The following is a 72,089-nucleotide window of genomic DNA, read 5'->3' as shown; positions in this document are numbered from 1 at the left end:
TCTTTTTGTTTCTAATTCGTTGAAGAAATTCTTGAGTTTATCTGGGTATTCTATTGTCATTTTTTCTATCTTGGAATTTGATCAGAGAAAAACCCAAAAACAAAACTATTTGGTTGCAGAGATTGATGGGTATTCAATAGTTCACAAATCACAAGGGGTTATTGTTTGGGTTGGTTTTTACAATATCATTTTACTTGCGTAAACAATAAACTACAAATTTGGTCCACGTGGTTGGTTTGTTTTTTCACAAAGCATTAGACTGTGTGGACCTTAAAAGAAACTTTTTGGTCAGGAACGCCCTGTAAACGCCGTGAACATCGCTCTAGGCGGCGTTCTCGAGGGGAAAGTGGGTGAGATCGGTAGGAAAGGGACGGGAGGAAAAGTGAGAGTCTCAAGAAATTGTAAACGTTGGTAACGATCCAATTAACCAAAATTTAAACCAAATTTTTCTTTTTCATTTTAATCTCCTCTTTTTTTCTTTTACTTCATCCTTTCTTCTTTCTCTCTATCAAATTTCTCTATTCTTTCTCTCTAAATCGTTATAAAGTTATCACAACCTTTATAAAAAAAAAATGTGTTCATACTACAAGAACCCCAATTTTCGTCCACCACCTTCGACAAATACGACACCGCCACCCGACATGAACGACTTGAATCTTTATAATAATCCCGATTTTATTCAATATGGTGGCGAACTTGAATATGGGTGCTCCTATGGGTTTTCAAAGAGTGGCGTCGACTCCACCGGAAATTCCTCTTTCGACCCAACCTCCACCGGATTTTGAAACGATTCAAGAAACCCAACCTCTTAACCCGGACCCTACTTCAACAAGAAAGAAACGATCTCACGCAAGGAAGAATCCCGAAGAGCCACGAGAAAAGCTGAATCAACTAAATTGGTCAAGGGAGGAAGAAATTGCGTTAGCGATAGCGTGGCTAGAGGTGACCAAGGATCCCGCCGTTGGTAAATTCAATTTGGCCCTTTTTTTTTTTAAATACCTGTTGTTCGTTTTTTTTTTTTTAAATTTGTTTTTCTGTTTTTTTTTTTTTTTAAAATACTCCTGTTTTCGGTTTTTTTTTAAACCATTCTGTTTTTTTTTTTTTAAAATTTGTTTTCCTTTTTTTTTTTATCGTTTACTAAACTAAACTCGTTTATTTGTTTTGCAGCTAATTATCAATGGGAGAAGAAGTATTGGTCGCGGATTAGAGACACTTTCCATCAATTCCAAGTTTAGGAATATGCGTTCCCAAATTTCCAAGTTTCATGCAATTTACACTCATGGGATTAATCGGCATGTTAGTGGAATGACCGAAGCCGACATCCGATCGAATGCCTAGGCCCAATACAAAGCGGATATGGGTGGGGGGAGTTTCAATTACTTGGAAGAATGGGTCTATGATGTGTAAAATCTAGTCTTAAATTTATAATCAAGAAATACCCTAGAACAGACTACTACACACTCTCGGGCAGTGAACCCGTTCGTATGCAATATAGTTTAAAAGTAAGTCTAGGATCGAACACAGGGACTGATTAAGAGTAAGCGAGTTTTAAGTAGCTAAAAAGAGTTTGGTTTTTAAAGACACCACGTCATCTTGATTTTTGTGTTGAAAAGTTAGTTGATTGAAAGAGTTAGAAATTCCGAAGAATTTATCGAAAAGAGAATTGTCGTATATCAAATAAAATTAAAAGATCATCCGCTTCGACTCCATGACACACATTATTTAGGTTGCATCTATGTTGAAACCAATTCAACTTGTTGATTTTATAACGAGGTTGAACAAAGAACTCACTAGTATCGCTCCTAGCTTATTACCCTATCTGACCCATTAACCAATCTTTCGACCCCTAAGTTCCGGTGACCACCTTCCCTATAAAGACCTACTAAATTGACGAATTTGTATCGTTATTGTAAACAATCTTTTCTATTGATTTTACCAAACCATTAACACTTCGAATTCTATTATCTATTGTTGTTTATTGTCTTGTTACCACAAGTCAACACCTATTAATTGTACCCAATTAAGTAGAAGAATGTACTCCTAAACTTAGATACCTCTAAATCATTCAGATATTATCAACAAAACAGTAGATAAGAGCACAAGAACTCAAAACATTAAGATTACGACAAAACGTTTAACAATCAACTTGAATTCAAAAGATTATGCAACCGTTATTCAATGTGTCACTTCATCTCAATGGATGATGAAGTTATTTAGCTAGACATAATCATAAATAAGTCACAAATAGTAAAAGAAAGAGTAAACATCTTGTACCAAAGTGCGAAAGAGAATGAAAAGCTAAGAAAATCGATGTTTGAATGCCTTGAATCCCTCGAGCAACCCTTAGAACTTGGAGAACGTAAAAGCTGCTAAAAAGTGCCTCAAGAAACCCTAAACTCGACTGGAAGTGAATATGTCTCGAATGGGAGGGTTTTGGTCTTGTATTTATAGTGTTTTGCAAAAGTCTTCTCAAACCGACCTACAGGTGCGGCGCACCTAGCCTTGTTTCCAAAAATATCTCTGCCCGATATGCGACGCACCACAGGGTTGGTGCGCCGTACCTCCCTGTTTTCTCACATCTTCCAACTTTCTGATCAAAATATGCTTCGCACCAGCCTTCCAGGTGCGACGCACCAGCTCTGTTTTCAGCCAAAACTTGTAATTTTCATTCCGTCTTCACTCGTACACGTCCACAAACCATCCTAATGCATCCTTTAGTCATCCAAAAGCCGTTTCTAACCATTTCACCTGTTCTAAGCCTGCAATCACTAACAATACCATCAAAGCATCGAATATACATATAATTTGCACATAATTAAGCTTAAAACGTCTTAGAAACAATATGGGAATGTATATATAAATGGACATATCAGTCTACTTAAAGGACACCTCAAAGTTCCATATTATTCGCTATTGGGATCCTCTTAGCACTCAAGGTGCGTCGAGTAAAATGTCAAAGACTTCCGCTTCTGATTCCCCGGGTGCTCATAGTTCGGGATCAGAAGCGAGGATTCATACTGATTTGAATGAGGTCGAGGGGGAGGGTGACACTCGGGAGGTGCGGTATATACGACCAATGGGTCGGGACGCGGCTAAGAAGAAAGAAAAAACGTCCTCGTCCGGTGGTGGTGGAAGGTATACCACCGATTTTAGTGAGTTGACCGATAAGTTGGAGGGTTTGATTGGAGTTGGGAAAGAACGGGCCGAGTTTAACAAAGAACGACTCGATGTTTAAAAAGAAAAACTTGAAGTGAAAAAACGAAGGCAACGTAACGAAGATTTGAAGACTTTGGCGATTGACACTTCCAACCTTCCGAAGCTGACCGACTTGCGATTGAGGACATGAAAGACAAGATCCATTCCATCCTTAATAAGTAGTTTTTTAGTTTATTAAGTTACGTACTTTTTTATAGTTTATTTAGTTTATTAACTTATGTAATGGTTACTAGTAGTTTATTTACTATGTTTAGTTTATTTACTTTGTTTAATGTAATTTTAGTTTGTTATAAGTTTTAGTATATTTTAGTTACTAATTAAGAAACAAGTAAAACTATAGGGAGGTTTAAAAAAAAATTACAAAGGTGGCAAGTAAAAAAAAAAATTAGAAAGTGGGGGTTCTCAAGAACCCCTTACTCCAAGCTTTTGAAGGCTCCAAGGTGGCATCCTACATGACACAAAAAGTGTAAGTCTTGGGGTTCTTGAAAACCCTTGCTCATACTAGTCTTAGAGCATTCACAATGTCTTTCATTCATCCTCCAAAGGCTGTTGTCTGTCAGCACCACATCAGCTCTACATCAACATCAACCCAAGGACTAACCAAGAATTAATCTCTCAAAACACCCACAGTGTCAGGACTAGTCTAAGACCCATCATTTATTTCACCATATATATTTTAGAGATAATTAATAATAATAATATAGTGTAACATCCCAAACTTTTTATGTAACGGTTGACTTGAGTCATTAAGTCAACATTACGTGTCCGTTAAGCCTATAAATGATTTAATGACTATATGTGTTTAATGTGTTATATGTGCAAGGCTTTAGTGCCTTAATGATTGATGTGCTAAAGTGTTTAAGATATGTTTTATATGCCTTTTGATGTGCTTGAAGTGTTTAATGTGTTGTAAGTATTCCCCATAGATGTTTTGAGCTAAATATGAGTCATAGGAAGTCTAGGGACTAGTTTTGATATAGATGGAAACAAAAAAAAAGGATTAGGGTCTTGGAGCAGGTCATTAGTTTCTAAATACTCATATTATCCTTTTCCCTTTGAGCCCTAACCATTCCCTATTGCCATAATCAATTCCTTGTTCGATTTCATCTTCGTTTGGTTGATTCGAGAGTGTTTTGATCAAGTTTTTGCATCCTCTTTGTAATCTCTAGGTATCCAAGGTATAATAACATTGATTTTATGTCCTTTCAATCATATAATCAGATCCATAACTGGTCTAGGTTATTAGAAGATCAATTGATGTCAAAAACGTGTGTTTTGATCGATTTGGTAACCTAAAACACTTGTTATTGTGATGCAAATCAAGTAGGGGTTAATCAATGGTTTCATTGCATCATTATGGTCTTAAAATGGTAAATTTTAAGGTACAAAAGTCGTTCATAAGGTTTGGTCGCTGGGGGTGTGTTTGATTAAGTTTTGAAGGTTAAACAAGGTGATTTGTGCAGAAACGGGGTCTGATGCGCCGCAGTCACTAAACTACGATGCAGTTTGAATCCAGTGACTTTAACTACTACGCAGTCTTGGTCCACTACGACGCATTAGCGACAAAATTTTAAAATGGCCGTAACTTTTGAACCGTAACTTCGTTTTTGACAAATAAGCTATCCACGGAATCGTGAGAGAGTCTACTTTCTAATGGTAATGTTTTTGAAAGATGATTGTGATGTCAAGTTTCCAGAAAGGTTAATTTAGTGAGTGTATGTCGAGTTTTGTCGAGTTATGTAAGCTTTAAAATATTAATCGAATGTCCGAGGCATCAAGCCTTGTCATGGGTCATGTTTATAGATACTTAGGCTTGATTCATGAACATAAGTAAGTAGGTACTTCCTTGGCTCATTATGTCGTTTAATGATTATAGGTAGTCGGGAATACTTGCAAATCTCGGTAACTTACGTTATCATTTGTTGTGTGCTTCTCCGAGGTAAGATACACTACTTTGACACAGTGAGGGTTCAACAAAAACATAGTTTTCATATAATAACTTCCCAAATGGTATCTTGTTTGCTTCTGGGTATTCGGGATTATACGGGAGGTGATATGGGCTATGTAGATGCATGTTAAAGCTTGAAATGCTACCCCAATGATACGTATTGATATGAGATGCTATGTATGCTTAATAGATGATATGAAATGATGTACGATTTAGGATGATAAATGATATACAATGTTGTAATGATACACGATATGCAATGATATATGATGATGTACGTGATGTAACAATGTATGCAATGTAATGATATGCTATGAAATGCTATGTAATGTCTTGAGATGAATTGAAATGTGCTATAGGTTGATGATATGTAAAATGTGCATGACTACATGGCTTGTTCATCTAGTTCACTAGACTTATTAAGTTGCCATGACACGGTCACGTTTAAGGGCCCAAACGTTAAGATGTATATGTGATAAAGTTTAGGTAATATGAACACCTAAACTATATGAGACTTGAAATTGAGCTCGTAATTTTAGATGAAAGTGTTAAGCTTAACCCGTACTTGCCCTTGCTCGGCTAAGTGCGTAAATGTGGTTGCTTAGGTGGCTCATTGCAACATGGTCAAAGATGTGAAGAGTAATACGGGAGGTCTGACCCGTCCCACTTGTCTTGAACATACGAATTACTCCAAGATTGGTTTGCCAATCCTTAACGACAATGATGTACATCCGTAAGGTTTGTCCATCCAGTCAGGTGTGACTTATGTGACACTTATAAAGATACATATGTTATATGAGATGCGTGACTTATGTCATAACTATAAAGATGTTTAGATGTGATATGTGGTGATCCAAAAGATGACTAGGCACATTTAGGATGACCCATCTTAATATGAAAGATGTTGATGCTATGATATGTATATGAGATGATATGTTTGATGATATGTGTCTTAACGACTTAATATGACTTTTATATAATGTTTTAAATGGACAAACGTTTTATAAACTATGTGTTGTCTTACTTAGCTAATTCGTTAGCTAACACTTGCTCTTTTAAAATGTGTTGTGCCCTCAGGTCCAACAATAGTGAGCAGGTAGATGTGAGACATGGGTAGATGATCTTGAAGCTGGCTATAGTTTACCCATAGTGGTTGCTCGCTTTAGACATTTGCTTTTTGTTTAGATAATTAATGACTTGTTTGATGATATGGCTAGTAACACCATTTAATGAACAAACCAAACAGATTTTGTTGGTTTGGACTTTTAAAGTCTAATTCCGCTCTCTTTTAACGTTGTTAGGCGAAGGTTTTTGGAAATCCAGTTTTTTAAACGACGGTGTTACATATAGAAAATAATAATAATAATAATAATAATAATAATAATAATATAGAAAGTATATTTAATTTAGGGTGGTTTTTTAAACTTACATATAACTACAGGTGTTGAAATTGAAAATTGATAATATAATAATATATTAAATCACCATCTCCTTCGAGCCGTCTTCTTCCTTTCTCCTCTTTAATTCCTCTTGCCGCCAGAAAACATGGTCACCTTTTTTTTTCCACATACACCACCATACACAGATATATACAATATAAACACATATATACATACAAAAGATACATCTATATACTAAATACCTAAAAAAAATTAAAAAGAAAAAATAAAACAGTGAACGAGCTTCGTTCCTGTGGGGATAGACGAATGAAATTTGGATGAAGGACGAGTCACACCTAATGGTGTGCACTCGTCCTCCAAGAAGGAACGAAGTCAGGGACGAGCTAGAACGGGGGTATTGTGAATACTCTTAAAGATGGATTGAGATCATTTTATAGAACTTTACTTCTTCTTTTTTTCTATTAAAGGTGAATCTCGATGGAAATTTTGTGTCGCGATTTGACATCAGGAGGTTTAGCATATGTTGTCTTAATCAGGTCCGTGCTAGAGAGTTTCCTCGATGTAGAAATGTCTATTTCAAATACCCGATGGGTGAAAAAACTTACTAATCCGCCCGAAGACACGACGATTAATAAGGTAAACCATGCCCATCATACTTGAACCTGGGTATTTCCAAGTCTAGGGATGTGTATGGGTCAAAACCCGGACTGAACTGGGATGACCCGTGACCTGCGAGAGAATAAAAAATGGAACCGTGACCTAGCCTGTGAAGGTTCGGGTCAGGTCACAGGTTTTGTTTACAATTTTTCAGTTTTGGCTTCACCCAGCCCGATCCGTCCAACCCGTGACTCATGAATGCACTCAAAACGTGACCCGGGGCCCAACCCGTTAGGGCTTCAAGAGGGTTGGTTCGGTCCAATTCCAGTTCGAGCGCGGGTTTCCAGGTCTTTTGCCCATCCTTATCCAAGTCAGGCCCTCATAGAAGGACTTTCAATGTTATCCCTAAGGCTTGAACACAAGACCCTATGAATAAAAGGATGACCATTCAACCATTGAGCTAATACTCAAGGACTTTAAAGAACTTTACTAGTTGAGTATTTTCATTTTTGATAAATATACAATATCTTGACTTTTGGATTAAAATCAAAACAAAATTTAAAAGTTATTATCAAATTTTAATTTTTTATTTTAAACTAAAAGTTAAAAATCTTTTGATGGTACCAATAAAGTTGTTTTGAAACTTAGATGATTCTCATCCTTCAAAAATAACAAAACTATTTTTGTCGTGACTGTTTTGTCCTATACCCTTTCCTACTAACGTGGTTAAAAAAGTTTCAAACATCTTTTTTTTCACATGTTCTTTCATCCAATGAAGGGTGAGTTCCATTGACTTTGATGAACTTTGGTGGAATTCAAAAGATTGAATTGATTTATTCATATTTGCGAAATAATAATTATGAAAAAGATTTGAACTTTGCTAAATTCTGACAAAATATAATGGTTTATGGCGTTTTGCAAAGTTATACGACACTAAATTTTTCCCTATGGTTTGTAATTTTTTCAATAATCATGCTTTCCGCTAAAAAATAACCATCATTATTTTCGTGGCTCCAATTCTGTCCCGAAACCATCCTTGTTTGTACACCGAACCGAGGTTAGGATGAAGATGAGGTGGTGGATGTTTTTGGGTCGTTCGTTGGCGATTCCCCGAAGGTAGGGTTCTAGTCTCTTTACGCCAATCGAACGAGATGTGCGTGTGTATGTGTATATGAATGAGTTATGTCGTGCCTTGGAGGTCTTTTGGATCTCCTATTTATAGGAGATAATTTGAGCGGGAGGAAAATGGCGCCAAAGTAGACTTTTCTTTAGGGTTTCTTAGGTCTTCGATCGGCATCAACCATTTCGTTAATTATCTGCTTACAAGGATGGTCCGAATCCCTTTATTTATGGATAATTAGTTCCTTCCCTTTTTGCTTTGTGCGATATCTGACGTTCTTTCGTGCCGCAGCGCATTCTATTGATGCTTCGTGTGGCAGGTTTTGCGTATCGCAAGGTAGGTACACCATCAAGCCCCCCAGTCCAAGGGGACTAGTGTTGCGAAAGACTAGTGGTCTTGGACTTTTCTTGCCATTCCTTATTTTTCAAGGGGGTTTTCTGTAAAATGCCCCCTGATATTTTGGTTTAAATTGATTTGAAGGCTTAATTACTCTTGGTAGGTTAGCTCGCATCTCAAGGTGCCCTAATCCAACGGCTCTGAAGCACATGCAGCCATATATATAAATTTGACTTCCTTTTTTCCATTTTATTCCAACCGTCTCAAAAAATATCTCTCTCTCTCTCTCTCTTAGGGTTTTCGGCGCGGCTCTCCTTCGATTACTTTGCTTAAGTACGTTATTTCCCTCTCGTTTTTTAAGTTTGTTTTCCTTGTGATTGTTGCGATGCCAAAATCTGGTATTGAAGTCATTGAATCGACCGTGATTCGGCCGAGATTAGAGAAATTTGTAGGTAAATACTTTCCTGGTAAAATAGCATCTTTTAAACTTCCGACTGATGGCGAGACGATTTTAACCCCACCAAAGGGGTATGTTGGTTTTTATATAAAATTGATGTTTGAGTGGAACGTTAGGTATCCTTTTTCATCTTTTCTTTTGGAAGTTTTGGACTATTTTGATGTGCATATCTCGACTGTCACCCCATTAGGTTTATTAAGGATAATAGCTTTTGAGGTTATGTGTAGGGCTTATGGTGGGGAACCGTCATTAGATCTTTTTAGGCATTTTGTACAGACTTGTCCATCCGGTGAGTGAGTTACTGTGGGGAATCGCTCCAAGAGTGGTTGTTTTATGAAGGGGGGTTTAGATATTCGTGATTGGAAGAGTGATTTTGTTTTTATGGAGTCTTCTCTTTTCCCTCCTGGTTTTGATTCTATTGTGGATAAGAATTTGTTATGTGTTCATGAAAAGTATGAGAATCCTGTTCCCGAGTTTGTTGTCGATGATTTCTATTGATACATTCGCTCTAACCCTATAAGAGTTGTTTCGTATCCCGATGTTGTTTTGTATAAAGCAAAAGTGATTGGTTTTCTCCCTGGTGGTGTAGATATTGATGGTAAGGCTCGCTGTCTTATATTTGCTGAAGAAGTGTGAATTGTTTATATTTATGTGATCTGTCTTTTGTTTTGCAGATATGACCTTCAGGAAGTTTGTAAAAAAGGGAATGAAGGAAGTGATTATGGTACCTTCTGGTGGTCAAAGAAGTAATGCTGCTGATAATCCATCTTAGAATGCTGAGTCTGCTGGTGTTCAAAATGACGTTCCTGAAATTTCCAGTTCTGTGAATCCTTCTAGTTCTGGTGTTGATGTCTTGGATCTTGAAGTTGTGGAGGTTTCTGCTACAGATAAGAGGAGGAAGAAGAATGAAAGATCTGTGCCCAATACTGTTGCTAGTCGTTTGAAAAGGAGGAAAGTTGGAGAGGATGTGAAGGCTGCTGAATTCCGAAAGCCTTCTGATTCAAAGACAGGTACTTTGCTTTTTTACTTGTTTTTGCAATTATTATTTGTTTGTGTTCAGATTTCTCTGAGTGTGTTTCTTTCTTGCAGGCTCCCATGGGATGTTTGGTTAGATGGAAGGTGAGGATATGAATGCTAAAAATGTGAAGAGAATTGATGCCATGGACAACGAGACTTTTCTTAAAGTTTTCAAGAAAGATCGCCAGTTGCATTCATACCTGGATTCTGTTGCTGCCAAGCGTTTCACAAGGATGTCTCTGGACCTTAGGTCTAAAAGTGCAGTCTATGTTGGCCACCATTGATGATCTGAAGGCAAAGGAAGCTCGGTTTGTTACATCTGTGGAGTCAGATATTGTACAGGATTTGAAACAAAAGATGAATGATCTGAAGGCTGAGAATGTTGTTCATGGTGAGGCTGTGGACAAGGTTAATCAGGAGCTGTTTGTGGAACAAAGCACTTGCAGGGCCCTTCGTGATGAGTTAAATATGTTGAAGGACGAGAGGGTTAGGCTTGTGACAGAGGTTATTCCATATGTTTGCTAGTCATTGTTGTATTCTAAGGTAGGGCAGTTGTTGGGTGAGTTGACATCCGCAGAGAGGGCTGAGGAAAGGGCCACCGTGCTGGATGAATTTACAGTAGAGGGGAAGTGTGATGTCAGGTGCAGAGCTGATTACGTTGCTGATGCTGCTCACCAAGTGGACCTTGTGGACCAGAAGTGGAAGGATGTTGTCTTTCCTTACCTGGCTAAGGTTGTTGCTGATCCTACTGCTGCTGTGGATGACTTGCTGAAGATTGTTCCTGATACCATTGTTCTAGAACCTGAAGTTGACCCACAATAAAGTGTTTGACGGCCTGCGTGCCTTGAACTGGCGTTTGTGCCACCTTGAACATCTTTGTTAATTTCGCAGCTTGTAGTGCTGCCTGAACAATTTACTTTTTCTGTTTGGTATGTTTTTGAATATTCTGCTTATGTTTAGCAGGTGAACGTTTTGTTAGTTTGGGGGATAATCCTAAACTAAGTATGTGAATATTTAGCTGTCTATGAAGCTGGTTCGTTATGTTTTGTTGCTCTGCTTTGTTTTTTGCAGGTGGGTGCTTGATTTGGCCTTGCAGTTTTATGACTGCACGCTATCAGCACCTTTTTGTTTAATATAGATATCTACGAATTTTAGCATGCTTTTTTATGGATATATACCCGGTGGTGGTGTAGATATTTACAGTGGGACTAATCCGAATTCTTATGAATTCCTGTCCTCTTAAAAAAAATTCCGGAATATTCAAATTATATGGGCGTCCCCATTTAAGGTGCTTTTGGCATATATTTATTTTTTGAAAAAAGGAAATAAGCCTTTATTAAATAAAGGGGGTTATATACCGTAGTCTCTAGGCTTTTTCAAAAGTAATGAAAAATGGAAATCGAAAAGACAAAGTAAATTCCATGGGATAGATATTACACGTTCAATCGCCCGAGGTAAGGTCCTTCGCTCCATGATAGCCAATGTGGCCCGTCATGTCCTTCTTCAGTTATCCTTCTTTCATTCGTCTTCAAGGTTCCGATTCCTCCGTTCGACTGGTACTTGATCATTCCGTGCACTACGGACGGGATCATCTCAAATTTCTGAATTCCAGGTCTTCCTAGTATTGCTTCGAAGGGTGAGTCTCCTTGCACCACGAGGAACGATATTTTTTCTGTGCGTTCCTATCGTCCTTTTCCAAAGGTTACTTTCGTTGTTAGCTTCTCGGTTCCTCCTGAATATCCTTGGACCAGAGTATTGGTTCTTTTGAAATTCATCCGTGACACAGGATGCAGTTTCCAAAAGGCCTTTTCGTAAGGACATCGCACTCACTTCCCATGTCCACACATATTCCCTATACTTTTTAGATTTCAAGCATTGTTGTGATGGTAAGTGGGTCACGAAAGACCCGGGTGTTGCAGATCAAAGGAAATGTGATGTGCATTGTGTTTCCCTTATATGTCTTCGAGAACGGACGTTCTTCTCCTGTTTTCTTTTTGACAATTGTATAAATGGTTTTTTCTGGTCCTTTTTTCTTTTCTTCCAAGTCATCCTCCTTCATTTGTTTCTGCCGCACGGTCTTGACCAAGTGTGACAATTTTCCTTCGTTGATTGCTTCTTCAATGGCCTTTCGGAGTTGCCAGCAGTTGTTAGTGTCGTGCCCATTATCTCTGTGGAACTCGCAATATTTTTCTGATTCCCTTCTGTTCCTTCCGCTTAACCTAGGTGGCGTTGGGAAGGCCTTCGCAGCGGACTCAGTAAGCAGTATTTCACTGGAGCTTTTATACATCGCTAGAAGGTTAATTTTGACTTGCCCTTTTTCTTCTTTGTAATATGGGTTTTACCGGGAAGTTTTATAATCTTTTTCGTTTCCCCATTTCCCTTTTCGTTCCGCAAGGGATTCTTTGTCCTGTGGAGAATTGGCATTTCCTTTCGAGGCGGTGTCCCTGGTGTCTAGGTACACATAGGCCCTCTTCTGGACCTCTTCATAGGTCTTCGACAGATCTCTGTATAAGAACTCAACCAGTTCTGGGCTCCGAAGGCCGTGTAGCAGCGCTGAGATCCTTTGGGACTCATGCAGATCCATTATGTCTTCATTTTCATAATTGACTCGGTCCAAAAATGTCCTACTCCCTTCTGTGTCCCGTTGCTTTATTCTGTGGGCAGCCACGTGGAGCTTCTTGTGTTTCTTTTGCTGACTGAAGCGCGCTCGGAACTTTTCTTTAAGATCGTCGAAACTGGTGATGGATCCCTTCGCTACGCTCTTCAGCCATTCCCTAGCGTCTCCCGTGAGGAGGTGTTTGAAGGCTCGACACGCAACTAGAACGTCCAGACTTTCACCTCCGATACCCCTTCAAATGCTTCCAAGAAGTCGTCAGGGTCGCTCTTCCCATTGTACGTCCCCAAATGAGAGGGATACTTCAAGTCCTTCGGGAGGGGGTAGCTTTGTATCCATGCTACGAACGGAGAGTCTTCGATCTTACATCCGACCGTCTGTAATTCTAGTTGGTTCTGGACGACCTGTGTCATTTGTCTCGGTAGGTCATGGGATCCTGGATCGGTCACATGTCTTCCTGCTCCCCGAGGGTTCTCCGGGGCTATCGGAACATAGCCCCCCTGAGGATGACCGCCTGAAGGCTAAGCCCCATACCCTTGGGTATCGTACCTACGAGCGTTTCCTTCGTACAAAAAGCTTCGGTTGTCTGGATACCTTCCCGGTTCACGAACAGCGTCACCCCTTAGATCGTTATCCCGAGGGGCTCCAGAGCTCGTTCGCCCTTGGGAGTCCCTGGGGTTATTCATTCCCTTGGGGACGGAGACCTTTCGGATCTGGGAACTTCGTTGATCTGAAATGACCTTTGGTCTGAAGGAATTAGGGTCCGGAGGCCCTCACTGTTGATCCCGAAACCGTAAGGGTTTCGGGGCCGGCCCTAGGGGAGTCTCCTAAGGCCCTTTCCTCTGTTGCTTCATCGAAATCTAGCACTCTGCTGGTGCTGCCTAAGACCCCGATCCTTCTCAGATGCCTCATTGTTCTTTGAATGTGATCATAATTTCGGAGGACATAATCTGGGTTAAATAATGGTGGGTTTCTGCGAGGGGATCCCGCTGAGAATGCCCCTTGGTCTCCTCCCGATTGTGTCGACCGGTCGGAGTTCTGATTAGCCTGACGATCGGCTTGTTGATCGTCGTTACGTGGTACTTCAGTTGTCGATTCTGGTCCAGGCGGGGTGTTTCTGGCTGGGGCGTTTCCAATGGTTTGTGTGTTTTGTTCAGAGCTGGGAATGTCGGCCATTTCTCCTAAATATCGATTCGCCGTAAAAAACAAGATTAAAAGTTTGAAGGATCTGAATGTCGGGTCCCACAGATGGCGCCAAATGTTTGTACACCGAACCGAGGTTAGGATGAAGATGGGGTGGTGGATGTTTTTGGGTTGTTCGTTGGTGATTCCCCAAAGGTAGAGTTCTAGCCTCTTTACGCCAATCGAACGAGATGTGTGTGTGTATGTGTATATGAATGAGTTATGTCGTGCCTTGGAGGTCTTTTGGATCTCCTATTTATAGGAGATAATTTGAGCGAGAGGAAAATGGCGCCAAAGTAGACTTTCCTTTAGGGTTTCCTAGGTCTTTGATCGGCCTCAGTCATTTCCTTAATTATCTGCTTACAAGGATGGAATCGAATCCCTTTATTTATGGATAATTAGTTCCTTCCTTTTTTGCTTTGTGCGATATCTAACGTTCTTTCGTGCCGCAGCGCATTCTGTTGATGCGTCATGTGGCAGGTTTTGCGTATCGCAGGGTGGGTACACCATCAATCCTGATAACTAGTGTTGTTAAAAAAAACTCCAAACATCCTTTTCACCCGGCTATTCATCCAATGATTGATAATTGTTGGTTAAATTCAAAAGATGAGGATTGTTAGTTTATTTGTACTTGCAAACAATCTATTTATATTTTTTGAAAAAGATTTTAACTCCATTAAATTTTATACAGGATATGATGGCTTACGACAGTGTGTTTGTAGTGGTTTTAAGTTTAAAGTTATGGGTTTGGTTTATAAGTGTATGATAAGAATTCATTTTGTGAAATCTGAAAACAATTGACACTTTGGCAGTACCATATCATCTTTGATAATTTTCAACATCAGTATCGGTCTCGAGATAATCCAACAAACACCGGGAAATACCATATTGTACGTTCCCATATTAATAACATTTTATATGAAACTGGAATAGCAAACTTTGATGATTTTCACGACCATTAGGAGGAGGGAATGGTACCCAAATAATTAAACATACACAAATCATCCTTTAGTCAGAACCTTTCAACTCACAACCACCCAAATTTATCCAATTCTTACCCAAATCCTAAGCATGAGATACTCGGTTCATTAAACTTACCCAATTTCTTTTTCTTTTTCATTTAAACTTAATACATATAATTAAAACCATATAAACATAAAACATAGTTCCATTAAAATTAAAAAAACACAATACATAAATAATACTAAAAAACATTTCATAAAATACTAAAATACATAAATAACACTAGGAATAATCCGAGTTTACATTATTGTCACTTTCGTTGCGATGAATATAGCGGTAGGGCTCAGGAGACCCGGCAGTGTTGCCGGGTTGAGGAGATATGTACTCCTCCCTCGGGTCACTAAGGTAATCTACATACTGACCACCACCGACACTGTCTTGCCAGAATAACCTGTGGTCTAGCGTCGCAGTCAACGTCATAGAGGCGGTGGTAAGCTGAAAAATAACATGATTTAGCTAATCGATCTTCTGTTGAAGATATACAAGATACTCATTTTCGGTCGTGGTACGAACCTAATTGGGAGCTTCAAGTCGGTTGATTTCGGCTTGATAAGCCGCTTTGTTGTCGCCCTAAATGACGTTGTTTACTTCAGAGCGGTGTCTGGAGTCGTTATTCAAGTGGGCTTGGATCGCCATTTGATGTGCGTTTTGTTTTTGTCTTTAAATTTATAATGTTGTACAAGTAACTATCTTAAACTAAAGCACACTAACGGGCAGAGAACCCGGTCTATGCAGTATAGTCTAGTGATAAGCTACAGGATCATTCGTAGGGACGCATTGCGTTACCTAATCTAGTAATATGTTTAATTCTAGTTGTTTTGGGAGATAAATGTCGCCGACAGCACTATTAATTAGGCAAAGTGAATCTAACGAAAATCTGAGCCGTGATGAAGTTTCCAATAGACTAGCAAACCAGTAGGATGGTATTTGGTCGTACCATAAGATCAGAGATGCCAAACAAGTATTTTAATTTAATTACTGTTATTAGTTTTTCTCAAATATTTTCAGGTTAGCCTCTCTCTGAAATATTTTAATTTAATTATTGTTATTAATTTAATTACTGTTATTAGTTTTTCTCAAATATCTTCAGTTTTTCTCAAATATTTTCAGGTTAGCCTGTCGCTAGACTCATACTATCCTATAAACAAATTCTCGCTAGATTAATTGTTTAAGCGTTAATGACCTAAAGTTTGTGTTACTAGTTCATCTTTTAATTACCCAGCTCTTAAGCCATGGCTAGATATAATTCTCTCCGGTAACCACAGTGCTCGTCTCCAAGTCAAAGGATCGCGTCTGACATTGTTAAGCTTCATGTTCAATTCATCCTAGTTACTATGGTTCTGGATCCCTCGGTTACAAGTGAATCACTTTTTACTTCTAGTTATAGACCGACTAGTCGTTTTCTGTCCTAGCATATTAGTCCTCGTGTATGATCATAGACAACCATCAGAATTAAACTAATATGTTCAGATATAAAACCAATAGCAACATGAATTACTTATAAACACGGATCTACGATAAACAGTGAAACACACTCCAAAAGAATCTAAACAAACACAGTAAAATAATAAGCGTCTACATGATCACATTGATCCAAACAAGTATTCAGCCTACTAGCCTACCATTATTAAAGGAATAACAAAGTCTGAAAAGATGAAAGATCTAGACCAAGAATGAAGATCGGAAGGTGTTAGAAGCTCCAAAACCTCCTTGGAATCTGCAAAGTCGATCTAGGGTTGTTGCTAGGCGGCTAGGGCTGCTGAATCAGCTCTCTCTTAGGGTTTTGAGGGTTAGTTCGACTTAAATAGGTATTTAACTCGGTTTCTGCTGTGGCTGACCAGCGGCGCTGGTTCTGGGCTGAAGTGGGTTACCGGCGCTGGTCTTCAGGGAGCAGCGCTGGTGGCTTGCCAGCGGCCCTCGCTTGTGGCCAGCGGCGCTGGTGGCTGCTGTTCATGCTTTAGCGTCTCCGTTTGACTCCCGAATCACTTCCTTGTGTCTTGTAACTTCATAGGCTTCCTTCTTGAGTCACTTGATGTCATTTACCCTCGCATCTTCCGTGAACCTGCATAATCATACGATTCATTAAGTACTGATAGTTCCGGAATAATGACTCATTTAAGCATTGAAATGAAGCCTTTCGATAGAGTTTTTATCACAAAATGGACGCTCATCACCATTTTACAATCCCGAAGGTTCATTGTAGCGAATGAAAGTGTGTGTGAAATATTGAATAAGATGGAAGAAGATGTTTGGAAGTTGTGGTTTAAAAATATTGAATAAGATGGAAGAAGATGGTAAAAATATTGAATAAGTTGTGTGTGAAATAGATGTGTATATAAATAAAAGGGGTAAATTTTTAGTTTTTTTAAACTAATGTAGCCCTGAGGGGGGTCCACATGCCAAATGGTCGGAAATTCTTACCCGTTGCTTGCCTTCACAAATCAAAATGTTACCCGATATTGGTTGCCCGAGTCGTACCCGAATGGTGGCAACGGTGTTACCTATTGGTTTCATCGAACCCGATTCCTACCCAACTAGTATTCCCTTACCCCTTACATCAATGTCTGGACCGAGATGTCTCATGTTCATCCTTATCCACGATTCTTTTTTGTTTCACAACATATAACCTTATTATAACGTACTATTATCAAAGATGATTATTATTATTATTATTATTATTATTATTATTATTATTATTATTATTATTATTATTATTATTATTATTATTATTATTTTTTTATTTTTATTTTTATTTTTTTGGAACGACATTATATTTTACTCCTACTATTAAATTACACGTATGCCTGGAAACCAAGACTCTCGAGAAACCGTCAATTAATCCACTCCTACAAATGTGGGTAGTGGGACTCGAAACCCAGGTGGATCCTCCCAATTAATTGTATTATTATTATTATTATCACTACTATTCTTTTTATTATAGTTATCAACAACAACAACGGTACTCAATCCGGCAAAGCAGTTGGGTTTAAGGAAGGTAAGATGTAGACAGTCTTACCCCTACAAAATGGTGGAAAGGTTGGTTCCGAAGGACCTCCGGCCTATGGTTTTACCCCTTGTAAAAATTATCGACCATAAGATGGAGCCAAACCGAAGAAGGAGCACTCTCAATCTCAGATCTACTCTCGATCTCAAAGAGAAGCCGAGAAAGCTCCCAACAGCTCTCTAGAGAGAGAGAGAGAAGAGAGAAAGAGAGTACCATCATCATCATAGGGAATAAAAATCTACTCTATATGTATTTTATCATTTGTTTATAATACTTGTCCTACTTTTTCTTCACGTAAACTTATTCGTCTATAGGATTGTACATTTACATAAACCTTCAAAAATTAAAGTAACAAATATCCTATGAATGCGGCATTATAAACATCATCATCATCATAATCAAAAAAAAATGGAGATAAATGTCACTGTATAAAAAAGAAAAACTCTAAAAGTAGATCATTCTTTGTTTGCCTCATATATATACATTCTCACTTCCTATCAACACTCATATATACCACTAGACACTGATATATGCACAATATATATATATATATATATATATATATATATATTACAAAAGTAGTAGACACTTTGAATTAAAGATCCATATTTGGAGCCACATAATACTCAGTCTTCTCTATTTACAGAGAAATTTGGAGTCATTTCAGTTGTGTCATATACCTACTATTACTGCATGCATATATATGTACAAGCCAAACTAATTTAATTAGTTTAAGTGTCAACAAGTTAGAAGAAGAATAACAAATCAATGGGAATGATCAAAACATTACAGCTCTTATTCTTCTTTTGTGTATGTTTTTACACCATAGTCATTGCTGCACCTCATGAGAATGAAAGAAAGGTACATAATAGCTTAAGACACGTTATTTTCTTCGATATATCAGGTTCAAGACGTAAAACGTTACCCCAGGAGTTTATAGATTCATTCATACTAATGTAGAAGTCGTGCGAGCTCAAGTACTGCACAAGGATTTAAAGATTTTATGGCAAATCAATTACTGTATCATTTACTCATTTAGATGTGCTAAGCTAATAGCAATTTAAAAGAAAAAACATTCTATACATTGTGATGCCTATGAAAAATAGCTTCTAGAGGCCAACAATATGGTTTTACTCAATCCATATAGGTGACAACTTCAATATCAAGGATTGAATACATGAAGGCACAAATCCTCCAAAACGACGTATGGACAACCATATATATATTGGACCTCTTCTAGTTAGACTAGGTGCAACACAAAGGATATAAATTATTCATAAATCATAATTTATGTCATCGGCAGTATCCTAGCTAGTCGTAAAACCTGATAACACCAAAAGGTAATAGTGACCATATAACCTTATTTTAGCGGGCTAAATAAAGGTATACATGTATATCTGTTAAATTTTAATCATATGGAACATGTAATGACTTAATGTGCTTTTTTGTTTATTGCATTGTTCTTATAGCCTTACATAGTATACATGGGAGCTTCTCCGATTCAGAGGACATTTTCAACATTAGAGCATGATCACCATAGTCTTCTTGCAGACAGCATTGGAGAGTAAGTAAAGTAGTACATCAATCACATCAATCAGATAATTTGGCTTACTAAGTTCTGTTTTTGCAGTGAAATAATTGCAAGAAAATCCAAGTTACATAGTTATGGAAGGAGCATTAATGGTTTTGCGGCAAATTTGTTACCTCGTGAAGCAGATCAACTATCAAGTAAGTTACATTTAACCGGCTTAAAGATAGAATTTGGAAAAGAAAGCAAGTTTTTCGTCTTTATTCATGGTTTTGATTGGCTTACAGAAAAAGAGGGAGTTCTATCGGTGTTCCCAAACACCATGAGAAAACTTCACACAACCAGATCATGGGATTTCCTTGGAATGCCACTAAAGAAAACAAAAAGGAACATAAAAGTTGAAAGCAATCTGATTATTGGCGTAATTGATACTGGTAATTCAACTCTTTCTTTTTTTATTTGAGATATGTATGATGCCTAACATTAATCTTGTGTGATGCATCCATTTAATGTTCAGGGATTTGGCCCGAATCACCTAGCTTCAACGACAAAGGCTATGGCCCTCCTCCTCCAAAATGGAAGGGTAAATGCGTATTGGGTGCTAACTTTACCGGTTGCAACAAGTACAACTCTCTTTCTGTCTCTATCTATGAATTCCACACATATACACAAAAATTTGAACTGCATAATTTCATTAAAAGCGGCCTAGTAACTAGGCTCTATAGGCTTTGTAAAGCTATATTACACATGACTAATTTGGTCATATACCTCGAGTCCTTTTATGGGTGGAAAAACAAAATATATTGAGCATATATCACATTGGCTTTTATATTTTGGCTTCTTATCCAACTTGTATATTTACCATTTCCATAGTCAAAACTCCATCTGCAAATGAATGTATCAGCTAAAACACCAAACCTCAAGTACTGTCTTATTTATTGCTGTCTAAAACTGAAATATCGATATGTCTTTTGTTTATATAATTGGGAAGTTCTTAATATTGGGCATTTATTCATCGATTATTGACCATCGTTCAGATTATTAATAAGTTTAATTCTTTTCTCATGATGGCATAAAATGAATAGCAAAGTCATCGGTGCACAATATTCCTACATTGCAACTAAGGCCGACCCAAAACTCTCTGCTATAGACACGGAAGGTCATGGAACCCATACGGCTTCCACAGCTGCAGGTATCCCTGTGAAGAGCGCTAGTCTATACGGTATTGGGAAAGGTGTAGCAAGAGGTGGAGTGGATTCAGCCCGTATAGCAGCATACAAAGTATGTTGGGCTGGTAGTTGTTCAGACATGGATTTATTAGCTGGATTTGACATGGCAATTGCCGATGGAGTGGATGTAATATCTGTGTCGATTGGTGGAGTTCCTAGACCATTCTTTGAAGATTCAATGGCTATTGGAGCTTTTCATGCAACGAAGAAAGGGATATTCACAGCTTGCTCTGCAGGAAACGACGGTCCCTACCAGCTCACGGTACAAAATACATCACCTTGGATCACAACCGTAGCTGCATCAAGTACTGATCGACAGTTTGTATCTGATGTGACGTTGGGCAATGGTGAAACCATCATGGTTATACTCTTTCTCTATCTAAGAAACTCTAAGGAAATGCTATATGTGTATTTTAACCATCAAAAATGTATTTACTGATCATAGGGAATTGCTGTTAACACATTTTCATCTAAGAAGAAAATGTATCCATTAATAAGTGGTACTCTTGCAGCCAATAGCAGTCAGCTATACAGAAATGCAAGGTAAGTTTATTATGTACTAATCCTTGATACACTTTAAAACCATGACTTCATAACCTCATGTGAAGAAAAAAACTCTGTAATCGGCATGAAGAATATGAATTCATGAATCAAAGTTTCGATCACTTGTAGCGCTTGTGACTATGGGGCTTTGTCGGATAAGCTGGTGAAGGGAAAAATTGTGTATTGCTTGGGAAAAAACCAACAAGATTACACACTCATTGACCAACGTGTGGCTGGGTTAATTATGACGAGAGATAAGGACCATGATTTACCGTCTTCATTTCTCATCCCGGGAACTACAGTAAGTCAAGAGGAGGGTATAGATATCGACCACTACATCAACTCCACCAAGTAAGCCATAGATAACAGTTGCTATTTGTCCCACAGCGTTACTAAATTTATTTAAGTCTAAATTTGCATGAAAATGGATTTCAAGTGAATCAGTTGGAATTCCTTCTAGTAAGAACATTGATAACTAAAGTGCTTGCTAATCACAGAAAGCCCGTCGCCATCATAGAGAAAACAAAAACAGTAAAGATGGATGATGCACCATTTATCGCATCTTTCTCTGCCAGAGGACCGCAACTTATAACTCCAAACATTCTTAAGGTATTTCCCTAATCTATCTCCCGTGTCACAAGAAGCGATTGTCTTGTGCAATGCAAAAGTGTATGATATAACTCATTTTTCTATTTTTGGTGTTTGTATTGTCATTGTTCTAAGAACCTGGTTACAGACTACAGAGTACTTGCATTTTAAAACTTATTAGCATACTAAGATTACACTTTTTTACTTCTATCACTACTTTAGGAACTACTTCGTATATTTTAATGGTCAATTCGTGGTGGTTATGAGTTTTCAAGGCAGGACATAAAAACATAAACGGACGTAAATAGATAAAGAAACATATGCATTATTTTGTGTTGGGTTTCTTATAAGAAGATATTCGGTGCAGCCTGATATTGCTGCACCTGGACTGGGGATATTGGCTGCATACACAAAACTATCAAGCATGACAGGCCATCCGAACTATGACAAACGGTTCGTCGATTACAAAGTAGCCTCTGGAACTTCAATGGCTTGTCCTCATGTGGCTGCCGCTGCAGCCTATGTCAAATCCTTTCACCCCACTTGGTCACCCGCTGCTATCAAGTCGGCTCTCATGACAACAGGTGAGTTTCTTTACCTCCTAATGTCATGGTTTTGCAATGGGTAAAATTTTGTAATATCCAGATTATACGTTAGATAACTACGAGAATGATGTCGTCTTTATACTTATAGCAACACCGATAAAAGTGAGCCCAGAAGACAAGGAATTGGCATCAGGTTCAGGTCTAATAAACCCCACAAAAGCAATAGACCCTGGTCTCGTTTATGACATCAACATGAGTTCGTACATTCGTTACCTCTGCAAAGTAGGCTACAACAGCACAACTCTTGGCATAATGATCGGCGGAAAGAGACAATATGATTGCAAAAACTTTAAACCAACTAAAGGCGTTGATGGTCTCAATTACCCTTCCATGCATTTTCAGGTTGAACAGAACGTCACAACTTTTTCTGCAGTCTTTAAACGGATTGTAAAGAACGTTGGAAATGAAAATGAAGTCACATACAACGCGAAAGTGGTGAATTCCAAGGGTCTTTCCATCAAGGTTGAACCGAGTACTTTGACATTTAAACAAGTGAACCAGAAAAGATTTTTTACGGTTATATTGAAAGGGAAATTTGATAAAAAGGAGGCGAATTTGTTGTCTGGATCAGTTACTTGGAAGGATGCTAAGCATTCTGTAATGAGCCCAGTTGTTGTATATAGGTACATACCTTCATTGTGGTAGTATAATAAGGTTTAGGAGCACATTAGATTTGTTTCTTTTGTTCCAATCACTTTTGGCCAATGAGTTTGAGATGTGATAACAATTCACATGTCATTTTACCATTGTTATGGTACATCAAAATAGACGACTCTGGCTCACAAAACGGGTCAGTTACCTAGGGTTAAAAAATGTACTCGTATTTCTTTTGGGCCAAAATTGGCAGTCACATGCAACTCTGCTTTAAATGTTTGGCTTATGGATCTCTCCTAATGGTCATCAACTTGGTAGAAGATTTTCAATACATATTATCTTTTTCTTTTTGTTTCATTATATTAAAATCATCATATAGGGTTTAGTGCTAATTTTTCATAATTAAGTACTAAGCAAAACAGTGGATACAGTTGATTACTAAAATATATTACGACTTGGGAATTTATATTAACTAATCATGAAACAAAATCTTATCTTGTAATGACATTTTTAAATGCAAACAAAATGAAACCAAATAATTGCAATCTAATACAAACAAATATGTCATAGCTATATGCCCCCAGCTGTCCTACTAAAGAAAGGTTGGATGAAAAAGATAGAAATTTTAGAATAAGAAACAAAGACAGATTAGCTTGACATATCATGAGGCTGGTCGTTGAGAAAGGGTCCAAAAAACTCACCAGATTGAAGTTTCACCGCCATTTTAACAAATTATTCATATCATTTTAAAATCTCTCTATTATAATCATCATTATGTATCAAAACATTATAAGATATAGATAACAAGCCAACTACTACATTATTAACTTCAATGGCATACAAACACATACATAAAATTTACACACAATAAAGATTAATTTTAAGCAGTGGGTCTTGGTGATGGACAAGCCGTTGGCCAACCAAGACCACCATTTTTGTAATTGGGTGAAGGTGTTGTTCTTGGGGAAAGGTTGGTGAACTGCAATGCCTGTAGCCTCAGTTCAACTGGGTAGTCTGCAATACAACCGATTCTAGGCCCGACCCCGGTTGACCATTTTAGCGAGAGCTGGTGTCCTAATTGGTAGGAGCGCACCAGCTTCTTGGAGTTGATCCTTTCTAGTATTGCTTTCTTTGGCACGTCGGATTTTGGGCTATTAAGTCCTCCTGAGAGACTCCTTTTGTAATTTACATTCTTTTCTACTGGCTGATAAAGTTTTTCTGGTTCGTGATCATGGGTTTCTGAAGCAATTGGTTTTGTGGGTTCTGTCCCATCTTTACTCGTGTTTTTGTCTTCATAATTTTCATAATCTTCATTTGCCTTTTTTATCTGATAAACAACATAAGGTTGAATTCATGCAAAAGTTACCAGGATAGTAAGATTTAGATATAAAGAAATTGATGCATGGTATTATAATCGGTTATCTCTTAAACGGGCCAAATGGAATGTTTGGCAAGAGGTTTTTGAGGGACTCTTAGAAGCTTAAAGCGGGTTCCTTTTATAAAAAAGCCTTAGTTCAATATGGTATTAGGAACGAAAAAAAATCTCAAACTAAACTCATAAAAGTCCTTAATAAGTCTTTAATGATAAGCTAGAGTTCAAAAAGAAGTTCCAGCTCACGGCCCAACCCCAAGCTACAGTCCTAGCCAGCAACCACGGCCACAGCTCCAATCATTTTTGTCAAAGATACCCGTAAAGTTTCGTATAAATGTTAGATAATTATTGGAGTGTCATACCTATGATATTCAATTTATTCATTTTGACCCATTAGCCGACCCACCCGTTTTGACACCTGTGAATATATGCATGAATTGATAGATTGAGGTAAAGAAGAAGGGGAAATTTTTGCATACATCAACTGTTTCGAGATCAACACCACGTTCTCTAAGAAATGTCAAGAAGGCGTTCAGGGTCTCCTCAGTTGGACGGTAGTGTCCACTATATGGAGAAATAGTCTGCAAGTGAACAAAACAACAAAAGAAACGTGTGTTACCTGGCTATTAGGATAAAAAGAAACTAAAAAATGGATTAGGTGACCATAAATAATTCAAGTCATTAGGATACATATCAAATAATGGGTACTATATATATTTTAAGGCCATTGAATTTGACCAAAACATAGTCATCAAGATTGACAATCTAAAATAGTTTTAAAAGCATCTACAGTACTAAACTTTTTTATATGTTTATAAACTAAAGATGACACCAACCTGCATATTTATTAAGTGTACAAATCTATATTTTTATCATGCATAAACTTAACGAAGATTTATGATTGAATTAAAAGATAATATTGGAGTATTTTCATACCAGTAATCATGAACCTTATGTCACTATGAAAGTTTGAGTAATAAACTCCCTTTGTAATCCAAAAATTCAATAAATGTGTTTTCTACTCTATGACTTCCAAAAATTCTAAAATATCAAACAATTTTTTTTTTATTTCCTCGACTAAAGTAATCTTTCACCACTTGACTATAAAGTAAAACAGCATCAAGATAAAATTTACCCCTTATGTCTCAGAAATTAACAATAACCTATTTCGTTTTCAATAGATATATACAAAAAACAACTTTCTTTTTTTAAATAAACACAAAATCGTCTTATAACTCATCGTTTTGACCTATTAGTTTATATATAATTTTAACTTATTGGTTTATAACCGTTTTTACATGACTTGCAGTCAACTTAAAGAAATTAGAGTAAATATACTCAAATGTGATGAATTTTGGTTTATAATACCTTGAGTGTTCCGTTCTCTACGTCAAGCCTTCCGGCAGCTAAAGTAGCTCCTCCAGCGAGAAAACTAGAATGATGAAACTTTCCTTTCTTTTTCTGATATATCAGTAGCATGTGAAGCACTAATCAAACATTTGCTTGCTATCCATATAAACAAGAGAATATGGCCGAGTTCACTATTCAGAACTTGTTTTTGCAGAGTTGACTATATACAACTTGTTTTTGCTTGTAAAGCACTTTTACCCATTACTAATTACCTCTTAATAAGTCGATTTGGAAAATAAAAAAAAAAATTTGACTATAAATATTGTGAAGCATTTTTGGTGATGTACGCCTTAAAAAAAGTGATATACAGTCATGCTTTTCCTTTCCTATTTTGTTGCATCTAAATGTTCTGCATTTTAAATTCAAAATCTTACCTCGCCAGCATAAAGTCTATTAGAGGCACTCGTTACAAAAATCCACTTTTCCCCATTGTTTGTATCAAGCGGAAGTTGGGTGCGACAGTGTATGATTTTTCCTTCCACAATGACATACTCATAATACTCCCTCTCTTGCTGTTAAGATGAACCTAAATTAAACTTTAATTTCATTCTGTAAATCATGTTGCAATAATTAAACTATGAGTAACATACAGGTCCAAGATATCTGATGCACTGTTGGCGTAGCTTTGATTGTGGACATTCTTTTAGATCAACCTCTTTCCCGTCACCAACATCCAGCCTACCAAAAAGAACCCAAGTTAAAATGTTTTTTCATTCTTTACCATCTACACTCATATACATTTTTACTTGTGACAGATCCTTGTTCAGGCTACCTAAGAAAAATCGAGCCTTTGGCGCTGATATGCATTAGCTAACCAGTATTCCGTTTCGAGTCTTGCCTTTTCTAAGATTTTCATTCATACTACTAGGCTATATTACAGATGGTTATACATATACATACGTACAAACTCTCAAAACTATTTCCAGTCAAGATTTCTTGCAAAAAGAAATTTTTTTAAGAATCTTTCCTAATTGTTTCTACTTATGATAAGACAACCAGAAAGACCAAAATTGACTATTATTATATGATAAGACAGCCATATATAAATCAACTAGTGTTTCTAGACAAACACTTGAACCCCACATTACATGATCTATATATAATTAACACTAAAGTTGGTAATGTGTAACATGTGGTTCTTGTCGTATCTTTATACTTTAAATCATGTTCATAAAGTGGAAGACATGTCAATTTTTCTTTTAATGAGGTAACTTTAATTTCATAAATGAAAAATGACTAACATAATGGGTTGGATTATTGGAAAAAATGTTCGATCTTAACCTCAACAGACCGAATGTTTTTCTAGAAGCAGCATCTCTATTTTTGGATAGGGATAAAAATGTACATCTCATGTCTCTCATAGACTATGAAACACGGTATTGGGCACGGTTGTTTTTATCATAACATATATAATGAATTATTTGTAATGTCTTCTTTTTTTGTATTAGTTGAAATTTATTTATAAAATGTATACATACCAGTAGAAAAAAGGCTGGCCAGCATCAGCTTTACACCACTCCTCATAATATAAGTGCAAGCTATGCCCGTAACGGTGTCGCGGATCAATCTGAAATTTGGCCAATGCTCTTTGTCATTATACAAATAACTGAACTTGATTATAATATTGTGATCGACATGAAGCATCAGATACTGTTAGATAACTAATTTTTTAAACCCATCTAGAGAAGGTTGCGTAACTTTATAATTAACTAATTTTTTAAACTCTTCTTTTATCATTTCATCATCAACTCACAATAACATATTAAACGCATATCAAGAAAAAAAAATTTTGTAAAACTAAAGTAGATTTTGTGTGTGTTTTTGAAGCCATGGTACTATGGTAAACAGATTGTAAAAATGTAGACTGGTGCATTACTTGTTTTTTGATATTTTACTTCAATTCTGTTCCTACTTTAAAGTTACTCCAAATAATCCTAAATTCACCTGTGGACTAATGAGCTTGATTCTTCCCACATGGGCACTTATATTACCATATATTTACCATAGGTAAAAAGTAAAGAGGAAAAAAAATTACAGCTTCAATCCAGTGTTGAAAGGCCAATTTATGAGCGTTGCAATCTAATGACAATCCCTTTCCCACCTGTCAAAAAGAGCCAAAAACGTACAGCACAAAATCACAAATATAAATTTAGTTTAATTAGCACAACTATTATGAAGAAAAAAACAGCTACCTTTCACTAGCAACAATCAATATCATAGCACAACTAACTTTGCATATAGATTAAATAAAACTAAATTTTGTTTCTTATTGTAGATATTGGTCTAATTTGTTGTATTGTATTATATAATACTACATGAAAATGATACCTTAGAAGCATTCAAAGAGATTCTATTCCACCTTGAAGCTGCTGTTTCTGGCTTTTCAAAATTGAAGAAAGAAACTGTGCTGTGATTTAATCTTGCAAAATCAATTGCTTGCCACCTTCCAAATTATATTCAACCATAAACATATCATCATTAAGTTCATTTTTTTCAGTCAAAATATAAAAAACACAAGTCAACAAAGAAAATTTGATAGCCACATTTCTTCAATCATCATGATATAAAAAAAAAAAAATGTTAATGCATAATAAATACAATTGCAATATAATAATACGTAGTACATAAATAATCATATATCGCTTTCTAAGAAACACATACAAACAAAATCGTCTCTCTCTTAAGTTAACACACACACACACACAAACAAAAGGAAAAAGGAAGAAAATAATATTTTTCCATTTTAATATCCATTTTTGAGAACTGTGTGGATCTCACATTTAAAATAAAAAAATAAAACGTGCAACTGAAAAATCCATTTGTAAGAAAATACTGCAAAGCTGCAAAAATATAAAACCTGACCCAATCTGTTCAAAGAAAAAATAAAAAGCTGAACCAATTTTTAAGTTAATGCTTCATTTTTTAACTATTATAATAATTATAATGACTACATATACTTTGTGGAGACGATACACAAGGATCTTTCAGGCCGTTACAAAAAATGCCTTAATCTCTCTCAAAAGACTATTAAGTTTTTTCTTCAATTTTGTATTACGTATGAGATCCAATAAAAGGAATGGTCAAAATCACAATTATTTGTTGATAATGGTTTTGCCTTTTATATCACCACAAAAACATGTCGACAAAATAATAGAAAAAACATTAAATTCAAATCACTTACTCACACACTCTATTCTCTCTCCTACACACATATGCAGTACTGTTTGTAAATGAAAATAATAAGTTACATATAAATTAAATATAATTATATAAATAGTTTATATAGTTATATACCATAATTCTTCAGCAACAACGGCGGAATCAGCCAACAAACGACGAGTACGATATCCTCTATAAAACTTTTGTAATTTCATAGCGGCATCCGAAGGAGAAGTAGGACTCTGACATTCACCATCCGACTCTAACAGCTTAGCCGTAAGAGACGGATGGTTCTGAATGTCAGGGCTAATAAGAGTACTAGAAAACATGCTTGCTCTTGGATTTGAATTTAGATGATGATCAAAGGTTGATAATGGTGGTGGGGTTGTTTCAATCTCCATTTTTAATATTAGGGCTTATTAATATATACTGCAAACCTAAAACAACAAATTAAAAATGAAACTTTAGTGAGAGGAAAGATGGAGCTCAAGGAAATTGTACAAGTAGTAGTAATGGAGTACTGTTTGTGTGTGTTGAAATAGTAAGAGGATGGACCGCTACAACAACTGGTTTATTTTTGTGTAATATTTATTTCATTTATTTATGGATGGAGGGAGTTATTGCTAGAGTTGCATGATGAGTGTGTATATATAAAGCACAAGACTTGTATATTATATTATATACTAAATTTAATTAAATTTGCTATATAGTTTAAACACAACGACTTTGAAACTCTGCACTTTCGAGAAAGTCAATTTTTTTAATTAGAAAAATGCAAAGTTAATCGTAATTTATGATGATCGACTTATTAAAATTATTAGATCTTACTTAATAAATAAATAAACAATAAACCAAAGTTTAAGAATTAAATAGGTTTTCTAATAATATATGGTCTCTCGAGCTAGCTTGTTTCGTTAGTTTTGTCACACAAGGAACACCCATTGGAATCGTCTTGCCGGTTACTCATAATTTTTAATATACGTGTTGCTTAACCGGCGAAATCAGATTGCCTCGTCAGTTTAAGAAGGGTCTCACTACAATAAATCAGACATTAGGACATGAGACACTTTCAACATACTCAATATTTCTTGTCAGTTTGCCTTCCTAGAGGTATTTAGGGATGACAATCTAGACATTTGGAGACAACATTAATCGTCTTAAAAACCTGAAATTCTTGACTTCTTATGGTGTTTTTTACTTTCCTTATTTTAAGAAATTTTCATTTTTTACAAAAACAATGAGAACTCTCAAATTATGTATTGGATCACATATTTTTTTTTTTTTAATTCACATGTGAAATGATATAAAAAAAATATGTTGTATAAGAAACTTTTTTAAATGCCTTCAAAATAGCATTTTGTGAACTTGTGAATAAATATGTTCACATTTTCGTTCACATGTGATCAAACGGATATATATAAGGTTTTAAAAAAAACTTTGTTTTATAACATATATTTTTATAACGTTTCACATGTGAATGGAAAAAAAAAAAACATTTGATCCAATACATAAGTTATGAGTTCTCAAGTTTTTTAAAAAATTTGAATTCTTAAAATACGGGTCCATATATATATATATAATTATATATATGATAGAGATCAAATGAGAAAGTACCTTAAGGAGAGAAGAGAAAGAAGGTTCATTTTTTTTTTACTTCTTTTTTTGAACTTTTAATTTTTCCATTTTTCACTTTTTTCATTCTCTCTCTAATTAACCAATTTCATATAAAAATTTTAAAAATATTTTATTTTCAAAGGGCGTAGCCCGTAAGCTATAGGCGAAGCCTTTCAAACTATGGCGGAGCCATGATAGCTAAGGGCGAATCCCACAAGGTAGATCACCCATCACCGATCACCCCTATGACTTATCACCCTCAATGACCTATCACTCCCACTAGCTACCTTTTATTAATATCCTTAAGGGCAAAGCCCGTACCGTACATGTATAACTTACTAACTCGGGTTAGAAAAAAAAAATTCTAAATTTTTTTAAAATTTTTTTATGGATTGAGTTAATTGAAAAAAGAATGAAAAAAGTGAAAAAACGAAAAAATATTTAAAAAACAAGCTAAAAAAAATTTAAAAAAAACACATCTTCTCTCCTTTCTCTCCTTAAGACCCTTCTTTCTGGATCTTTACCCTATATATATTGTTTGTACACCGAACCTTGGTCCTAGAACGGGGAGGAAGAGGGGTTTATGGTTGTATGTTGGCGATTCCTTTTCGGTAAGGTGTGAGAACCTTTTGTACGCCAACTATGTGTAGTATGTGTGTTGAGAGTGCAGAGAATGATCTGATTTGTGTATATTGTGTCCCTAGTTATAGGGTGAAAGTGTCTTGTCCTCCAAGTAGGGTTTTCCCCTATTGGAGTAGATTTGTTTCCTTTTTTTGAGGAGATTCGTAGCTATCCAACTTCTTATGAGATAAGTGCAGATTTTCATATTGGGAGAATGCATATCCTTTCCATAATAGTCGGACCCAGGGTAGTCTGCGTAGGCTCCGTAGTGAGTGTACGTGTAGGTTCCGTAGTGAGGCTGGGTGGGTAACACCAACAAGCCCCCCTAGTTTAATATAAGGAGCTGCGAAGGTCGTTGTATTAAACTCGAAGAACTTCTATAGCACTTGCCTGCCAGAGCATCGTCTTGTCTATATAACTCCTAACCCTGCTCCCCCACACCTCAACAACTTCGTATGTTAAGCCTATCCCGAAGTTTGCCCAGACTTTGTAGTTAAGCCATTACAAGGTTTTGACAACTGTTGGATGTGGGTAAGCCAGGGTTTTAGAATCCTTTTGTGTCACCTAGGCTTGCTCCATGGTGATGTTTATAAGGTATGCTCGGATTCGTCAGTCAGGTCGTAGTTATATTCTCAAATTCTTCCTCCGGTTTAAAGTCGTCGGATTCTTCATCCGGTATAAATTCGTCGGATTCTTCATCCAGTTTAAAGTCGTCGGATTCTTCATCCGGTATAAATTCGTTGGATTCTTCATCTGGTATAAATTCGTCAGATTCTTCATCCGGTATAAATTCGTCGGATTCTTCATCCGGTATAAAGTTGTTGGATTCTTCATCCGGTTTAAAGTCGTCGGATTCTTCATCCGGTATAAATTCGTCGGATTCTTCATCCATTTTAAAGTCGTCGGATTCTTCATCCGGTATAAATTCGTCGGATTTTTCATCCGGTATAAAGTTGTCGGGTTGTTGTTACCCGTTTCGTAATACTAGCTCTTAGAGTTTTTTGTCCAGGCTATACGTCTTTATACCTTTTTCAGGATTTTGTTGTATGCACTTGCGTTTTCAGTAGTTAGGCATATGCTTTGATAAAATCATAGGAGTATGACTATTTTAATGTACTTGCCTTTTTTGGCATTTCAAAATTATATGTGTGAGGTTGCGATCCTTCTTCACCATGAATCATAATTTATTTTTATTTTTGCATACTAGAGGGTTTGTAACCCGTCTCGTATTATTCCGGTAGGCGTCCCCACCGTTCTTTAATATTCCAGGCCTGTAATTTTAAATAGTGCATTTTTTATAAAATCTTGTATGTTATCCAGCTTCGCATTCTTCATGCGTTTTGCACATCTTTGCAAGCGCATGTTATGCAGCTTCGCATTCTTCATGCGTTTTGCACATCTTTGCGATTTTTGAATGTTTTATTTATTCAAAAAGGTTTGCTTTTTCAGCAATAGAATTTACGCAAGTTTGTGAAATAAAATATTTATTTGCTTGTAAGAGTTGAAGATCTTCTCTCCTTTTCTCTTTATATTTATTTATGCATATACATATTATATATATATATATATATATTTAACAATAAACTTACGCAGATTTGTTGCGTTCCATGTCTTGCTAACGGGGTTGCCATCTGTTGTTGAAAGCTTGTAAGCGCCATTTCCAACGACTGTATCAACTTTATATGGTCCTTCCCATGTTGGTCCCATTTTCCCCAGGTATTCTACTTGGCTTGCGTTGTTGAGCCTGAGGATGTAATCGCCGACTTTGAAGCTGTCTGGGTGAACTTTTATGTTGTAATATTTCTCAATTCTTTTTATATATGCAGCTTCTCTTATTGAAGCAATTTCCCTTCTTTCCTCCAAAAGGTCGAGGTTTGTACGTATTTCTGTATTATTGTCTCCTTCATTTACGTTTGTCGTTCGACATGTGGAGACTTGTATTTCCGCAGGTAAGACTGATCTGATCCAAAGGCTAGGGAGAATGAGGTTTCCCCATTGCTTTGCTTGGGTGTTGTACGATGTGCCAGAGTACTAATGGTAGTTCATCCACCCAGCCACTGTGGCTACATCCCAGCCTTTTTTCCATACCTTTCACAATTTGCTTGTTGATTGATCATAACTTGATTTTATCATTCCCACGTCTGATTTCGTTTGGAATAGTACCATGGCGTGGACTGTGGAAGGTACCATCTCCATTTGTTGTATAGCTGGTCTTCCCAGGAGAAGGTTGTATGGTAAGTGTGCTCGTACTACAGTGAAATCTAGGGTTTCCGTTCGTGCAAACGGAGGGTTCCCCAGGGTAACATCGAGATCTATTTCCCCTAGGGGCAATACGCGGTTTTCGGCAAATCCTGCAAGTGGGCCTGTGGGGTTTGTTATTCTTGCCTTTATTGCTTCTGGTAATTGAAGGAAGCAGTGTTCATATATAATGTCGTATTCGCTTCCATTATCGATATATACTCTTCGTACCGAAATATCGAATATTTGTGCTTGTATTATTAATGGATCTTTGTTGGCTTTTTTGTCTTTACCGCTTCATCTATTGCTTTCTTCAATTCGTAACACGAATTTGTATCATGCCCTATATTTTTGTGGAATTCGTAGTACTTGGTTCTATTTCTACGCCCTGCGTCAGGTATCTTGGGTGGTGCTGGAAATGTCTTTAATTTCCTGGTACGTATTCCGCTGAACTTGCCTGGTTATTATGCATGTATTGCGTTTGTCCCCAGGCTTGGGAGACTAGGACATAATGACCTTGGGGTCCATTTGGTTGGGCGCTCTGGGTTTGATTGCGGTAAAGGGCTAGGGTGTGCTGACCCTGGGTGTAGGTATTTTGTTGCCCTCGTGAGTAGTTTTGGTGATTTGGCATATTTTGAAAATGTTTATGTTGACTCTGGGTAACGGTAGATCCTGGGTTTTGTGTACCCAGGGTATTGATATGAGATCCCGGGGTTTGTATTCCCAGGTTATTGGTTTGACATCCTGGGGTTTATGCTCCCAGGGTATTGGTTTGACATCCTGGGGTTTGTGCTCCCAGGGTATTGGTTTGATGTCCTGGGGTTTGTGACCCCAGGGTATTAGTTTGACATCCTGAGGTTTGTGCTCCCAGGGTATTAGTTTGACGTCCTGGGGTTTGTGCTCCCAGGGTATTGGTTTGACATCCTGGGGTTTGTGTTCCCAGTGATGATGTATCATGGCTATTGAAGGCTTCAATGAAATTGATCGTCCTTCCGATTATCACCCCAGTTGTATGAAGGTGACGTAGGGTATTGATGACGCTGTAATGATTTTGGAGTATATATATGCCTCATCGAACAATGGTGTTGAAGTGGAGGCAATGATTGTTGTTCCTGATGGAGGTGTTATGGGTGTTCCTCCAACGTTTCTGTTCAGATCTATGCTTGCATTGGTTTGGGCAGGGCTGGTTTGTGCGATGTTGAATCCGGGTGCTCCATTTGAGTCATCCATGTTCTAGGATTAGGGTTTTTGTGAAAGGAAAAAAAAAAACTTTCGTGATTTTAGTGGTTGATGGGTTCCAAGTGAGATGCGTCCCACGGATGGCGCCAATTGATGGTCCCACGGATGGCGCCAATTGTTTGTACACCGAACCTTGGTCCTAGAACGGGGAGGATGAGGGGTTTATGGTTGTATGTTGGCGATTCCCTTTCGGTAAGGTGTGAGAACCTTTTGTACGCCAACTATGTGTAGTATGTGTGTTGAGAGTGCAGAGAATGATCTGATTTGTGTATATTGTGTCCCTATTTATAGGGTGAAAATGTCTTGTCTTCCAAGTAGGGTTTTCCCCTATTGGAGTAGAATTGTTTCCTTCTTTTGAGGAGATTCGTAGCTATTCAGCTTCTTATGAGATAAGTGCAGATCTTCATATTAGGAGAATGCATATCCTTTCCATAATAGTTGGACCAAGGGTAGTCTGCGTAGGCTCCGTAGTGAGTCTGCGTGTAGGCTCCGTAGTGAGGCTGGGTGGGTAACACCAACATATATATATATATATATATGTGTGTGTGTGTAAATGAAAAAGGAGATAATAAAAAAAATATGAGGTGTTGTTGACATGTCAGTTTAGAATGACTAATATGATGCTCATATTGTAAAGCTGATAAGGAACTGATCTTGTCTAACATTAGGAGGTGACGAGAAATCTAAGTTGATTACCTTGATCGACCATCCAAAATAAACTTATACAGGCCAAAGTGGAGCGATCAAGATTAAGTTTTGAGGATATGGTACAAAACACAAATTTCCAAATAAAAAAATGTCTAAAAGAGATAAGTTTTTCGCTTATTCAGGTCGAACCCCATAAATTACTCTATGAGCAAAGCTTGGGCTCCTCATCATTTATAATCTTAATTTTAGTTACTTTTAATTTGATTGATTAATCCTATTAAAGCCTTGTTATTTTATATCTAATAGACTTAATAATTAAGAATTTAATGCATTCAGTCAAATTTTGTGTTTTTTACTTAATAAACAAAAATAACCGTCAATTACCTCTTTTTTACTTAATATATGCAAGCATTATTTATACATTCAACCATGTAATACATTCAGTACTTAATACCTAAAAAAAGATTGGACCCCAAACATTAACACTGTGTTTTTGAGTTTGGTTATAAAAGAAAGGGAATGATTGAAAGTTATATTATCTTCCTCTCAAATCGGAATTTGTGGGGAGAATTTTTTGAACAAAATCAACTAAAAACATCATTCCACTTCTCTTCATTTAATTTTCTTTCCATCCTTAAATTAAACTCAATAACACAATTGATTCTGTAATCATTTGCTTTCTCTTTTTTTTCATTCCATAATAGAACTCAAGAACATAGTATAAAAGAAAAGAAACGTATGAATATATACGATACATTACGATTTCTTCAACTCTTTTACACTAGTCCTAACAACCATACACGCCCGAAACCATCAAATATCGTACCAAATTACGTAACTAATTATGAAATATATTTGCTTTTCAAAAAAAAAAAAATATGAAATATATTTGAATAATAAATGTTCTTACATAATTTTAATATAATGAGTTTATTAAGTTATTAAATTGATCGATATATTTCATAAATTAATTGTTTTGAGTGAAGCTTACAAATTGAGCTATAATAACTATAATCATAATATCATGTCTATCACACGTTCACACCTATATTCAAAAAATAATAACTCGATATCTGAAGTCAAAGTTTACGATTTGCTTTATAGAGTCAAGCAACTAAAGTTGTTGAAAGCAGGTCGTAGGATGGGTGCCACTCGTGGACTCGTGGAAATTCTGTGCTATATTATCCAAAATTTTGCTTGGTTGAATTTTACCTTTCATTTTCAAGCAATCAACCGGATGTTTATGAAAATATTTAATTGACAAATACTCGTGCCATGGGATTGTGTGGCGGCGGCGGTGATGGTTGGTGGCGGCGGCGGTGACGGTTGGTGGCGACGATGGTGGCGGTGGTGGTGGCGGCGGTAGCAACGGTGGTGGCACCGGCGGTGGCGGTGGTCGTGTGGTTATCTATATCTATATTTATATTATCTTATGAAGCATTTTGCTTTTTTTTAAATTCTCAAAATATGATTTGAACTACTTAAATTACCCTCATTTTTTATTCATTAATTTAAACATCTCTACCTAATATACCTATAATATCCTTAAATTTCAACCACTCATTTTTTTCTCACTCCTCAAATCTCGATCACTCATTTTTTTCTCACTCCTCAAATCTCAACCACTCATTTTTTTCTCTCTCTTACATAAATCAATTTATTCCTCTAATTTATTCAAAATCTTTTATTTCAAAAACCGTATATCGATAAATTATAAAAATTGTATAGGTGTTCTTAAACTTTCATGTTCTTTCATTAGAGATGTCATTCAATATACTTTCGACGAATTTTTAAATCCGAGTACGAAGCACGTACGGCTAAAGCATTTGCTATCACACTTTATGACTTATTACCTCCTATGACCTATCACCCCACCGTCTCACCGCTGCATTGCGCGGGTACTATTGGTTGTTAATCTAAAAGTAATTGATATAAAAAGAGTAGTGTAGTTATTATATATATATATATATATGGCTACCATAGCCAAGAGAAAAAAATAATTTTATCTTTTGATCTCAACCTTTTAAAATAAACTAAAGTTCTAATCCTCACCATTGAAAATAAAAACCTAATCTAGGCAAGTTAGTAATTACACCCAAGTTTTTCTTTTCAAACTTAAATGTTGTGTTACAAATAACATATGATAGTTCTAGTGTTTTGACTTTAACATTGATTTGAAACAAAATTGATTAAATATGTTTATCATGGAAAGTAATTAAAATCATCAATATGAAGTAAAAGAAGACATTCCATTTTCCATGCCTTCCTCCAATGTTGTCCACGAAGTGACTTCAAAGCCGAAGTTGTACATACAGTCTCTAAGTTATATTATTGGTTGGGTTATTTTTTTTCATTGATGTTCATTTATAATTTAAAACAATATTAAAGGTTGCAATTAATCATAATTTGAAAATAAAATTTTAATGATACATACAGTCTCTAAGTTATTATTGGTTGGGTTATTTTTTTTATTTTCATTGATGTGCATGTATAATTTTAAAAAATATTAAAGGTTGCAATTAATCATAATTTGAAAATAAGTTTTTAACGATAAGACAGTACGTCATTTAAAAAAAAAACCTTGAACAACAAAAAATGTTAACCATTGTGTTTACTAAAACGTATTGCAAAGAAAAATCCATTTAGCTTATTATGTTTATCAAATTAAAAACTCTTTTGAACAAGTTCTGCCAATATATCTCAACATTGACCATTTTTATAAATAAAATCCAAATAAATCAGGTTAATAGGTTGGAGGATTGAGTTTCGTATTGTCAGGTCAAATAGATTGTTGTGTTGATTTCAAGTCAAACATGTCATTTGGGTTGTGGGTTAGTGGGTTATTTTAAGTCAAATGGGTTGTAGATTGTAAGTTGTTGGGGTAACAGGTCAAATGGTTGGCGGGTTGACTTATTAATTATTTATAAATAAATAATCATAATTGAAAAATGGATTTCTAGAGTAGGATAGTATGTTGTTCTGAAAAAAATAACAACAAAAAACGTTAATCAATGTGTATACGTTGACGTATTGTAAGAAAATTCATTTAGCTTATTATGTTTATCAAACAAAAAAAAGTCTCTTGAAGAAGTTTAACATTTGAAAAGGGTTTTCAACATTGATTTTTTTAATGAAAAATCCAAAAAATCAGTTTAGCGGGTTGGAGAGTTGACTTTCATGCTGACGGGTCAGATAAATTGGTGGGTTGATTCAGGTCAAACAGGTCATCTGGGTTGTAGGTTGATGGGTCAATTTTAGTTCAAATGGGTTGTGGGTTGTAAGTGTCCGGGTTGACAAGTTAAATGGGTTGGGAGGTCGACCTATTATGATTCAAATTTTTTAGGTTGTAGGCTGACCTGCAAAGAGTCAATCCGAGCTTAGCCCGCCCAAAAATTAAAGTTGACGGGTCAATATTTCACAAACCTAACCTGATTTTTTAAAATTGTTTTCAAGTCGGGTTCAAGTTGAGACGAGTATTCACATCTCCTATATATGATGTATTTTCATATCTAATTAGTTATAAACATTGTTTAAAATATCATGATATATATGTACTATATAAAGCACGGAATTTTCAAAGCAGGGCAAAAGTAAACATTTATTTTAAAAAAATTATAAGATTTTTTTGTGTTTTCAATGTGTAATAAATAAGATGGTTGGTTGATTTCAGATTACATGGGTTGGTGGGTTGGTAGGTTGACACATTAAATGAGTTAGTGGGTTAGCAAGTTGATGCGTTAAATGGATTGGCAAGTTTCTTATTAACCCCAACCTGAAAATATCAAGTTGACGGGTTAACAAGTCGAGATTTTATACCTGGGCGTCGCCCCGGAAAATAAACAAAAAGCTGGTGAGAAAACTTTAAAAACATTAAGTCGAAACACAAATTTGTGTGACAAGTTAAGAAAATAAAAGTTGTAGTCAAAAGTAAAGAAAATGAAACTTTGGTAACAAAGTTTAATAGTTTAATAAACAAAAGTTATGTTGTAAAAGCAAATAAAAGAAAAAATTTGGAGCGAGACTTAAAAAAACAAAGTTATGTGGAAAAAAAGTATAAAGTTAAGAAACTTGTACTTGAAAACAAAGTTTGTCTGTTGAAATTTTTTTTAAAAAAAATTTATGTGACAAAAGTAAAAGGAAAAATGTAAAATAATAGGTTTTGTGTCGAAAGTTTAAAAAACAAAAGTTATGTAGTAAAAATAAGAAAGAAGTAAACTTTTGATGTAAAAAGCTTAGAAACCAAAAGTTATGTAGCGAAAAGAAAGTAAAGCAAAACTTTGGTGTCAAAAGTTAAAAAAGATAACTCCGTTAAATATCCTTTTGTAACTACCGTTAGTTAGACCAACAACAGTTAACGATCGTTAAGTCTTTTAATTATTTTGATTGTGCATTAGCAACTTATACCTTATGCATTAAAGGGAGTACTTTTAGCTACAGTTCTCCCTTCTCACATAAGAAAGTTGCTTTTTAGTATTTATATATAATTCGAGTAGGATCGAGTATTAACAATTTAAATATATATCAAAGTGATTGAATTCGGGTAACTCCCTAAGGAGGATCCGGTTAAGACAATTAAATTTTATCTCTTTGCAGATTTCACAATGCCATCTTATACCAATGACGATTTCAATGTTAGATTATTTTGTTTAAGATTTTATGAGATAAAGTTGATCGTGTTTTGTATGATTATCAATATATTTTATTGTCTCTAACCCGGTCAACGACCGGGTATAGATCTAGTTTTTATAGTTGAAAGATGTATGTTATAACTAATTTTATTATGAGTATTATATGTATATTAGGTAAAAAAAATTAATGATGAATAAATAAAAGATAGATGTAATTTGAGTTTATTGAGTTCTTTACTAAAAAAATTAGATTGCATAAATATTTTATAATGTAGTTTAGATAATGTTATTTTGTATAGAATGTTTGATTAGGACATTAAATTGTTTCTTGAAAAGTCATTAAATTGTTATATAGATCGGATATTTTTAATTTAATTTATATTTCAAGAAACATTTAAATTCCGTTTGAAAATTTGAAAGTAATATTTTTTTTTTAGAACGGCAGAAATTTTATTAACTAAATAACAACTAACAAGGTGCTAGCTGCTTAAAAGTATACATACAATAAACAAGTCTAGATAAAAACCAATACAACAAATCTAGACTCATCCCAACACATTAACTGCGAGGACTACAAAAGGAGTGAAAAAACTCGTGCCGATTACGGTGACCCAAGACACGAGAAAAACTCCCAACCAACGAAGGCCACGCCACCGATTTTCACTTCGTGGTGTTTTTTATGTAAACCTAACCATGTATCGGGGTCCCTAAGAAGCAACATACTAAATAACGAGAACAATAGAAAGTACATCCAAAGAGCAATATTATAACATCACGACCAAAACATGTGACGATCAGGAGCTCGTAATCCACCAGGAGAAGGACTCGATTCAGCATCCAAAAGGCAATAAAATCAATCCAAGGCGTCATATCAGAATCCATAACAACCTTGCATACAAGATTAGCACACAACCAGCTCATCCTTTACTCATGGGGTTCACGATCCACTCGTTCCAATCAAAATGATATTTCCTGTTACGATTAGATATCCAAAGGAAAGATAGTGACACTATAGAATTAAACATATTAGAGCTACTTTCACAGTTACCGTTATGAACAACATTATTCCTCTTTTTCCAAATGTGCCACCACCCGATGAACATGATAGCCTCAAGCACCCTTTTTTTTGTTAGTGCTAATCTGGAGATCCTTAATCCACATAATGGTATCTTTATGATCAACCTCCGGAATGTTTTGTTGAATCCAAGAGCTAAGTTTTATTCGAACTTCTTTCGTTACCATACAATTGTGAAAAACATGAGATATATCGTCAATCCCGGACTCACACAAAGGACATCCAACAGTATTAACATCCACACCGCGACCAAATAAGTTAACATTTGAGGGGAGTCCGTTACGGAATAGTCTCCAAATAAAAAGATTAACCTTCTTCGGGATCCATTTATTCCACAAATTTAGATTCTCATCATGAATAAGGCATTTAGAGTCGATGAATTTTCGAATATGAGCTATTGAAAAAGCTGACTTACCATCAAAGTTCCATGTCCAGGTGTCATGCTCATATTTGAAAGTAATATTAATTTGTGAAAATGTGAAATTAATCTAAAAAGGTATTCTTACCTTTCTTACTTTAACTATAAACAAAAAATTCTATTAATCTTTACTTTTTTACTCATATATTTAAATAAATAATTTTATTTAATTTTTAACTTTTAAAATATTAATACTATTGTTCTTTTTTATTTACTAATTTGAATATTTGCATCTAATATATCTGAAAATACCATTAATGGAACTATTCATAATATATATATCATTCAACCTCTCTGGATAACTATATTACCTTCATTCACATGCATAACTTTTACATTAAGAGGATGTCTAATAAGATGGAATGAGTAAAAAATGTATGAGAATGACTTCTTTCATTTGGTTGCATCAACAAATGGAATCAAAGAGGTAAAAGTGACAAACACTTTCATTCTTTTTCAGGATGATGAGTAATAATGAAAATGGAATCAAGTTACCTTTTTTATTTTATTTTTTTTTCAAGAGTTTTTGTAACACCTCAATAATTTAAAGGTAAATAAAATTAACTATTATTGTAGTTTTAACATTAAAATAATTTTCTAGTATTTTGTTAATTTTGAGATTCGGAGTTAATTTAGTTAGAACTTTAGTGGCTTGCAGATATAATACCAATTTTATTTCTTTAATACTTGAATGGAGTAATAATAATTATTACCAATCTTAAATTCTAGCAAGTATTTGGGGTTTTTGAGAGTGATTTTTCAATCAAGACAAACAAAAGAAGGAAGAACAACAAACTTGATTTAACAAAGTTTGACCTAGTTCAAATTCATAAATTGAGGTATGATTCTTTAATTATATTATTATTATTATACTAGTTTTAGGTAAAATAAAACAATTATTAAAGTAAAACAAATAAAACAATAGGTTTTTCTTTAGTAATAATCACCATGCATCATTAAAATCATCGTACATCAATTGCTTCGTGAATTTTCGTGCATCAATTTAACCATGATCTAATGGTCAAGATCTTATCTTATTTGTTTTACTTTAAACTTATTTTACAATACACAACCCTTTATTATAGTTAGGGTTCTTATTAATGAAATTTGGGGTTTTTTTTAGAAAAAATGTTTGAGAATAACTTCTTTCATTTGGTTGTATCAACAAATGGAATCAAAGATGTAAAAGTGAGAAACACTTTCATTCTCATTATTCCTTTCAGGATGATGAATAATAATGAGAATGGAATCAAGTTACTTTTTTTTTCTTTTCTTTTTTCAAGAGTTTTTGTAACACCTCAATAGTTTAAAGGTAAATAAAATTAACTATTATTGTAGTTTTAACATTAAAATAATATTCTAGTATTTTGTTTTGAGATTCGGAGTTAATTTAGTTAGAATTTTAGTGGCTTGCAGATATAATACCAATTTTATAATTTCTTTAATACGTGAATGGAGTAATAATAATTATTACCAATCTTAAATTCTAGCAAGTATTTGGGGTTTTTGAGAGTGATTTTTCAATCAAGATAAACAAAAGAAAGAAGAACAACAAACTTGATTTAACAAAGTTTGACCTAGTTCAAATTCATAAATTGAGGTATGATTCTTTAATTATATTATTATTATTATACTAGTTTTAGGTAAAATAAAACAACTATTAAAGTAAAACAAATAAAACAATAGGTTTTTCTTTAGTGATAATCACCATGCATCATTAAAATCATCGTACATCAATTGCTTCGTGAATTTTCGTGCATCAATTTAACCATGATCTAATGGTTAAGATCTTGTTTTATTTGTTTTACTTTAAACTTATTTTACAATACCCAACCCTTTATTATAGTTAGGGTTCTTATTAATGAAATAATTTATAACATGAATTCCTCAATCCTTATTACAATTACACTATCTCCTTTAACGTACATAAATTACTTTTACATTTACCACTATTGCCGCCCCATTACCCGTCACCACCATCGTTGTCGACACCACTGCCACCACCATTCCGTGCTGTTATCATCATCGTCGCATTGTGCGGGCATATGACTCGTATTTAAAAATGTCAGTGCATTCCATTGCATCCTTTAAAATACAAATTTATATATCTTAATGTTTGCTTTTAGGTTAGTTGATCGAATTGTTAAACCAAAATGTTAATCTGAATTCGTCCCAAAATAAACAGATTAGTGGATTGATGTGTTAACGATTCGAGATTTCACAACAATCCAGCTTTTTCAAGTCAATTTCAAATTGAATTCTAAATTAGATTGAATATTAACAGCCTTTTAAGTTGAAACCCAAATGGGTTTATATCAAGAAGTCAGACCAACCACTCTTTCAATTTAGTGATTGTACCAAAATAAATATAAAAAGTACTCAGAAAGCAATTTAACCATTAACAAATATTTAATAAAATTTAGAAAAAAAAAATATCTTTAAAAATGCATGAATTTGGATTTTATCAAATTATTATTACAGTTTTCATTATCGATCAAGAGAAGTCCAACTTGACCACTTATAAACATATATTCTATTAGAACGATTAATATCAAAGATAGAGGATGTCACCTCGACATAAGGTTAGCTTATCCAGTAAAGGTTTTTAGTTTGTAAGTGTATGCATAATAATTAATTAACCTCTGATTATTTCAAAGTAATCTAGGTAATCATCCACACACAAAGTATTTCAAAGGAAAAAGTTTCTGGGCACAAGTTTTTTATAAGGGAAAAACATATACGTACACGAGAAATGATTAATTCTCTTAACCAAATAGCCTAATAATCCTTTTAACTATGAGATGATGACACGTGGAAAAATCAGGGGGCAAGATTAGGAAAGAGAATTAGTGGATAACACATGTCACCTTCTTAATATTTTAGGAAGATTATTAGGCTATTTGGTTAGAAGGATTTTCCATTTTCCTATCCAATATATCCCCACCGAGTAATGATATATCAACCTAACAAATCAACTTAATAATCAACCTAATTCTTTTATCACTTAACATGTGTAATCCACTCATTTTCTCTCCAAATATCTTCATTTGATTATGTCAAATGTCATCATCATGTTATTAGGTTGATAAATCATTTTTCATCCCTAAAATATCTTACATCCATATTTATTCAAACTATATATCTACATTATTAATCAATTTAAATATTTTCACCTAATAACTTTAAAGTATTCTTAATAAAGTTATTTACAAAAAATACATTTCTTAACCATAAAATAACTACACTACCATTTACGTCAATTACTTTTGTATTAATAACCACATCGTTACCACCACCGCCACTAGCACCACCTGTTGCCGCCACCGCCGCCGCATTGCGCGGGTACCCATCTTGTTTATAAAATAAAAATCTTTTTCTCATCTTTTCAACTTTCTATATTTAAAAAACCCAAAATACCCTTAACTTTCAACACATTTTCAACCCACATCCTAAATCTACCTCAAATATGTCAACTTTATCGATTCAAACTATTACTCTCATTTATTCACTAATCAAATTTTTTTCTCCTAATATACATATAATACTTTTAATGAAATTATTTACAATACACATCTCTTAACCTTCAAAATAACTACACTATCTCTTTTACCTCAAAAGCTTTTGCATTAACTACACCGTTATTGCCACCACCGCTACATTGCGGGGATGTTCCTCTCGTTTGATACTAATATCAATCACATGATTGAATGTAAAAACATTTAAAAAGATTATTTTGGTTATCCCTTTTTTATAATCCGTCTAATTAAAACATGTAGATATCGGATTAAAGAAACAAATAATATCCTTGGCTTGATTAATTACTTTAAATAGATACAAACAAAAAGCCGAAAAGGCAAAAGCTATGGTCAAACTTCATTGTGTCCATGGTTTAAGTTGAAATAAATGTCCCAAATAAAAAGTAATGTAAAAGCTTTGGTCAATACATGATTTTCTCTATGAAGTTAAATTTTTTAGTAAAAAGTTAAGTTCAAGAAGAAAGAAATTTCCTTTTATGCATTTATTTGAACACTTGTTGCACATGTTGAACATGAAGTTTGAAAACCTTGTTTTGGTAAAATTTTTCAATACGAATACGAGATTGTAGGTTGTATATACGCTCAACGCTCTATACATTTCCTAAAACAAACACGTTAATATAAAGAAGTAAAGTTTTTGATGTTACAATTTAAGAATAATGACTTAAAATAAGAATTTGTTTATTCTTTAGTATTTAATTACTATTCGTATATATATTTTTTATATTTCAGTTAATCAACCGACTTTTAAATTTATGTCAATTTCACTATCGTGTAACTCGAATACCAAAAAGAAATAAAATCTTGTAAATCGAGATATGACTCGGCATATAGTTTAACTTACGAGGATAATTCGATACAAGTTGTATTTTCAAAATAACTTGCAAATAAGTCCTCTAGCAATCATTCAACTATTTCGAATGTTCCTTGTAAAAAAATAGTTTTGAATGTTACATTTAATTTAAGTTTACACCTTTTGTGAATTATATGCTTTAAACGTTGCAAACAATAGATATATCCTTTCATTATATTGGCCCTCTACGGCTCTACGTGATAAATGACGACATCTAGCTTCCACTTGACTTCTTTCAATAGTATGGTCAATTTCGTTGTCTACATATATACTTGTACACACAAAAAACTTACATGAATATGTCGCCCGACCCCTAATTGGGGATCAAATCAGATCATATAAAACTCAAGCTAGGCGTGCAAAGTGAAGATGATTAGACAAATGTTTCATACTAAAGAAAAACCATGTTACCTTTCTTATTTCTTCCTCAGATATTTAATTCTTTTATCAGTTTATGTAGAAATAAAAACCTTTTTTTTTTCTTTTTTTCTTTTTTATTGGTCAATAAATATATGTGGCGCATCTCTCCTCCCCTACTGTTATTCTCACCAATCGTCCTCACTCCTCAGGTTACATCTTTAAAAAATGCTTGAGAAATTTCTTTGCCAACCATCTCCTCAACAACCCCCCAAAAAAACGCGAGCCTGGTTTGTTTTAGGTAGTGCCTTAAATAAAATGCAACCTTATTATATACCAATAGTATAAATTACACTATATTCCCAAAGTATAAATTACACTTCTTGAATGAACACACTCTTTGTATTATTGTATCAATGGATTTTGACTTTCTTTATACGGGGTATATGAAAAGAGAACACAATATAGTGAAAGTAATGTATTCCACATTATTTACATCCCATGTATTGGACCCCGTTACTTGTATAAAACTAAAACTATCAATTCACTTGGCATGTGAGATTCCTCGAGCACTAAAATTTTCAAATTGTAAACTTTAACTTATAATTATTGCTGTATAATGTAAGTACGAAAATGTGATGTAATTATCCATATTAGTTGAACTATGAGCATCATAAAACAAGCAATCTTTACAAAAACAAATCTTATAATGTTTTTCTAATTTTCTTTATGGAGAAAAATTACAAGCAAATCAAGATTCAAATGCAACATGAACACACTCAACCATAAATACCGAAATGCATTGTTATTGATCATTATTCTGTTTAGTGAAATGAAAGCTAATGAATGTAAACTAAATTTTCTCAGATCTTACTGGCAAACTCAAGGCCGTCTTTTGCAAGCCCCTCCAAGCTCGAGACTGGGGGTTGGGCTTTGGCAACTTTGGCAATGGCTTGGTTCTCTTCAGGTGCACCACCTTCCAAAAACGCACCCACTACCTTGCCATCCTTAATCCAGTATGACCCAAACTTGGGTTTTGCTGATGATGGATCATGGTCACCAAAGATAACAGTATCACCCACATTGTCTCCATAAAACTGCCATGATAGATCAAATGAACGAGAGTAGAAGAATGGAAGGTATTCATAGGCATCAATATCCTTCCCTTGCTCACTAGCAAAAATAGCCTGCATAGTTAGAAATACAAAATTCTTAGTTCAAGTTCTATGGTGAACACTTTGTAAGTACGTGCGAGTTTTATGTAAATTTATATAGTTGCCTTTCTAAAAAAAGTTCTCTTTTGTTAACAAATTGCATCCAAAAAGCCTAAAATCATTGTGGCTTTTGTTCACTACCTTGACAGCTTGCTCAGCAGACTTGCGGGAATGGTCAACATGTTCAACTCTTCTAATGTCACCGTACATTTTCATGGGGAAAGTAGCAACATCGCCAACAGCATATACGTCAGGAAAACTAGTTTTGAAAGATGCATCAGTCTGTAATTAAAAAGAGAAAACGACCGAGATAAACTTGTTAATTCTGAGCATGACATATTCAATATAGAGATAGCCAGATTGAAAAATGTTTCCTAGTACTATATATTCTTTACTTTATTCAATAGAGATAGCCAGATTGACAAATGTTTCCTCATAATATATATTCCTTAAGTAATTCAGAATAAGTAACACTTGTATGTACCATGCAGAGGTTCCTAACATGTAAATGGGTGAACTTCTAATAAGGTTAAAAAATGAAACATGTCCAGTGGGTTATTGATACGAACCCATCCCATAATAAGCTCGCATCATGCCCTAAGCTAGGTGTAGAACTCACTACCAAAAGCTAGCTCAAAGGAGGAGGGGACACTTAAGCTAATAAACCACCAACCAATGTCATACTTGGCCGATGTGGGATCATATCAATACCCCACCCTTTGAAGAGCCAACGTCCTCGTTGGTCACGGCTATGATGGTCACGGTTGGCACCCTTCTCCTTGGGTCCAAGCCACCACTCCATACGCCACCACTCTGAGCTTTGGAACCTCGAAAGGTAGGGCTGTCTCTGATACCAATTGATACGAACCCATCCCATAATAAGCTCGCATCATTCCCTAAGCTATATAACTCACTCCCAAAAGCTAGCTCAAAGGAGGAGGGGACGCCTAGGCTTATAAACCACCAACCAATCCCATACTTGGGCACTTGGCCAATGTGGGATCATCAGTTGTTCAAGAAAAAACGAGACAAAAATAGTTTGTGAGTCAAACCAAACAGAAGTGTACATATTATAAGCTATTTACGATGCTTTATCAAAACAAAAGTTTGTGGGTCAACCTGATCCAACCAGTATTACCGAGTCAGCCCCAACCCGTTTCAACGGGTTACCCACAACCTACTGGGCTGGCCAATTTCCCACCTCTGCTTGCATATCATGTTTGACAAATCCCCTCCCCACCCAGCCTACCCATTTATAAATCCAAAGTAAGGGATGTTGAAGGAAGGGTATTTTGGAAAAATCAACACAAACCTTTATTCCACCCTTGTCCTCTTCAACTTGTCCCTTGAATAGATTTGTGAGGGGTCTTGCTCCAACACCAACAACAACAATATCTGCTTCTAGTACCCTCCCATCCTTGAGTTGTACTTCTTTAACCTGTTAGAGACTTAGAGTTAGACAAAGTGTATTACCAAAAGTAAACAAAGTCAGATTTCCAATAGATTAATAGTTGCATCAGTACAAACCTCTCCGTTGTCATTTTTGGTAAATCCAGAAGCGACTGTGCCCTTGATGATGCTTACTCCCTTTTTCTCATAATAGCCCTCATAAAAAGCAGCAATATCAGCAGTGAATAGACGAGGCACTGTTATATACCATGACACAAATCAGCAAAATGTGGTTGCACTTATTAGAGGCAGCCAATTGTAGTGGGTTATATTTCATCTCTGGCGAGTCAAAAAGGTAAAATTCTATAATTGCATTAAACTAGACTATGTAATCAAATTTATTGCATCAACTACTCACATAAAATTTATTATGAAAGAACGTAAAAAAAAAACGATTGCAAATGAACTCTATCCGACAAGATCCACTTTCTAAATCCATCCTTCATTGTTACCCATTTTGACCATTACCCAGCCCACACAACACCCTAACTTGGATGCCAGATAAAAGAGATTTTATGGTATAAAATTGTCTCCACTTACTGCACCATGGTTCTGGGTAAACCATTTTAACATCGAAGTTGTTGATTTTCAATACTGCACTAAGCTCAAGACCAATGTATCCTCCCCCGACAACAACTGCAGTTCCATTTTTCTTTGCTTTAATAGCTTCCACAAGTTGATCAGCATCATCAATCTCTCTCAAGTAAAGAATGTTCTTGGCATCAGCCCCTTCCACTTTAAAGTCGGTCAGTTTGAGAACCTGGGAGTACAAATTATAGATGTGAAGGAGATAAATTGAAGAGGTGTAAATTTTAATATTATTCAGAGATTGAAAGCTTACTGTTGAGCCAGTGGCAATGATTAAAAATGTGTACTTGAAGGTATCACCAGCTGCACTAGTAAGAGTTTTTGAAGCTAGATCAGCTTTCACTATCTCTGTGTTAAGGATCAACTCTATCCCTGTAAAAGCATAACATGATGTTTGTGCAGGTTAGCATATATATAGAACATAGTGGAACAAATCTACAATCAGAGCAGTCAGTTTAGACCTTGGACGCGCCTTTTAAAACTGATTATGTAGTGAATAATCAGAATCACATTTTCAGATGTCTAAACTTGCTGCAAGAAAATAGTGTTTCTGGGTGTTTATGTTGTTTGGAGTGGTGATAATCAAATAATCTGTTGCTTGTGTTTAAAAACATCTTACTAAAAATGGCCTTATATATGAAGATAAAAGTACTTCAACCCGGGGAAGGCAAGCCATTTTTTGATGTGGCTGGGCCATTACGGACATTAAGCATCAATTATGAGAGTTAAATGTCACTTGCAAAGTGACAAGATGCTAATGAGTGGGGATTACTTTTCGTTCATTGGGCTACATTAGAATATTAATCTTTTTATTCACAGATAAAAAGGTAGCACTCCTCATTGGGGAGCGAAAATCGCTCATGGGTTATTTGGTTGATCTTCTTTGCGTGTTTGCTTAATTATTGTGAACTATATGTGCATCCTAAATGTTGTGAATGGCGTCAGGTTAAACCCATCAATTGAACCCGAACCAATTGTACCTACAAATAACATCTGATCTAGCTCTGTAAGAAAGACCATAATATTGCAGAGCCTATGGAAAGATCAGGGGCAAATTTGTTCACAATGTAGCCTGGCTAGTTGCTGCTAAAGTTTTTTATTTACTTTTTTTTGGGGGAAAATTAGTACCTTCGAGCTTCCATGAAAAAATTTATTTTCTTGAAACTGATTATGCAAACCTCATTATTTGGCATAAAATCAGAATGAAAATCCCTAAAAGTGAAAACTAAATTCTATTTATGGTGAACTTTAGCAGCGCAAACTAGATAATCAGTATCGTAACAGGCATCCAAATTAAAGACAGATTGGTATAGATGCATAACTACATGAAAATGCCATACCTTTCTCTGCGTACCACTCTGGTAGTAGTCTCTCTCCTCCACTTCCAACACAAACATGAAACCCTGGGAGTCTGGCAGGTGCTGATAAGTAACAACGAATCAAGTGGTATAAAAGTTAGAACACAAGAACCATTTGTTTAATCCAAATAAACTCAATAAACATCAGATGCACATATTATAAAGTTGAATAAAATTTTATATCCGAAGCTAAGTTAAAAGCTGAGAACTGAAAACTTGCAACTTTCAAAAGGATAACGATGATATTAAATAAAGGATAAAAATACTTCTTTTTTATCTGAACAGTTCATAAAGACAAAATCAGGTAACTACTAAAAAAAGGATTACCTTCGGGAAACAAATAAGCCTTGCTTAGTGCAGGACGTTCATATGGAGCCACCTAGAAGGATCCAAATAGACAACCATTAGCAACCAATCCATATTAATAGTTATTCCTAATAATCTCTCCATGTAACTTCAATTTAATAATTAAAAAACAGCTGAATGTTCAAATTAGTACAAACATAACAAGTAACAGGCTAGACATGAAAACCATATAAATAGGCCATGCTCGGATAATCATAAGATAGCAAGTGATCAGGGGCGGTACTAAAGGGGGGGCCTCCAAATTCAAATTTTGTCATGTATTTTTAAATTTTTCATAAAATTTTAAAAATTTTCTATAGGTTTTTAACATTTTACCCCCTTTTAGATTTATTTTTCATAAGTTTTCTAAGTATGCCCCCTTTGGAATTTTTTCCTGGTACCGCCTCTGCAAGTGATGGTTCTATAAATGACATTAATCACCACAACTTAATCACAATCTAACAAACTTTTGTTATTTCTTTAACACCTAGAACGTAATCCCTATCGAAGAAACTATAAATAACGTAGAGAGGCAAAAATAGATGAGCGTACCGCCTCCTTAGAGATGATTGCAAGCTCGCCTGGTTGGACTCCTTGCTTTGCAAACTCCCTGGCAGCATAACCCTGCATATACAATGAAGTAGTATTCCATTACATTACACTATGTATAAAAAACAACTGTCCAACATGTCCGATAGACCCATAGAAGTCGGCAGTGAGCAGTTTCTTTCTTTCTTTCTTTATAATAAAAACGAATAGAAACTGGAAATATTTTTGTTTTATATATTCTGAAACATGATCACAAATCCATCTTGTATTTTAAAAACTATAATTTCTGTATAGAATTTAACTAAAAAAACACACATACATATTTTCTTATCCGAGTGCCAACTACATATATAACAAGATAAGATACTCAGCTTATCAGCTGCAGTCTCTGTAGCTATAATAATAATAATAATAATAATAACAATAATAATAATAACTTTCAAAGTGTATAAATCAAAAAATTAATCAGGTCTTAATATATTTCTATACAAACAAAATAAAAATCTATATGTATTTATAATAACAACAATATGATTCTTAAAACAATAAAATAACAGATTGTGATTTATATATAGATATGATGATGATTGATGTATGTAAGAAATGGATGGGAAGGATACTCACGGCAGAGACACCGCCGCCGATGATGACGTATTTGAATGATTTATCAGCCATTTGATTTGACGGAAGAAGAAGAAGATGGTTTTCCGATCAAGTGAATGTGAATGTGAATGTATGTAATGTATTTGGACAGGTATTTCGTTTATCGACTACCAGAAAGAAAGAGAAATGGGATTCGTTGGATCGGGTGTATTTCTATTTATATTACGACAAATCGAATGGGGACATGTGGTGGGTTTGTCAACCTTATATTTTACGGAGTATTTTAGTTTTAATTTTTAGAATAAATCCAAATTCCAAAATGCATAGTAGAGTTTACCGAGATTTAAGTTTAAGCCAGTGTTTACCTCTATTAATATTTGTGTCTTCGAGCGGATTAGTAGAGCTTTTCTTCATCGGTTATTTAAAATAGGCATTTAAACTTTGATGGAGCTCTCTAGCACAGACCAAATTAGAACAACGTATGAAAAAAACATCTCACTCACGAATCATGACACAAAGTTTCCAGCAAATTCACCATTCAAAAAAACATAAGGTAGTTTTTGTACATCATCGATCTTTCACGTCTAGCAAATTTTAATACTACTAAACAAGTTTAACTTATTTTACTACATAACAATACAGCATTATAAAAATAAATATAAATATTTGGCGATATACGTTATGAATAAACATATTTAGTATTTGTGTATTACAAAGAATACATTTTCGAATATTAATCAATAAAGAAAATATTGTTAGTTCCATCCGTTAATCTTTTACCTAAATGTTAACCTGACTTGATACGTCATTTGAAATTTTAGTTGAATCTTGAATTAGATTGAAAACCCATCCACGAGCCGAGAAATCTCCAATGTGTCCCCGAATAGTCTATTTGACGTAATCTAAAAATGAAACCTTAACGATATACTATGGGATTTACGTCGGATTTTGCCTAACCTAAAATCTCATCCATGTTTATTCCACTCATACTCTTCTTAAGTTATATTAATGTCTTAGATGTATATTGAATAGACGGATCTAGTTTTATTGTTTAGAAATAAACATATTACAATTTTTTTTTTCAAACTTTTCAGTTATTTGTTATGAATTTTTTTTATTTATAGTCTTATCTCTTTACTTTTTAACATGTGGCAAAATATAAGATTGAGATCTGTTAAAGTTTTTTTCAACTTTGACAATAAAGTTGTAGAATCATTGAATTAAATTCAAAAGTCAAGATTCAAAATAATTTTTGAATCTAAACCATTGATTTTAATCCAATGGTCAAAATGCATCCAACTTTACTGATAAAGTTGAAAGTTACTTTAGGGAATCTTGATCTCATAATATATAATAACTTCGGAACATATAATTTATGGAAAAAAATTGACCCTTTTAAACATTAGCCTAAAAGTCCTCCTAAAACCTTATGAATATGACAAGTAGATTCCACTTAATCTATTTCCTAATCTCCCTTCTTGAATTTTCACCTATCACCATCTAATAAATTAAAAAAAAATTTACAAATTAAGAAATCATTCTCTATAATTTATAATAGTTATTTGACTTGGTGGAAAGTGACTCAGAGGTGGTCGTGGCTAGTTGATTGAAGAATAAAGGAATGGATTATTGTTACATTAAATAAGAAAATAAGTGTGGGGTAATGAGCATAATGTCCGTTCACATTTCACACCCTTTTTCTTTGAATACTAGTTATATCCATTTAGGGCTCTCCTTGTAGGAAGCCCTTCTTCAATTCCCTATTTCTTACCCACTTCAACTATTCATCAAATTTCTCTTTTCAAGAACACCCCAAAAACATCTCCCTTTCTATACTACCACTTCTTCCACTAAATATTCACTATTTTATTATTTCAATTTTTTTACATAAAATTAAAACAAAACACATTTTATTAATAATTAAACACACATTACATTACTTATAATAAAAAACAATACAATAAAAAAAGACAATACTGGGAAAAAAACATAAAGTACATAATAATGATACAATTACTCTTCATCGTCATCATCTTTGATTGACATTTTTCCTAATCCACGGTAAGTCGTTTCATTGGCCCACCACTTGTCATGTTATGGGCATTTTACTTCCCACATTGATTTGCCTTCTCCGCAGTTGTCGTGGCATGATTCTGCCCAAGTGCATTGGTCGGTCAATGTGTGACCGGCCTTAAAAACATTGTCGATCACCCTCTTCACTCTTTTGCTCTCATCTTGCAGAAAATAAGAATATGCCTCTTCGTGTTTCGAGACCCTGCGGCCTGTTGCTTCTATTTCCTGAACGTGTTGGTCGCATTGGTGTCTCTTCTTCCGTAGGAAACCCAGAACCCCAGAGAGTACATTTTGAAGGAAGGTGTCCTCATTGATATCGGCCATGATTCGTGTTTTCATCTCATTTTCGGTGAGACCAGGTCGGTCAACGTTCTTCTTTGATGATGATGAAGCCATTTGGAATATTGAGTGAGTTAGCAGATGAAAGAAGTTTTTTGAATGGTGATGAAACTGGTAAATGTTTTGGGTTGGTATTTATAGAGTAGCATTGTAGAAGGCCGTTAAGGGACTGTAAATGTAAATTTTTTTGAAATTTTGGCCGTTTGAGGGACTGTAATTGTAAATATTTTGAAGTGAACGTTGGAGGGACTGTAATTGTAAATATTTTGAATTTTGAACGTTGAAGGAGCGTCTTTGACTTCAGCTATAAATACTACCTCCTTACCAGATATTTCATTTCAAAACTCAAACTTTTATATATCTGCAATGGCTTCTTCATCAAATGCCCCTTACCGAAAACGTCCAATGACTGTCGATCAAGTGAATGACAGTATCATGGCTGATATCCTCGGCCACCAAATGTTCAAAGACCAACTTGTTGAAATTGGTCTAAAACTTCAAGCGAAAAAGAAATGGTGTCTCGAACAAATCAAGTATATACAAAGGGGGCATTGTACTGAGCTTGAGTTTTAATACTTTACTTATTTGCAGGGGAAGTTTGACAAGATTCAAGAAACTGTAGAAGAAATTGCTTGTGCGGTCATCACCTTGAATGAGTTCATTAACTTTGCCAAATCAGTTTATGCCCAGAAGAAATAAGTAGGCTCTTTTAATGTTATGTTGTATGTTTTTCTTTATTAAGTTTGTAATGTTACCAAATTATGAATAAATTTATTTTTATTAAAGTAGACTTATTTTATTAAAATACTTAAGAACATTACAATAGTAAAAGACAACACACAATTCAAACTGCTAAAACACATTTAAAAAAAACTAAAGCACACTTAATCAAACTAAAAAGTCTACTTCATAATCCAGAACAACTAAAAAGGAACAAAGATAAGCTGCCTGAAACAGTGCTCGTATCTTAATCCCTTCCCATGCTTCTCCCGATATAACTGATGCGCCGTTGCATAATATTGCTCATCCTCTCCGTTGCCTCCTTGTGCAATCAACCGCGTCCAAATTGCCTCAAACTGTTTACATTCCTTCCGCATCTTCGTCCAGTGACCTTGCAGTTGAGCCTTGTTTCGTGGTCCTCCATTGGTCTCCGCGTTGAACATTTCAGTAACGTCATCCCAAAAGGAGACGTCGGGATTGCTCATTTCACACCTACCCGTAACAGGGTTTGGTCTCCTCGTCACCAAACATCTCGACAAACAAAGATCTTCTGCTTTAGTCCACACACTTCTAGACATTGTGAATGGAATACTTTATGAAAAATGGTTTATGGAATGGTTTGAGAAAGATAAAATGGTTTGGAAGTGATAGAAATAGATGGTTGTTATTTGAAATGGTAGTGTGGAAGTGGTATTAATAGAAAAAGAAAATAGAAAAAAAATAAAAAATAATAAAGGCTACTAGCCGTTAATTTTGAAAAAATATGTTTGAAATTTTTTTTTTATTTGGTTCAAACGGCCACATCGGGCCCCACAAGCACTCAAGTCGCGCGTCCAAAAGTGGAGGAAACCAAACAGACGTCGGGGAAGACGAAGCCGTGCTAATAGCGACACCGAGAGGCCGCGCGTCAGACGCCGGAGGAAGTAAGTATAAGGACGGGCCTTATATATCATATAGAAGATTAGAAAGTACATAATTTTGGATTGTAAGCATATCAAATGAATACATACAAAATTTTATTCATGTTAACTTTAGATATAAGCAAAATTTTATTTATGCTAACCTTATATACAAACAAAATTATTAATGTTTGTTCAGTCATTTGTTTTCATAAACGAGCATAAACAAATGAATATAACACATAAATAAATATAGCACCCAATATCATTTTTAACGGATTTTAGGTACAAATATCTTGACGGGGTACGGGTAGATTACCTTTTCTCTACCTAGGTAAAGAGACCTCTGACCTTTGCCTGGGTAAGGATTCAACCTTTAACCTATTTGGAGACAGACAAGAGTGTTAACCACGTAATTCAACCATGTTACTTTAAACATAATAAATACTCTCCCATTTAGAGCATAAATTGCATTGATTTTTAAACCACATTACTCTAATAAATATTCTCCCACTTAGAAGTGTCAAGTTTTGAATTTTCAAAGTCTAACTTTTCTAACTGTGAGTTTAAATAACTTTTTTGTGTTATATAATATTTAATGAAGGGTTAAGTCACTGTGAGTTTACCTTTGTACAACTTAGTTTTTTGGTTTGATGGACAACCATGTACAAGAAGGAAAGTACGATGGTCATTCAGTGACTTAACCCTTTAATGAAATTAAGTTATATGAATTGATTGTGTTTTAAAAATATTTGTATGGATATAATTTTCTATCAAGTTTATATAACAAGAATATATGTTAAGATACTTTTAATGAGACCGAAAAGACTACTATTTAAAAATGGTCTCAACAAATCACAAATGTTTGGGACTAAAGACAGATGATCTCCAAAACTATTTTATATATTTCAAATAAGACACTTTTAATGAAATGAAAAGATTATTATTTAAGAAGAATAATGAATAATCCTTTTTAATTTATAAGCCTAAAATCCTCCTTAATCATAAGATGGTGACATGTGAAAAATCAAATGGTAAGATTAAGAAAAAGATAAAATGAAATATATTTGTCATATTCATATAGATTTAGAAGAACTTTTATGTTAATGTTTAAAACAATTAATTATTTTCCCTTTGAAAAAGTCTTAACAAATGTATGTGACTAAAGTTAGATAATCCTAAACACTATATTTTAAAATAGTTTATAATATGAAAAAGAAATTACTTACCTAATATTCTAGAAGGTTCCTCACACAATGCGGCGGCAATGACGGGTGGCACCGGTGTTGGTGATCTTGCGATGTTTATTAGTTAAAAGTAATTGATTTAATGGAAGTAATGTAAAAATATTTAACTTTATTAAGGGTAATATAGGTATATTATGTGAAAATATTTAAATTGATTAATAAAAAAACAGGGGTAATTTAAGTATTTTAAAGGTTGAAAGTGAAAAAAAAAAATGAGAAAAGGGTGATTTGCTTATAAGGAAATATAGATAAAGAAAGGATAATTTAAGTAAATTTCGATATGTTTGACAACTTTCATTTCACATATGTTATGATAATATGATTTATCAATACAATCTTAATGATGGGATCAAGTGAGAATCAAAGGAATGATGATACCGTGAGAACTACTAAAAAACATCTCTAAGGGCTTATTAAAGTTAAGGGTTACGACCGTACTATATCAAACCGTCACCATCTCTTGGATCGTCGCCCATCAAATCCATACCATTCCCATATGCGTCCGGTAACAACCCCTTTAGAACGGATGAGGGCAACGCCCGAACCGTATTCATACGTTTTCAACACGTAACCCAAATGATTTCCTAACAATTTTTTTTTGGAATGGGTTTTTGTTAAAAGAAAATAAAAATCAAAAAAATAATTCAAAACATAAAAAATAAAAACCACATCAAAAAAGAGATAAGAGGAAGAGAAACTAGCAGTTTTCGCGATTCCCTCCATATTTATAGTTCTCACATTAACCCTACCTTGCAATCTTATAAAAAAAACAATTTTATGTTGAAAGTTATATGAAAAGAAAATGTCTAAAATATTCTTAATGACTATATTAGTTCTTTATCTATTAAAATATCTCTATTAACTATTTACATCATTTATCTACACTTCTCACCGCAACCTTTACCACCAACAATCGTCCCCCACCATCACATCATCGCCGTCACGGACTGTCGCATTATGCGGGTACCCTTATAGTACAATTACATATATATGTTTCATGTTAGATCATTGACAAGAAAACTTAATGCATTTTTTCTTGTACCTATACTACTTTTTTTTAAAAAGAACCCCTAGTTTAAAATTACATGAGAGGAAATGTTTAAAATGCCTCCTTATCTATATTGTGTAATATTTTCACCTATCACCTCTTAAAATATTTTCACATATACTATCACCTTAAAGTTAATAATTAAATTACACTATCAATCTTTTATATTTTAAAATATCTCAATTAACTCTATAATACAAAAACTTTAATATCAATTATTAATACCACTTGACGTCGCATCCACCACCAACAGTCACCCCCACCATCACACCGTCACCTCCATGACCACATGCACATTGCGCGAGTACGGTGCTAGTACTATATTATAAAAAGAAACTTGTCGAAAGTTACATGGGAGAAATTGTCTAAAATGCCTTAATGATTAAATTATTTAATTCTTATTTTTCTAAAAAATCTTCATTATACTCTTATATCAATTATTTTTACATCATTTATCTACACCACTCGACGTCTTTACTATCACCAACAATTGCCCCATCACCACACCGTCACCGCCATAAATATCGTTGCATTCGTTGTAGAGATAGTGTGCTAGTGAATATTTATTGATACTTGTTAATACTTCATTCAGCGTACATGATCTTATGCTAGTTTTAAATAATAAAACAAAGGCGCTTAGAAAATAAATATATTTTATCAAAGACCACCGGGTCTATAAATTCAATTCCAAACGCAGAAAAGTCAAACCAAGGCTATTCCAACTTTGAAGTCCTAAATATATTACTTAATTTATTTGACTATGCTATTCAACATTAGATTATTTAATAATTGGCCATATAACATTTATTAAATTTTATATTTTACAAAAAAATCAACGTTTATAGAAGTATTGTTAGGGTGTAGTTGTCCATTTCCATAGATTCGTGAGTTTGCAACCAATCAAATTACGACATGTGTACATGTGGTGATGAAAACATTTACGAAAATGTAGGATATGGTTGCAAATTCTTGCCGTTAAATTAATCGAAATCGTTATTGGGACCGTTTTACCAAAAAAAATTTAAGCACATTACGAAATAGGAAGTCAAATAACGTCATAGCTGTCAACCCAAAGGATCATCCCATCAAGATACGACATGAATCATCCAATTCCATTTTACGAAATTGTTATTATCATTGCCCATTCAACAACATTTCGGCAAACTAATTTGTTCAACGATATCATAATAGGCAACCTATTAGTTTTCCGGCTATAATATTACTTAAAATGGAACAAAAATGACAATACTACGACGGAATAAATATTCTGGCAACGCTATCGTTAAAATAACACTACCAAACTGATCATAATCAAGTAATTAATGACACTATCAATTAAAATAAACATATATATATATATATAGGAAAAGTGAAGATGGTGCTGTGACACACCTAAGTTGGGTGAAATCCTCTTCACATACTAATTTTTTAATCCATAAATGTATAATGAATAAATAATGGGCCCCCATGTTTTTTATGGATTAAAAAACTTGCATGTGAGAAGGATTTCACCCAACTTAGATGCCTAACAGCATGCAGAAACAGTAAGCAACAATCCTAATAAGGTTATCGTAAAGCTCATCAAAAGTTTATAGTGATGAAAAGAAACCCTTAAAAAAGGGCCTAGTTGCATGCAAATCCCATAAAAGGGAGAAGACATGAAAAGCCCAAACACGACAACTTTGAAAACCCCCAAATAAAGCATACAAGACTCTCTAGAAAAGTTAAGGGTTTTCGGATCTTGAAGGAATAAGGGTGAACATTTGAGAGCATTGGTGTAACATCCCGAACTATTTTATTCTAATTCTGTTAACTTTGACCGTTAGTCAATGTTAACCTCTCGTTAAGTGGCGTCATATATTTATGTGGATTAATATGTGTGTTAATTAAGTAAAAAATAAAATAAAAAAGGAGTGTCATATATGTGGATAAATTTGGGCCTTAAGCAGAGTTAAAATGTATTGGGAAGCTTGAGAGCTTAATTGTCAACTAATATTAGTTGTAGTAGTAATTAAGATAAGTTCAATGATATTTTGTTTTAAATCCTAATCTCATTTAAACAAACTTTTGGCCAGCTATAGAATAAAAGTGATCCCATATGTGTGTGTGGGCTATGTGCAAGCCCAAACAAATAATAAATAACAGTAAGGGTTTTTGAGTTGTACTGTAACCGTCGATCACTAAAAAGAATAGATACAGTATCAAAAATAATAATAATAAGAGATCCCCTATGTACGTGGGTGTAGGGGTGAGCCCAGAAAAGGGAAACAAAAATATATACATATAAGAGAACAAGGGTTGTGGTGTAGCCGTCATCAAAAAATCATAAAAGGAAGATAGTTTTGATTCACATAAGATATAATTGTTTGTGTGGGATCTATCGAGCAGCCAAAAGATAAAGGGTAAGGAAAGTGGATTATTTTTGTTCTTTTATCTATAAGCCGAAGTATATATATATATACATGATAATAAATAATTATAAGTTGTCATGTTCTTTCATTGTTAGTGGTTTTCACAAAATAATAAGAGAAAAGAAACAAATGCTTTTGTTGATATGTGTGTGTACAAGTTTTATAGAATGAAGATAATAATACATATATATATATATATATATTTTGCTTGGCCCATACACAGACTAGTACATATATATAATAATAAATAAGTGATTGTGTGTCTTTGTTATTTTCTTGTGTCCATATTACGTATGGATCAAAAAAGGAAGAAAAGAGGTGAATTTGTCCTTGGTGATATTTATTCATAATATATGTAAATTGAGGTAACTACCTGTATTATAATAATAGAGGGTGTTATTTATATTGAATGTGAGTAGTCAAGTTAAAGTTGTCATTTATTTTAAAGTCAGTATCTATCAAAAAAAAAGAGAAAGGCAAAACCCATTTTTTTTCAGTGAGGTCATTTTGGACAAGCAAGAAGAAGTAATCCCTTATTTGTGTGCTAATCGCTATATGTATAAAATGGTACAGTTATTATTGTTTCACTTGGTGTTTTATCAAAATAAAAGGAATCAGTTGTGTTGCAAGTGGCTGCTACATGTCGAGACCTATATATACTGTTCTAGCTTGTCTTCATTTTTGTCAGATCATAGCAGGCACAAAGCTAAGATAAATAAAGGGTTATTTGGTGATACTAAACTTGGCAGTATTAATGTTTACTATTTTCGTGACTTTATTGTGGATATTATCTACGTTTTTGCGTAGTCCTTTTGTTTGACATATTTATATATTCGTCGTTTATAGGTAGTTGGGGATATATAACAAGTTTGGTAAACTATTATTAGTTGTGGTTTGTGAAGCTCTCAAAAGGTAAGATAACTTACTTTTGACACCTGAGGACACAACAAAACTTAGTTTTAATAAGTAAACTCTCTATTTAAGTTGTTTCAACTATCTCATGCATATGTTGGATGTGAGATATATGTGGAAGGTTTTTGGGTGTTGTTAAAGCATGCTTGGGTAGAAATGAGTTTAATGTTGTGTTGTTGATATATGTAGCTTGTTGATTGTGTGGTAGATGATTTATGTGGACTTGTACACATAGTACACTAGACATGAATTAGGTTGCCATGTCACGTGCACGTTTAAGGGCCCTAAAATATTATGTAGATATTGGTGTGATATATTTTAATATATCGTTTGGTGAAAGTCTCGAGCATTGGTGTAAGAATTAAGCTTAACCCACATGACGTCTATTTAGGCAGAGTGTGCTATGGCGTCACTTGGGACCCTGATCATGTTCTCTTGTGAATACAACCTGGTGTTTAGAGTATTTCGGGTGTCGTGGTTGACCACTTGGTGTTAACGGAATACTCATGGATTTGGTTATGACTATCCATAACGACATAGATGGACCACCGTAAGGTCTACCCATCAAGTCGGGTGTGGGGATCCGTATTTGGCTATTTAGCCGCCTCATACAACCTTTATATGTAGTTTATTATGGCATAACCTTTTGTTGATTTATGCAGCTTATGTAGTTATGTGGATATTGGTGGCTATGGAGGATTGCTAGGCACATTATAGGATTTGATAATCCTTATTATGCAGTTTATGTTTTGTTATTTGTGCCTTAATATATATGCATGAGTTGATTTATTAAAGTGTTTAAATCGACAATCCTTTTATTTATACTAACCTGTTATCTTACTCAGCTTTAATAGCTGACACTTGTTTTGTGAAAATGTGTTGTGCCATCAGGTTAGGTATTGATCAGTGGCTAGTAGCTTGCTTGTGAGATGGGTAGCTATTATTGGAGCTTTTGGACGTTGGCTTTAGTTACCCATAGTTGCACTATTTAAGTAGACTTATTTATTTAGTCCTTTTGGCTTTTATTACGTTGACTATTTTTATGGAGATTGATTGTGGATTTCATTTATATTATTGTGATGATACTGGTTGGTAACACCTTTTTAAGACATTCATTATGTTTGGGATTTTTAAAAGTCGCTTACGCATTTTATTAACGGTGTTATTTTTAAAGTTGAAAATTTTTGAAATTCACAATTTTATAAAGCAGGGTGTTACAATTGGCTAGTGGCTTCAACTCTGGCAATATAAAGCCAAGAAAATAAAAATAGAAGCCCCAAAATCGAAAAATCCCAATGTAACATTCCGAATCTTTTATGTTTGATTGTTGACTTGTCTGTTATTCAACGTTAGATTTTATCAAGTTTGTGTGTCTAAATGAATTATGTGATTAATATGTTTATGATTAATGTGAGTCAAATGAAAGTAATTAAAGTAAAGTTGAGCGTTTGGTAAGTTAATAAGGAGTGTTTGGTTCATGGAATTCATTAGAATTCATAGGAATTAGAATTAGAATTTCATTCATTTCACTTGTTTGGTTCATGAATGAATGAAGGAATTGAAAAAATTTCATCAAATTCCCTAAAACAGAGAATTCACAATTCCTTCACAAATTAGATGTAATGTTTAACATTCCAAAGAATTCATCAAATTTACAAAATACTCTTTCACAACTATACGCCCAAATAAAAAACTTCCCCACTTTGGATTCTGATTTGAAGTGTCGTAGATCTAAACATCAATCATCATCCATCACCACTGTTGTTTCTAGTGATTCCCGTCAGAGTTACTTTTGATAACTGACCTTAGCCCAATCTAGACTCCATCGGGTTGTTATTCTTATATGATAGTTTGTTTGTTATCCATGGTTATTGGATACAAGAAAAATGATGTTTTATGGAATTTTGGTATAGATTGAATAAAAGAAAGAAAGTTGTAGGTGAGATTGTGAGACGATGATGATATACTGAAGATGAAAAAAAAATTATTTGGTGGGATGGTTTATGGCTTGTAGATCGATCTTATCTATATTATTAGAATTCTTTTTCTAAGCATCAATGTATTATTATTATTATTATTATTATTATTATTATTATTATTATTATATAGAAAATGATGAGTGATATTGTTGTTATTAAAAAAAAAATGAAAATGAATTATAAAAATTAATAATGGGTAATTTTGTCATTTCTTATAGTTTACAATTAAATTCCTTTAACTAGATTCTGACGAATTCTGTCAACCAAACAAATGATATATTTTAAAACTTTAAGATTTCTATTCATTTAACGGATTGTAATTCCTTAAAAAACATTTGGTGAATGAAGAACCCCTAAGTATTCCCAATAGTAGGGGTGGTAACGAGCCGAGTCGAGTCGAGTTTATGGATATTTAGGCTTGTTTGTTTAATTATTACTCGAATCGAGCTCGAGCTCATATAAATTTTCAAAATTGAGCTCGAGCTCGACTCGACTCATTAGTGTTTGAGCTCGAGTTCGAAGCTCGTATAGTTATTTGAATACTTGTAGAATTAACTTAGTTCATTTCCATGTTTAGGAGCTCGAGCTCGATTAGCTCGTGTTATAGAACGGTACATATTACCATTAAACATTTATCGATCCTTATTCGTGTATACTCAAAACTTTGATCACATTAATATGAATGGAAACAATCTATTAAAATGTCCAATATTGAAATAAAGTTAGTTACTTTATACATTTATATGTTATCCTTGTAAAAAGAACTTTGGACAAAATCAACTATATGATATTTGTTTTCGTTTTAGTACTAAATAATGCCTAATATGTATTAGTTATCAATTATGTTACCATTAAACATTTATCGATCCTTATTCGTGTATAATCGAAACTTTGATCACATTATTATAAATAAAAATGATCGATTAAAATGATAACTATTGAAATAAAAATGATCACATTACTATAAATTAAAATGATCGATTAACTAATACTTACTCTTTTGATACACTATTAAAATATTTAGTCTTGATTTATATTTTTATTTAAGCAATGGTTAAAGACTTAAAGATTTGAGCTTTTATATAAAATATATGTAAGGATAATAATAAAAAGATGGTTGTCCTTGGTGGTTAAAGGGTCCCCCATTAAACTTGTAGGTCATGAGTTCAACTCTCCTTACTAAAATATAAGTGATATTTTTAACCATGTATACCAAGGCTCGAGTAGCTCGACTAACTCGAGTAGCTCGTAAAGCTCGCCCGGCTCGTTCGGATCGAAAAAGTAATCGATCTTTCGAGCGAGCCGAACCTAAAATATATTTGTAAAGCTCGGCTCGTCTAACTAATCCAGCTCCTTTTTTTTTGTACGGGATCGACTCGAATTCGAAAAAGTTAAACTTGAACTCGGTTTAAACGAGTTCGAGCTCGAGCAGCTCGCGAACAGCTCGACTCGATTACCACCCCTACCCAATAGCAAGTAAAACCTTAAACGTAGCGTTGATAGAGTCGAGGAACTTAAAATGACAAATAGGAAAGTGATGGTCAGGGACCATCAATGCAAATCTTAAACCTCCCTCTCTCAATGCAAAGCTCCTTCGAATCCGTTTCTAGGTGTTCAATCAAGTCTTGTTGAGATTTCGGATCCTCTTATTCGTCTACAAGTAATATAGATAATTTTCCTCTCAACTATGATCAATTAATTGCTTGCACGCAATCTGTTTGTTAAAAAGCCTGAATGAAAGGATGTTTGTTCGATAAGCCTATTTGTTGGGTCCTTTATTTATCCGTTTTCAAGTTTAAAATTGAGTGCGCGGATTTTATGTGCAGAAGTTTTGTGTGGATTTTTCAATATCATTCCTATTTTAAGCTTTAATTTGAGACTGAAAATTTCATGGGAGTGGATTTAAAATTGGTCTGTCCATATTGTATATCTCAGGTTGAAAATTAAGATCTTTTTGCTGTGTGAAATAGGTCATCTTCAATATATATACTTGTGCCGTGCTTTTGATCTTGTATTCTTTGTGGTAGAAATATTTGCATTTTTGGTATTCAATGATCAATTACGTGTATGTGTGGTATTTGTTTTATGTATGCCTTTTATTTGTTTCTTGATCGGTAGAAATATTGAATGATCAGTAGTTGGTACTTGCTCATTTGATATATCATTCTAGTTATTTGCTCGTCGTTAGTTATTAGGTTGATTAGTTGTTTGTTGCTCAGTTTCCAACAGTTTTCTTTTTGCTCAGCACTTAGGTCGCCCATAGTTAATCGGTTTATCAGTAGTTTATAGATGGTTCCATATGGGTTAATGTTCATTTTAGCTTAATTCAGTTGATTTGTTGGTATAGTTGTGATTTAGGATTGTGTGTGGTATGTGTTTGTTTGGTCAGTCTTTTTGCAAACTTATCTGGTGTTTGCAAAGTGATTTGTCTAAAATGTGTGGCTTCGTATATTTGGTATTTGTAAACTGATATGTCGTTTGGTTCATCACTGAATTCTGTGGCTGAACTAATTGGTGTTTGCTTCTTTTATCACTAGTTTGTTAATTGAATCCGCAAGTCTATGCATATTTCATAGTTGTTTGTATCTGATCAGTGCCTCAGAGGTTAGTTTTGGATATTCCAGTCAGATTCGGGTCAAATTTAGAACAAAATGCAAGATATCATTAAAGAACACTCACTGCTGAAAATCAAAAAGTTATACTATAGTTTTTCCCGCTGCATTGCGTGAGTGTTGTAATAATATATGTCTTTGTGAGTTATAATTATGAATATGAATATGGTAAAGAGTAGATTCTATTAATCAATTAATGTTTTAAAGCATTTGTGGATTATTTTGGGAAAATAGAGCTGGTTAAAACACAACCCATATACTAAAGCATATCCAACAGTTGAAGATAAGTAAACCGGCAACCACCTTCTAAACAAGACCACCGAAAAACCGAAGAAAGGAGAAATGTAAGGCTTTGAAGAAGGAGAAGCGGAAGCAAATCAGAAAAGAATTAGCAGAGAAAGCAAGTGCAGATGAGGAAGCTCTATCCAATCATCCGGAAGAGCTACGCAGCTATGCAGGATTCAATTGGAGGAAAAAAAAAGAAAGAGGATCTAGAGGCTGATAGGCTACTGTTTGAGTACAAAGAAATGACCATCTTCTACAACACCAGCTTCTTAATAATAATAACAATGCTGCTGTTACAGATTTCAAGGTATATTATTGATTTGAAATCTATATCCATATCTATACATCCTTATCTACACTTCTATACTCCCTTACCTGTACTATCTCATAAAGAGGCAACGTCCTCCACCTTTCAACAAAAGTTAATTGAAAAGACACTTTTGCCTTTCACCTCTAAAGTGTATTCTACCATCGCATCTATGATTACCTCAACTACCCTTAATGAAATATGTTGATCCTTCAACCTTTTAAATAATTACACTACCCCCTTTTACATCAATTATTTCTCAGTCTTTCTATCAACAAATAAAAACAGACATTTAGATAAATCAAAGCCGGCGGCCGGCTTACTTGGCTGCCGCTAATCATCACCCTAGATGCATATATTAATTGAAGTTCAGGAATTGATTTATACAAAAACTTAAATATTTCAATCATCAAACACCGTGCATTGCATGGGTATTATTTTCTATTAAAGCATAATGGGTGTCTTACTTTTCAAAACCTTAAACAACTTTATATTTATAGAAATTATTTAGGTCAATCATTGATATTATATATATTTTTTGATGTCCTGTATTTTGTCAAGTTTTTCAAACAATCAAATTCTCAGTTTTCTTTTCTATCAAAGAATCATTAAATCCGGTCAACAGCTCATAAAAATCTCAATAGAGAAACGAAGCGCGTAACCCGACCACCCACTATTAGCGGCGACGTCGCCGCAAATAGTGGGTCCCCCATCTGTCAGTCAACGGCTGTCACTGGCCGAATCACGTGGGTGTGGAGCCCACTATTAGCGGCGACGTCGCCGCAAATAGTGGGTCCCCCCACTATCCATCGTCGATATAAACAAGGCAGCCCTCTTCTTCTTCTTCGTTCGTCTTCTCCATTTTACTCCTCCGTAAAAACTTTTAATTTCTCCAAAAAGTCCATTCTTCTCCATTAGTATAACTCACAAATCCGACCATCTATCTCCTCATCATCATTATCAACGTTCTTTTTTACACCATCTACGTTTTCCGGCCTCCCGGAGTCCATTTTCAGGCGTATTTTTAGTGGCGACATTTTTCCGGCGATTATATTTTCCGGCGTACCAGTTTTGCGGGGAATCTATTTTCCACCATTGATATACGGGAAAACAGATTTGAAACTTTTCCGGTTTACTCCGGCGATATTGTTTTCCGGCGACTAATATTTTTGCCGGCCAGCCATCCGTTATTTGTTCTACTCTTTTTTCCAGTAAACCATTTTTTAGACGAGGTAACACTCATTTACCTTTTTATATATATATATATATATTATATGGTAAAAGTTTTAAGCTAATATATAACTGACACATTATAAGTAACAAAATGCAATTTCAATAAATTGATACTCCGCAACGCTCAGATGGAAGATAATGTGGTTTTACCATTGACTAAATATTTGAAACAAACTTATCGATAACTAAATGATTTTTAAGTTGACTTTTAGAGATTCAACACAAATACTTAAAAATAACACAATCATTTTAAAAAGAAAATTGAAGACCCGCAATACGGGGCGGGCTCGAGTTGTACTAGTTAAACATAGTCCTTGAGCTTTACCTCGGTAGTTGAAAAACCATCCCCTCTTGCAAGAGGTCTTCTGTTCAAACCTTAAGGAGGACATAGGAATTAAGTCCTTTTACGAGGGCTTGGTTTGGGTATACGCAGGTTCAAGTCTGATGGACGGGGCTTGCCTTTATTAATCGTTGTGCCCTTGGGTGGATTAGTAGAAGGTTTTCCCCATCGGGTATTTAAAATAGACATTTCTACTTCGAGATAACTCTCTAGCACAACCCGGTTAAGATAACATATGCCAGACTTCCCGTTGTCGAATCCCGACGTGAAATTTCCAACCATTGCAGGTCCAGCCGTCCAGTAAAATAATAATGGCGGCTTAATTCCTAATTTATTTAGATTTTTCTTAGACTTTTTTTTTTCTTTGTAACTTCAGGTCAGCAGCGAATTCTTCGCGAAGATCAGGTTTTTTCCCCCCTAAATTATTTATTAGTATATATATTTATAATAATTGTTTGTTTAGTTGTAATGATTCAATGATAATGATTGCTTTTTTTAAGTTGTTAATCTTGAGGTGTATATCTTGTTTATTTTGCATTTAGATTAGATCAATCTTTGTAAAATTCTAATATGATTGATGACAAATTTAGATGTTTCTTTGTATAAATTATTTTAGATATCCTCATGTTTGCTGTTAGTTTTGTGCTGACTCATATGTTTCAACTAATTTTCTGAAGGGTTGTAATGGGTGGACCCAGATGGAAGGGGAAAGGGGCAGAAATGGAAGCACTTAGAAATCCTATTTCGAAGTCGATTTTAGATCTTAAATCTTCTCTAATTAAATCCGATTCCAAAGGAATACTTTCGGGCTGTAGTGTTCGTCTTGCTTGTAATCCGGAACAAACCAACCTTCTGAACCAAACCTGTTTTGGTCGACCAGAAACGACAGTCGATGAAGATCAGTGGTTTCAGTTTACTTTAGAGGAAGCCTTTTATCTTTACTTTTGTTTAAAATGTATAAAGATAGAAGAGGGCGATGGTAGTGTAAAAAACGATAATGAACTATGGGAGTACATGACTTCCAAAAAAATAGCTTTCCCGGATCTTTTTAAGGCTTATTCTCATCTACGGGACAAGAATTGGGTGGTGAGGTCTGGGTGTCAATTTGGTGTTGATTTTGTTGCATACCGTCACCATCCTTCATGCGTTCATTCTGAATTCGCCGTACTGGTTTTTTCTGATGGGAAGGGGGGTGGTAATGATCGGTTGAGAGTTTGGACTGATTTTCAAAGCATGCTTCGGCTTTGTGGTGGTGTTGCAAAGACGTTGCTGATTCTTCATGTGAACCGAAATGGTGAAAAGATGACTGCTTCTTCACCTTCTTGTTTGGATGGATATAGTGTAGAAGAGCGAACGATCACAAGATGGAGTGCAGAACTCTGTAGGGAGGATCAAGGATTTGGTTTGAAGTAAGCTGCATTCAATCTTCCTTCTTGTAATAGGTTGTAATTTGTTGACTACATGTTCATTATAGAAGCTGGTTTTTTTAATCGAAGGAATTTCTTTTTTATTTATTTATTTATTTTTTTTGCGGTTTTTATTGATGGAAACATAGTTGCATTGTTATTGTTAAAATCTCAAATAAGATCTGATTCATATACAAATGAGAGCAGGCAAAAAGTCTTCTCAGTGTTTAGATATCTCAAGTTGCAAATGAGACTGATCTTAAATTCATTTAGTGGCCAGGGGACAGCATATACTTGTGGGTTTGATGGAGTTCACTACCCCCTTAATCGAGCAAGCTGTGATTGTTTCTAAGGTCGATATTTGCAGTTCTTATTCACTGCCAGAATCAGAGATCAATGTATTTAAGATTAGTTATATTTGCAACTTTGGTGTTTCATGCTCGTGTCTATGAATGCAAAAGTTAACCTTACGGGGCTTATGGCCGTAACTGATGGGAATCCGATATCCATACCGGATTTGATCAGGGTGTGTGGACAGGATCCCCAATTAATATAGCTGGGTATGACGTGGGGATGGAAAAGTTCAAATCCCCCGATCCCAATTCAATGTATGAATTATCAAGTAAGATACTTTGAAGTCGGTACTTTGAGTTTCAGTGTTCTACTAATGAAGAAATCTTTATAAGCTTAGTAGAGATATGGATTATTTGTAACATCTGTTTAGTTAGATACCATCAGAACTCACATTCACAATCTCATAAACATGAACATTTATATATAATGAAATTCTCAAACTGCTTGATAACATCCAAAATATTCTAGTATTAACCACAGAGGTGGAAAGACGAGCAGAATGCAAGCTGGGTACGGATTACAACGGATAATTTTTGTATGAGTTGAAAAATATCTGATATAAATGTATTTATTGTAACCATTTGGTCTTAGATTAAGTGGCCAGCTTAAATTTTCTTTGGAAACTAGTGGAGGGGAGGTTGACTTGGAGACACGAGATCGAATTTTAATTTCCCAAGAATGCGCGAGTTTCAACTTCAACCACTTTAAATATTTGTTTCCATCCAATCAAAGACAGCGAAGGTCATCTAATCTAAAGGTCAAAAACTACTTTTTGCGCTATTACGTATCCTTACTCATAATATAGTGCAAGTTAGGTTTGGATATAACAAGATGTAACATCTGTCGTTTAACAATATGGATTTCCAAAAACTTTCGCCAAACGGCGTTAAAAGAGAACGGAATTAAACTTTAAAAGTCCAAACCAACAAAATCTGTTTGGTTTATTCAATAAATGGTGTTACTAGCCATATCATCAAAACAAGTCTAAATGGAAATCTATCGGTTGCCCAACATTAAACAACCGACATTATAGTAAGTACAAGTCATAAATATCTAAACATAAATCAACGTCTAATGCGAGCAGCCACTATGGGTAAACTACAGCCAGCTTCAAGATCATCTACCCATGCCTCACATCTTCTCACATCTACCTGCTCACTATTGTTGGACTAGTGGGCACAACACATTTTAAAAGAGCAAGTGTTAGCTAACGAATTAGCTAAGTAAGATAACACATAATTTATAAAACATTTGTCCATTTAAAACATTATAGAAAAGTCATATTTCATCTTTAAGGCACATATCATCACAAGTCATCACATATATCATATCACATCTTGCGTTACACATATTTCATATAGGATGAGTCATCCTAAATGTGCCTAGTCATCTTTGTATCTCACATATAACATCTGAACATCTTTGTAGTTGTGACATAAGTCACGCTTCACATATAACATATTCATCTTTGTATGTGTAACATAAGTCACACCCGACTAGATGGACAAACCTTACGTCTGTACATCATTGTCGTTAAGGAAAGACAAAGTCGATCCAACTGAGTATATCGTTTAACCTTTGCGCGTGTAGTGGCTAGTTACTCCACCCGGATACACTCAAACATAACTATGCCATGGGGAGGTATCTAG

The 72,089-nt window shown here is 34.7% G+C and overlaps 5 protein-coding genes across 8 annotated transcripts in view; 2 read left to right on the top strand and 3 right to left on the bottom strand.

The window, feature by feature from the left end:
* LOC122610146 (FRIGIDA-like protein 4a) overlaps positions 1-210 on the bottom strand; it is a 4,234-nt gene extending 4,024 nt beyond the window's left edge. Inside the window, exon 1 of the mRNA XM_043783143.1 lies at positions 1-210. This exon is cut by the window's left edge and continues 814 nt beyond it. Coding sequence (XP_043639078.1) covers positions 1-60 — 60 coding nt within the window. The 5' untranslated portion in view covers positions 61-210.
* Positions 211-19,398: 19,188 nt separating this feature from the next.
* Positions 19,399-23,088, top strand: LOC122598482 (subtilisin-like protease SBT4.15). The gene is made up of 10 exons (XM_043771109.1): positions 19,399-19,478; positions 19,545-19,642; positions 19,730-19,876; positions 19,960-20,065; positions 20,528-21,032; positions 21,117-21,214; positions 21,344-21,565; positions 21,712-21,823; positions 22,170-22,386; positions 22,496-23,088. The coding sequence occupies exons 1-10, from the start codon at positions 19,399-19,401 to the stop codon at positions 23,050-23,052; spliced, it is 2,142 nt and encodes a 713-aa protein (XP_043627044.1). The 3' UTR covers positions 23,053-23,088.
* A 654-nt stretch (positions 23,089-23,742) lies between these two features.
* On the bottom strand, positions 23,743-29,560 carry LOC122604549 (IQ domain-containing protein IQM3). The gene is made up of 9 exons (XM_043777437.1): positions 29,078-29,560; positions 28,112-28,226; positions 27,819-27,884; positions 27,262-27,350; positions 26,374-26,461; positions 26,158-26,295; positions 25,742-25,834; positions 24,853-24,954; positions 23,743-24,328 (listed from the first exon to the last, which is right to left on the bottom strand). Exons 1-9 carry the CDS (start codon positions 29,341-29,343, stop codon positions 23,882-23,884), a joined length of 1,404 nt encoding a protein of 467 aa, XP_043633372.1. The 5' UTR covers positions 29,344-29,560; the 3' UTR covers positions 23,743-23,881.
* Positions 29,561-46,857: 17,297 nt separating this feature from the next.
* LOC122599265 (monodehydroascorbate reductase) lies at positions 46,858-52,417 on the bottom strand. Its single transcript, XM_043771750.1, has 10 exons — positions 52,297-52,417; positions 51,676-51,747; positions 51,106-51,157; positions 50,761-50,841; positions 49,674-49,792; positions 49,373-49,592; positions 48,911-49,029; positions 48,696-48,821; positions 47,525-47,665; positions 46,858-47,356 (listed from the first exon to the last, which is right to left on the bottom strand). Exons 1-10 carry the CDS (start codon positions 52,345-52,347, stop codon positions 47,033-47,035), a joined length of 1,305 nt encoding a protein of 434 aa, XP_043627685.1. The 5' UTR covers positions 52,348-52,417; the 3' UTR covers positions 46,858-47,032.
* A 12,998-nt stretch (positions 52,418-65,415) lies between these two features.
* LOC122596762 (tRNA-splicing endonuclease subunit Sen2-1-like) lies at positions 65,416-70,198 on the top strand. 4 transcript variants are annotated; one of them, XM_043769400.1, is made up of 3 exons: positions 65,416-65,563; positions 66,793-67,107; positions 69,358-70,198. In XM_043769400.1, the coding sequence occupies exons 2-3, from the start codon at positions 66,926-66,928 to the stop codon at positions 70,091-70,093; spliced, it is 918 nt and encodes a 305-aa protein (XP_043625335.1). In that variant the 5' UTR covers positions 65,416-65,563; positions 66,793-66,925; the 3' UTR covers positions 70,094-70,198. The 4 variants fall into 4 exon arrangements, with proteins under 4 accessions (XP_043625335.1, XP_043625329.1, XP_043625343.1 ...); XM_043769394.1 differs by having other exon boundaries at positions 66,750-67,107; XM_043769417.1 differs by lacking the exon at positions 65,416-65,563 and adding an exon at positions 69,057-69,085 and having other exon boundaries at positions 67,043-67,107.
* The last annotated feature ends 1,891 nt before the right edge of the window (positions 70,199-72,089 follow it).

The sequence above is a fragment of the Erigeron canadensis genome, chromosome 1 (genome assembly GCF_010389155.1).
Source record: "Erigeron canadensis isolate Cc75 chromosome 1, C_canadensis_v1, whole genome shotgun sequence".
In the NCBI taxonomy this organism is placed as follows: Eukaryota; Viridiplantae; Streptophyta; class Magnoliopsida; order Asterales; family Asteraceae; genus Erigeron; species Erigeron canadensis.
The sequence above is the reverse complement of the archived record's forward strand: the minus strand, read 5'-3'. Positions and strand labels throughout refer to the sequence as shown.

Bases quoted from the DNA above. Each gene is read 5' to 3' on its own strand.
- LOC122599265 (XM_043771750.1), bottom strand. From the start codon at position 52,347: ATGGCTGATAAATCATTCAAATACGTCATCATCGGCGGCGGTGTCTCT. The intron at 51,158-51,675 runs GTACGCTCATCT...GGATCCTTCTAG, and splicing joins CAATCATCTCTAAGGAGGCG to GTGGCTCCATATGAACGTCC. The intron at 49,793-50,760 runs GTATGGCATTTT...ATGCTTTTACAG, and splicing joins AGAGTGGTACGCAGAGAAAG to GGATAGAGTTGATCCTTAAC.
- LOC122604549 (XM_043777437.1), bottom strand. From the start codon at position 29,343: ATGGAGATTGAAACAACCCCACCACCATTATCAACCTTTGATCATCAT. The intron at 28,227-29,077 runs GTATATAACTAT...ATAATTTGGAAG, and splicing joins GTTGTTGCTGAAGAATTATG to GTGGCAAGCAATTGATTTTG. The intron at 27,351-27,818 runs GTAATTTTTTTT...GCCAAATTTCAG, and splicing joins TTCAACACTGGATTGAAGCT to ATTGATCCGCGACACCGTTA.
- LOC122598482 (XM_043771109.1), top strand. From the start codon at position 19,399: ATGGGAGCTTCTCCGATTCAGAGGACATTTTCAACATTAGAGCATGAT. The intron at 19,877-19,959 runs GTAATTCAACTC...TTTAATGTTCAG, and splicing joins TATTGGCGTAATTGATACTG to GGATTTGGCCCGAATCACCT. The intron at 22,387-22,495 runs GTGAGTTTCTTT...TTATACTTATAG, and splicing joins GTCGGCTCTCATGACAACAG to CAACACCGATAAAAGTGAGC.
- LOC122596762 (XM_043769400.1), top strand. From the start codon at position 66,926: ATGAGGAAGCTCTATCCAATCATCCGGAAGAGCTACGCAGCTATGCAG. The intron at 67,108-69,357 runs GTATATTATTGA...AATTTTCTGAAG, and splicing joins CTGCTGTTACAGATTTCAAG to GGTTGTAATGGGTGGACCCA.